This window comes from Cupressus sempervirens, chromosome 11, assembly GCF_028749045.1.
Source record: "Cupressus sempervirens isolate cs-2001-9-10 chromosome 11, ASM2874904v1, whole genome shotgun sequence".
NCBI lineage: Eukaryota > Viridiplantae > Streptophyta > Pinopsida > Cupressales > Cupressaceae > Cupressus > Cupressus sempervirens.
Window position 1 is genome coordinate 610,268,297 of NC_143128.1, and position 72,089 is coordinate 610,340,385.

General features: G+C 31.7%; 2 pseudogenes; both read left to right on the forward strand.

The window, feature by feature from the left end:
• The first annotated feature begins 9,251 nt into the window (after positions 1-9,251).
• Positions 9,252-10,036, forward strand: LOC149531159 (pathogen-related protein-like; annotated as a pseudogene).
• Positions 10,037-15,220: 5,184 nt separating this feature from the next.
• Positions 15,221-38,293, forward strand: LOC149531160 (cysteine-rich receptor-like protein kinase 21; annotated as a pseudogene).
• Positions 38,294-72,089: the final 33,796 nt, after the last annotated feature.

Genomic DNA, 72,089 nt, shown 5'->3' on the forward strand with positions numbered 1-72,089 from the left:
TTCCAAAAATATGGAGAAACTGTATAACTTTCAAGAGAATCTTTCGTAATTACATGAAGCTTTTAATTTTTTCATGATTGTTATCATGTCACAAAATTTGTAATCTTTTCTAAGGAATTTTTTTTCTTCTTTCTGAACGTTAATGAGAAATAAAAAATTCATATTTTTAAATAAGAAAAAAATAATATTAATAATTAAATATTGTGTTTTAGTCTACTAAAATTTAATTATTTACTTTAATTGGCTTATTGACTTAGTGAAACCAGATAATATGCATGAAATGAATGCATAAGTTATCTAGTCATAGGTAAGAACTAGTAATATTGGCTAGAGGGACCTGTCACCTCTGGTTTTACCGCAAAGGATTTAGATTCAAACGCATGGGTTATTCAATGGTTAGTCTCAGAGTAAGTGTTTTAATGTTACAACTTGCAAGTTTTTGGCCGTCAGATCTAAGCAGACCAACGGTTGGCACCATCGCGCTATAAGGGAAATGCATGATATTTATTATAGTGCGATGACGCCCTGACGACATGTTGCAGGGGTGGGTTCGGCATTTCACGGGTCGAAAAAGGTTCTTAATGCCCTTGGTGCTATGTCATTATCACAAATCGGTCGAAAAATCTCCATAGCGACATAGTGCCCGGCGGAAATAGTCACGGCGGCGAATTTTGACGACCAGCAGAATCAGGTGTTGCAGCGACGAATCAGGACAAACCACATGTGCCAAGTCAGAGTTCCTGTCGGCACGGCTAACACAGTCGGGGCTTACGTTCACTAGCATCGAATCATCTCAGATCAACGGTAAGCGCCATCGTGCTATGGAGGAGTTGCGCGAGGGTTATGATAGCGACATCCCGCCCTGGTGACATGTGTCAGGTGGGGCCGTGTCTCAAAGCGATGCCAAGTGTATCGACATGGAGGGCAAAAGCATGAGGTACGACAAGTCCTCATGATCATTGGATTTGGTCGCATCAATGGATGGCACCATCTCGCTATGGCGAAGATGTGCAAATTTTATCATAGCAACATGGCGACCATCCGCCACGTGGATCGACAGGACCAAGTCTCACCAAGGATCGCCAGGTGTCGTCCAAGGTGTGGTGCAGTTACGAATATGGCAATGAGTGGGATGGGTCTGGTCGCAGGTCGCAGAGTACGGCAGGTCAGAGGTTTCGTGGCGACAGGCAGATAGGATCACCACTCGAAGGTTTCAAAAACACGGCGAGGCGCTATGGCGCCAACGAAAAACCCATGTGTTTTTCGATGGCGACATAGCACCCAAGCAGAAAGTTCACCATGGCAAGAAATGATCAGACGGATGGGTCCCAGTGAGTACTGTGCAAGCGTAGTCGGCATGGCGAATCAGATGGGAACACACGTAAATCTTAGGGCACGCTGTCAGTGGGCACTATGGCGCTATGGGAATTCAGCCTCGATTTCTACGTAGCAACACGACGCCTAGCTGACACATGGTCGCTCTGTGGATCAGGTGTTGGGTTGCCAGCTAGTCTTCATCGAACCAAATAAGGAGGTGCCATGTGTATGAGTCGGTGCACGGCGTACAGTGGGCCCAGTAGTCTCAGCACAAATGGCGAGTCTTCACAATCGTCGGATCCGCAGGGGTCTATGACTGGCACTGTCTTGCTATCAAAAACTGCTCAGGAGCTATCATCGGAGACATATCGCCCGTGCACCACGTGTCTTGGCGGGGCCACATTCCATGCTGCCAGTGCAGTTAGATTTAAGTGACCAACAGACCAACGAGGAGACACCACGTATCAACGGGCCCAGTGAATCACAAGAAAAGGAGGGTCGCAAGAGGGAGAGTTTTGTGACTGTCGGATTGGAAAGGATCGACGGCAGGTGCCATCTCGCCATGGCCAAGCTGCGAGTTTTTTAGCATAGCGACTTGGCACCCTTTTGCCACATGTCAGTGGGGTCAAGTCTCACCAGGATGCATCGCTGAGCTGGTGCCAAACAAGATGGGCCCAGTCGCGGATTGGAGGGTCCACGACAAATCAGGAATTGCCACATGTGCCAGGTCAGGGCACGGACATGTCGTGGGACTAGTTTCTTGACACAACCAGCACATTGCAGAGGTGGGTTCTACACCGTCAGATCTATAGGGATTAGCAGCAAGTGCTATCTCGCCATGGAGAAATTGCGTGAATTTTATGATAGCGAGTTAGCACCTGTGCGCCATGTGTCCTGGTGGAACCATGTTTCATACAGCTGGCGTAGTAAGGACTAAGCGATCGTCGGACCAATGAAGGACCGCCACATATGCCAGGTCAGAACACAGACATGAGGTGGCACTAGATCTTCAACGTGGCTAGCGCAGTCAGGGGTTGAGTTTTGAGCCGTCATATCTGCAGAGATCAAGGGCAGGCGCCATCGCGCTATGGGGAAGTTGCGCGAGGTTTGCCATAGCGAGTTGGAGCCTTTCTGCCATGTGTCCTTGGGGCCCAAGCGGGATGCGCAGTTAACATCATAGTTATGATTGACAGTTAAGTTGCCAAGTCAATGATACAGTCAGGTTGGGGCATCGCAGTCACAATTTGGTACCACCACAGATAGAGATAATTGTTGGGTGCTATGTCGCTATTAGGAACTTCAGGGCATGGCGCCCATAGTGACATAGCTCCCAGTCAAACATAAAGGTGCGGTCAGCGTGTGAAGAGGACTGCCAGGGTGGCAAAGGGGAGGAAAGTGATTGCCCCACGTGGCCCAGTCAGCATGTGGACTTGGTTGACTTTTTTGACCCTGCTGTTTCGTGAGCCAGAAAGGATAGAAATCATTTATTTATTTATTTTCCATGGATCTGATTTCATAATCAATTGCCACCAACTCAGAATGAATATCAGGTGTAGAGGGACACTCCATCTATCCAGCCTATCCATCTACCATGTCAGGGAATGTTGTGGTGCCATTCCTGCCCCTTTAATGCCCCTATTTTCAACGAGATATTGGATTTTTTGTACCCAAAGCCATGCCTAGATCAGATCCTTGATTGGATTTTCCAGATGAGGAATTAATGCTAGTAGGTGAGAAGTGAATGTAATGAAAAAAATCCTCAGTCATGCCCGAATTATAAAGGCAATTTTATGATTTTTTTTAAGGTCGACTCTCCCTGATTTTCTCTGCTACTGCTTGAAGACTTGCAGGGTAAAAAATCTCTTTGTCTCTGAGCTAGATAAGCATCTTGTATCATCTCTTTTAGCCATCAACATGTATGTGTATCATTTTACCTCTCATTGATGTATTGTTGAGATCAGTGGTCTGCATACTGTATCTATCTTTGGCCTATTGAATAATATACAAGTGAAATCTTCTGTTCCTGGTGTTATTCAGTTGGTTTCCTAATCTGTATGTGGTTGTTGGTCGATACAAGTCTGAATGAATGTATGACCTTAGATGTTACCCTAGTTCTATAGTGCATATATGGGCAGAAATGAATCTGAACACTCTGTTTTGGTGCATCACTACCTTAGATTAGACTAGGTAGATTTGCTTTAGTGCTCTCTTTCTCCCTTTTCCTTCTGAGAATAGATAGGCGTGCCCTGACATTAAGAGGAAGCCGGCCTTCTCTGGAGAGTCAACCTCGCAGTTCAAGTCCCACAGCTTGGAGATTGTTTCCATGTTTTACTAGGTTGTCCTCGCGCATAAGCCTTGGACAAGGGTGCAAACCTAAGTGACAACAGGACCATTCATGTTTTGCAAGATAAATTTAAATCATAACCTAGTTATTAATGAATAATTAGCCAACCCCTATCATGAAATGGATTTTTTAATGCATTTAAAGAAAAATATCTATCATTTATAATGCAATTAAAAAATATTCCAAAATATATTACCAATTTTAGAAATTAGGCTTGATTAGCAAATTATCAATGAATCCCTTGTAACCATTTTTAGTAAATACAATTTTTTTTCTTTTAAAACAAAATTTGTGTGTAACAACCTTAATTTAATGTGTTTTTAAACATTTATAACAGATGATTTTGAAATAGTTTGAAAGGAAAAATTCAACAATGAAATTTTTAAGTTAAAAGTCAAGCTCATAATGGTGTGGTCACATGCAATCCTTTTCATAGCCTCTAATACAATTTTCAAACAAAAAATATTAATGACTTTTAAGTTATTTTCAACAATTAATATTAAGAAACTTAAAATTATTAAAATAAATAAATTCAAAGTTGACATCTACAAGTTAAAAACTCAAGCTTCATGAAGAAGGATGGATGCATCACTATCCTTCCTTTTTTAATAATGAATGAATACAATAGAAGTCTTTTTTTCATTTCAATATCTTTTTTTTAAATAGTAAAAACATTTATGTTGAGGTCTTTTACCCATTTATAACATAAGACTTTCAAATAGCTTAAAAAATAAATTCTAAGAGATGATTCTAAAATTAGGAAGTGGGGTTTCATTAGGGATGGTCAATTTCCTCACTTGTGATCAAATACATTTTGAGAAAATATTACAATGGTATTTCCAACAAAATTAGATTCATTTTTAGCCATTTACAACTTAAGACTTTCAAATAGTTGGAAAAGTTCATTTCAAAGATGTCATTTTCAAATTATAAAGTCAAGTTTAATTAGAGATTATCAATGCACCACTTTACTTCCATGTTTCTTTAGGAATAATCAATATGTCACTTGTAATCCTTTTCCATAAATGTCAATTTTTTTTCATACAATATTTGTAATGACAATTTAAGATGAACTATTTTCACCCATTTATTGCATAAATGTTTACAAAATTAAATTCAAAGATTTTATTATCAAACTAAGAAGTCGGACTTAATTAAAGATGATCAATAGTTCACTTGCAATCCTTTGTCATAAACACCAATATTTTTCAAACAAAATTTATAATGACTTTTAAGATAAACTACTTCTCATCAGTTATATCATACAACTTTCAAATAATTTGAAAAATAATAAAAAACACAACTACTGAAATGAATAACTTAAGCTTTACAAAAATAACTTAATCCTTATCACAAATTTCAACAAGTTCCATATAGTGGCTAATATTTGATATAAATATTAATAATTTAATTTTTTAAAATTATTAAATAAATGTAATAAATAGAAGTAGAATATAAGTACTCAAAGTTTGATGGCAAGAATTCATTTAAATGAAATGATTATGTAGTGTTAAAATAATCAATTAGTGTGTGGAATATTATTTATAGAAAAAATTAAAATTAGAATATGAAATAGTTAAACATAAAAATATAAATTAAGATGAATAGATGTTAGAACAAGAAGAGAGATAATAAATCTAAAAAAAATTAAAGTTTACATATATTTTTACATATAGAAGCATCCTAGAATATTGCCTCATAATACAATAATGTTTTCTCTAAATCTGCTCCTATAACACTCAAATATATTAGCTATTGTAATAGTATAGCCTATGAAAAATACAATATAGAATCATAAGATTTAAATCTAACATGACCGGCTCACATAGTAGCTTATATTTGATATCAATTGTAATAATTTAAACTTTTTAAATTATTAAATAAATGTAATAAATAGAAGTATAATATAAGTACTAAAAGTTTCATGGCAAGAATTCATTTAAATGAAATGATTATATAATGTTAAAATAATGAATTAGTGTGTGGAAAATTATTTCTAGAAAAAATAAAATTAGAATATGAAATAGTTGAACATAAAAATATAAATTAAGATGAATAGATATTAGAACTAGAAGAGAGATAACAAATCTAAAAAATAATTAAAGTTTACATATATTTTAACATATAGGAGCATCCTAGAATATTGCCTCATAATATGGTATTGTGTTTCCTGAAATTTGCTCCTATAACACTCAAATGTATTAGCCAATCAAATTGCATTAATTTTTTTTTAATGATTAAAGAAATAAAAAATTTGCATTTATACTATAGTAAAATGAAAAGTTAAATTAACAAGTATAAATGCTTACTTGTAACTTTTTGAAATCAAAAATTTTAATCATTATTTAATCACAAGCGATTGTAATAGTATAGCGTATGACAAATATAATATAGAATCATAATATTTACATCCAACATGCTTGGCTATAAGGACTTCCAAGTTACAATGATTAAAAATAAGAATACAACTCAATCCTCATATGTGAGGATCTACCTCCTAGCTACCATCCCTTGAGATGCTCCTAGTTTCTCCATGCTCCACTCCATGATTAATCCCCAACTGATGGAATAACTCTAGACATCACAAGACACTCTACTTATACTAAACCAAGATTTAGGCTATCCTAACAAGTTACATCAAATAAATACATACATTAAATAAATACTCAAGCCACAAGTTGGCTTGGTAGATTAAATAACTCTTAAGACAAGCCCAAAATTTACAATCATAGCTAACTCATAAGATAAAATAACAGTATGCAGCCTTCAGGTGTGTCTCCAAAAGAGATGACCTATACCCCAACAAATAACAACATAGAAGAAATATAACACAAGTATTCAAATCCAAAACAACATGTATTCTCATAATATAATCATAAGATTTGCATCCAACATGCTTGACTATAAGGCCTTCCCACTTACTACCAATACAAAGGAGAATACAACTCAATCCTCATATGGAGAAATCCACCCCCTAGCTACTCCATGCTCCACTCCAAAATTCATCTCCAATTGACTAAATGATTGTAGACACCACAAGACCCTACACTTATACTAAACCAATCCATAGGTTGGCCTATCAAGTTACATTAAATAAATAATCACATTAAATAAACACTTAAGCCACAAGTTTGCCTGGGAGACTAAATAACACTTCAAACTGGCCCCTAGTTTACAATCATAACTAGCTTATAAGATTAAAAGAAAACTATGAAACCTAATCCATAGGCCCACATGCCATCCAGTGATCCATATCTTAGAGCACATAAGATCACTCCTGCAGATTAATGCTCATAGAAAAAATCTCCAAATTTTTCCCAAGAAATATGAAATATGTTACTAGGAACCACCAAAAGGGATCTAACTCAAATATGATGAGTCCAACCCTTATGTGTACATAGGAAAAGTTCCACCAATATGAATTAAACATAAACCTAACTACACAAAAGGTAGGGTCCAAAAAATATGATGAGTTCATGATCATAGTCTATTTATGTTGATCATTTTTATATAGGTGGAGCATACTAGGGAAAATGATATGGACTACAATGACCTAGAGAATGTAGTTTTCAAGTGGAGGAATATGGAGTGACTATCAAAGATGTAAATAATGATCCTATGGAACAAGATGATTATGTAGTAGAAAACACAACTGAAGATGATGGTACAAATACATTGATCCATGACTCATTTATTATTGGAATAGTTGAGCCTGATGATCAATATGCCTTTGATATTTTTTATGATTTACCTCTACTCGAGAAACTCTACGATTACCTTTACAAAGGCTCCCAAACAACTCTCTTTTTTTGTTAGTTAACCTAATGGTTGTGAATGGTTTATCCAACATAAAAATCTCATGTGTATTAAGGTATGTCATATATGACATCTATTTTCATAGACTTTTTTTTTTACCATAGTTAATAAAGGGTGAAACCTGTACCATTAATATTACTAATATTAACAATTTTGCTTGTTTGTTGTAGATTGATAGACAAGTATTTTTTTACCAAAATCAAATATTGTACCTCACATGTATTAAGAACATATACCATCATGAAATATATCAAAATACATTATCAAAAGATAGATGTATATCCCAGTGCTCATATTATATATCATAAACAAGATGAATTTTCAAAAGAATGTCCTAAATTTCAGATCAAGAGATATTGAATAGAGCAACTATATAAAAAAAAGGTTCCTCACAAGGTTGTTCATTATATTCACACTAATCCATGTTTGCAACAATTATTTCTGTGTGAAATCTTGAGACAAGTTATGGATTGCCATGCATGCAATACAAGTCAAGGTGACATTCTTAAAATACCTTTGGGTGATTCTACATTTATGGATTACATGAAAAAAACCACACATAAAGAAGAATCTTGTAATCTTAGGCTCTCATTAGTTGTGGATGGTGTTAATTTATTTGCAGAGATGAGATCTATTTAATCAGTGTAGCCTATTAATTATATAAATAATAATATGCCTCCATGGATGTCAATAAAGAGGGAGTGCATATTGTTATAAATGATTGTTCTAGGTAGTTTTTCATTTAAAATTTATCTACATTCAAAAATAAATATTGTAGTAAAATGGTTAAAATAATTACAGCAATAATTTTGTTCATTCAACTAGGTAAGAACCAAGTCAAAGATATAAATGTATTTATTGAGTCTCTTATTCATGAGTTGTTTGAGTTAAGGAATAGTGTTACAATGAATGACACCTCTAGACCAATAAGAAAATGAAAATTTAAATTCCATAAAATGCTTGGATGGACAATTAATGATGCCCTAGGGATAACACATTTCTATGGTATGTTATAATTTTCAACTTGTACATACTTTTAATTATTATAATTAATAGATTTACTCAAATTATAGATGATTTTCTAGGTCTTCCGACAAAGTGAAAATTTGCATGTCTATTTTGTGGTCCAAAGGTGATATCTTGTCATTCAAAAAAATTAGAAACGAAGGTGTGTGATGTGCTCTTGTCCATTTCCTATTTTGCAAATATTCATTCTTTTGATGTAGTGTGACAAATATATGCAATTCAATGATGAATTGTGAAATGGAAAGAGGGTTATTAGAATTACAAAGAATGATAGAAGAAAATGAATCTCACATTTTAAAATTATTTATATTCTCTTTTACTTCTTCAAAACATGTTGGGCAAGCCTCAAATCATAATTATCATTTCTTTTTGACTTGACACCCAAAGGGTAAGCAATTTTTTTTCTCCACACAACCTCAATCGAATATTAATTTTTTGGTAGTTCTTTTGTTAAAACCCAAAGAATCTTATGATTTTACTTACATTTCTAATCCATTATTAATATGGCAATGAGGTGATGTGTACAAAATGAACCCAATGATTGTTGAATGTACACAAAATGGATTTCTTGAAGTAGTTCTCTATAGACTTTCAAGAAAATGCACTTCACATATATACAACCAAACCCCACAACCTTTTCTATCATCCTTCTTATGTCTATTAGAAATTCAAATGCATTTTTTTAAAACTCACCAAATAGTTCTAGTTTATAGATATTCATGTATATGTCTATCAATATTTTAAATATATGTGTGTGCATTGCCTGGATTTTTCATTCAAAGAAACTGTATAGAACTTGGTGAGAACGTGGGATATGGATCTTTTTACATAAAACCAAACTTTAGGACTTCAATATAATTGATCCCCACAAGTTCTCGTTGAGTGTAAATGGTGAGCAACAATTTATCTTGTCTTGCAATAGTAGTGTAATATATAGCTCAAAGTATTTATGTTGTTTAGTAATGATTATGGTGAGTTGATATTAGGTGGGTTTTTTTTTCCATATGTAGTCCTTCTCTAGTCAGAGAGGAGACACTAGATGTGAGAAGGTATAATGCCTTTTTGTATTCTTTTTTTCCACAAGAGTTTCAATACAACAAGACATCCAATGAAGAGTTTGAGTACTCTCATGTGGTATTTAAGACTGCATTTCCAGCAAGTTTAGCATGGGATATAGTTCAAATTCGGGCATTGAGGTGTCATGGAGGGAAGCTTCAAAGGTCATGCGCCCACTAGACAAACAATCCAATTCAATGGAATAGCTATTGCTAATGTTTTTCTCATCCAATTAATTTCCATACATATTTAGAAATTTTGGTTTTTGTTGGACCAGTTAAATTTCTCAAATGAGTTTTATGGTAGTACTAATGTATGAAATTGTGATTATTACAAGTGAATGAGATACTAAGGATGGAGAAGGTGGACATATATCATGACCCTACCAAACTGTGTAGAGGACTTCTTAGAGGTAAGTCTAACCACAACTATGGGTAGTATAAGACTAGGATAGACAATCTCCCTGTATTTTCTTAATGTGTTACTATTTTAAGAGTAAAATACATGGTTTTCTAAGATATCACCTTTGACATGCAAAATTTGCTTCACTTTTGTTACTATTGTGAGGTTATTCTTTACTATTATCTTTACCTTTGGTAGGATGGAAATAATATGATCAAATGTGTCAATGGTCAGTATTCATGCAACTTGTGTTTATTAATTGATTTAAAATCACAAGACCATTTTTGATATCCTCAATAGAAAATTCCTAGCCTAAACCCAATGTTAATGTGTGAAATTATAATTTGGAATAAAACTTTTGTTTTAAATTAATAAGGTGTATGTCTATCAATTTAAATCACATATATCAAGTGTTGATTTTGAAGCTAAAAGTGTTAAACATCTAGATTGACTATTTTTTTCCATTTATATGTTGGTTTGTGCACTTTAAGAATAGTCCCTACTGTGTAGAATTTGGTAAGATCTTTGATCTCTTAGCCTTATGAGATATTTGTCATGAGATTTTAGTGAGGGTTGAAGGTAGTTTGTTGAGGGATATCAGTAGTTTGTGATATTAGATTAAGTTTATTGTATGTTCATTGTGCATTCAATAATGTTCCATTTTTTACAAGTAATTCAATCCAAACCACAACTCTCATTTGTGAGCATAAATTATAATTTATTATTCTATTGTTTAGTAATATGTTTAACTATAAAAAATGAATAGCTAATAAAAAATATAATAGCTTTTATTTGTTAATCAAATCTCATTGTAGAAATTTATAGCATGCTAAGAATATTTATACTTTATTCTAGAGCATTAGTTAGAATATTAATACGAATTTCTTAGATAATTTGTAGGTGAATACTCGAGAACATCAAAATATTTTAATTATGTTTGGGTACGATTGTAATATGTACATGTCAAGTTTTAAAGTGATAATTTAGCAGTGGTATTGGTAATTTGAGTATGTGTATTACAATTTAGCTTTGTATAATTATTGAGCAAAGGAACAATAAATGAGTTAAACATCTTATTATATAAATGGGAATTAGTTTGGGATTTGATTTCATGTACAATCCTTGTTTTGAAGAGCTAGATGTAAGACTACAATGAAATGTGATGATCACTGCTAAGTCCCAAAAATTTTTGTTTATTGGGTTTCATATATTCTTTGCATTCTTCCATTAATCTTTTAAAAATGCGTAACAAAGATATAAGACCATGAATGTCACCTTCATTCAGTCAATGTATCCTTCAAGATTGCTTCTCATGATGCCTTCATATATCATATTCTTAACTAGCACCTGTCAACTTGGCATGTAAAATATCTTCATTTAATTAGATAATGGCTTTGACCTATAACTAAGTCATTATTTTATTTAGTATCATTCAGATTTACATTGTTACATTCATCATTTAAGATTACATTGCTACCTCTTCCTCTCCATGATAGTAGAAAACCTCTTCTTTTCATTTTATTCAATTAGAAAAATCACTCCTATTGACTACTCATTGCTTATACATAAACATACAACCACTAATCTTAATACATCCTAAGTATCATAAAATATTTGTCAAAAAAGTTAAAACCTTAGTAATATGTTGTAAGATTAACACATTATATAACAATGTAAGCCTAACTATTATAAAAATGTTCTATTGTAAAATTAAAATTATTGAATAGATAAGATCAAAGTACAACATTGACAAATCGTTCCATTGCCACCTTGACTAGAACCAAAGAAAAAGACAGAACTAAAATATTTCCTTAGATTATTAGAAACTGCATGATTGTTAGTTTTGTTAATCACAAACTAAAGTCGTCATATTTTTGAATTTTAGGAAATGTTATGCTACTTGTTCAATCACTTTCTGCCACCGGGGGACACGGCAAAAAAACTAACCGGATGATTGACATGGTAAGTTAGGTTAGGTTGTATTTTCATATGAGCTGATTTTCTATTCAACAATGCTGGCTTGAATTACATCGCCGCGTGGTCCAACAGCTTACATCTCCATCTATGATTGGACTTAAACCGTCCCTATGATAAGAAAGTCATGTCCATTAAGGCCTAAATTTTCTTGCTCTGTTTAATTATTTTAATCCACAATTAGGTTTTGAAGATCTCATTTGAAACTGAATATTTGAGGCTGACAGTCAACATTTGTATATAATTATTCTAAGGTACGTGGAAATCTCAGTGCTCACAAAACGTGCATTACTAATCTGTCACCTAATATGCTGAGAAACTTCCCAGCTGTTTGTGAGAAGTTCACTAAATATCTAACCTTGGAAAGCCTTGTTTCTTGTGAAAATTGTGAAGGGGAAAATTTATGAATGTTGTTTCTATATTTCATTTAACTGTTCATCCATATAATTTAATTATCCCAACACGGTTTATTTTCCTTTGTGAAGAAGTCAACAGACATACCCAACACCATTTGAAAAATCACCAAACAAAATTCGCATAGTTTTGGGCTTGTTGTGAAGCCAAAAAACTATAGGATCCATGGTACGTCCACATTATGAAGCTAACTAAGAAGAAATAGAAAACTTGAACAACTATAATCGTTCCTCAAACAATGTACATGAACAATAAAAGGAAATCTGTATCATTGATGCAAGATTGTCAAAGTGCTCAAGATGCTCCTACATCAAACACCTAGACTAAATGAGAATTGCTGTCCACATCAAGAAACCTATATGCTCTAAGAAGTATCGTAAAGATCCAACTCGACTTCATATTTCCATGAACTATCTTCAATAGGTTTATTCTACCACTCAACTAAGTACTCTCTGTAATCCTTTCCTCTGGTGCTTTTATTTATTCTGGTATCCAAAATCTTATCAATTCCCTTTGTCTTCTTCTTAGGATAAGCATGTTTATCAACTATCCCTTCATTAGATTCATGATACTCAGAGATGTTTGAAATATTGAACATAGGTGAAATACCCATATCCGTGGGTAAGTCAAGTTCAAAAGCATTACCGTTGTCATGTTTCTTCTAGATTTTACAAGGTCCAAACTTCTTCCATTTAATCTTAAAATTTCTCTAAAACATAAGTCTTCTATGTGTACTACATCTAATGTCTTCTTGTAAGGTAGGAAATGTGCCACTTTAGAAAATCTATCAACCACTACAAAGAAATAATAATTACTTCTCTGAGTTCTAGGTAATCCCAAAATAATGTCCATACAGATGTCATCTCAAGGTCTACAAGGAATAGGAAAAAGTTTATAAAATTCAACATTCTGACTACTTCCTTTGGCAGCTTGACATATTTTACAGCCTCTTTACCATCTTTTGAACATACTTATATATATGGCCAAAAGAATCTCTTTGAAATCAACTTCACTGTCTTATCAATCCTAGAATGTCTTACAAGTCCACCAATATGTTTTTCTTTAATGGCATTCTCCTTCACAGACCCTTTAGATATACACACCTAAACTCTTTTAAAACAACATGTCTTCTGAAATGAAATTATCAACCCATTTATCTTGTTCATCAATTACAAGGTACTTACAAGCTTTCCAAGGTCCTGTAAAACTACGCCTAGTTTCATACAAGTTCTTCAAATTTTTGAATCCAAGCACTTCAATTCTCATCTCTATAAACAAGAATCTTCTTTCTCTCCATGTATTTTCTACTTTATTTGACTATCCACTCTTATGTTTCGATACAAAATAAAATTTATGCATGTATTCAACCCACTTCACATGTCTATAATTTAACTATTTTTGACTTCCCAAATACTTCAAAGCTTGATAATCAATATAGAAAACATATTCTCTAGGAATCAAATAATGTCTCCATCTTCAAACATGAAACAATTTTATAATTTTTTTTTTTTTTGTCACAGATTGCATATTTTCTCTTAGCATCATTCACCTTTTCACTCTAGAAAGCTATAGGCTTACCTTCTTGACTCAAAACAATGCCAATCTATGAAATGATCTAAGTTCTCCAACATTCTTAGGTGTAGGCCAATCAAGAATAAATTTTATTTTTTTCAAAGTCCATCAATAAAAATCACAAAACCAAGAAACACAATCTCCTCTCTCATAAAAGATCATTTCTTCAAATTTATTTACAACTTCTCCTCTTTTAGCCTCTACAAAACTTGTCTAATATGTTCAAGATGTTCTTCCCTTATCTTAATGTATATTACTATGTTATCAAGATAAAAAAATTCTTTAGGACCTCATTTATCAATCTCATAAAAGTGCTAGGTGTATTAGTTAGACCAAAAGGCATAACCTACCGCACATAAAAGCCTTCATTATTCTTGAAAGAAGTCTCTCATTCATCCCCTTCTTTGATCCTAATTTGATGATAGCCAATTTTCAAATAAACCTTAGTAAAATACTTTTCTCTACTTAATCTATCCATAATGTCACCCATTCTAAGCAAAGGAAATATGTACTTAACTATAATTTTATTTTTAGCTCTAGAATCAGCGAACATTCTCCATTCTGTATTCTTATTAGGTTTTAATAAAATATATACCACAAAAGGACTCTAACTTTATTTGATCGAACCTCTTTCAAGTAATTCTTGCACTTGTCTATTCAATTCTTCATTTTTTGCAGATGTTAATCTTGTGGTTCTTTATTAGGAAAACTAGTTTCGGGTATCAAATCCATGCAATGACTTGTACTTCTCATAGGTAGTGATCTATTAGGTACATTACTAGAAATAATATCTTGAAATTCAGTCAACAAAGATCTAACGTCGTGTGCATGCTCAAATTTATTTTGTTTCTTAGTCTTTCTAGGAATCAAAGCAAAATAAATATTCCATCTTTTCACATCTTTCACAATTTGATTTCCTTCAACCAAACAAACTCCCATGGTAGTACAATGATTATCTTCAAGTTTCTTAATCAAAGGTAACAAGATTTGTTTCTTCCTATTAGCCCAAATAGTATGCTGATTCAATTTAACATCATGTAAACCCCTTCCTATCATACTGCCAAGGTCTTCCCAAAAGTATATGACAATAATCTATAGGCATAATATCGCACAAATCTTCATCAAAATAAGACATTATTTACTTACCTCTAATTTATATTCATCCTTGATCGAAGTAATGTGATAAGGGTTACCGTGCTTGAATCTCTGTAATTTCAACTTAGGTACCAACTCTTTAGATACCAAATTATCAAAACTACCACTATCAATAATCACTTTGCAAAATTTATCTTCAATCTTATGTCTGGTTTTAAAGAGACTTTTCCTCAAAATAGGTTCATTATCCAACTGTTCATTCCACAAAGTTCTGTCATCCCTGTTTGCAATGCGAAAACGATTCAAGCATGCAGCTTTATGGATGCTGGGCCTGTTAAGAAAAGTTATTTTCGCTGCAAGATTTTGTTGAATTTGTAAGTTTTTCCACTGGGTGCATTTATTATCCAGAGAATCGGCCAGGGGCGAGAGATAATCTAGATAGAGAGGTAAATTCAGCGATCGGCAAGGAGAAGGGGATACCTTTCAATTTGGAAAATATCAATGCTGCAACTAGAAATTTCCATGAAGAAAACAAGCTTGGACAGGGAGGATTCGGTGATGTATACAAGGTAAACTAACCCTCACCGACTCTGTTTCTTAATTTAAGACAGCACATTGAAAAATACAAGTAAGTTTCAGAAGTATGTTTATCCATTCACTATGCCCATTTTATTATATTTTATTGTGTTGCGATTTTTAGAAGAGATCTGTTCACATATCAGGACTTTTACAGATTTACAAACTATTTAGTTACATTATAATTGTTTTACATGATATTCAAGTGCGTATAGTTATTGGATATATGTCATCTAGTAGAACCAATTAAAGAATCAAAGATTAGCTAGTCGCCATACTTTCAATTTTGATTTTACGTTTACTCAATTTTAGAGAGCCACAAACTGCTCTACTGATCTACTAGAAAATTAAATAGATCTCCTAAATAATCTTACAGCAAATTACACAGCCACCAGTTCTATGGTAATCCTCTTCTAGGGCAACGGTTTATTGATCTTTAAACTGATTACTGGGTTTGACGCTATAAATAATATCAGTCATTTTCTATGTAACAAGTGGGGTTTGTCTTTTGTTGTTGCTGCTGCTAACCGTCACTGTTTTCTCTCTGGTTTGGAGTTTCCGGGCAACATGGAAATAAGTGCTTTGGTGGCCTACAGCCTCTTTATGTCTCAGATCGGATTTCCTACTTTTCTTTCTCTAAATGACTATTTTATTATTCTTCTGAGATCAATTGCTTTGCAGCTTCTATCTGTAATAATTGATCCTATTCCTTGCTCTGTTCCAGAGTTCATTGCTTCAGGATTATGCCTGAAAGAAATATCAAATTGAAATGCACACAAATCAATCATGGAGGATAACCTTAAATGATGGATGAATTATAATTGTTTAATTATATCTGAAACTTTTATAAAACATAGCATGAAAAACTATATTATTAAAATTTATTAAAAAACTAAAATTTAAAAACATTGTGAGGAATTGTTAGATATTCTAACAATGATATTATGGTTTCTTTTACTATTCAGTCTACTTCATTTATGTTGGTTGTTTGGAGATTCTTAGGTATTGTGCCTTTGACTTCAGGGTTTTGGACTTCCTTTACATATTTATGTGTTTTCTTTGGTGTCAGGTTCCAATGTCAAATGGGACACAAATAGCTGTAAAGAGACTTTCTTTCCAATCATCACAAGGAACGAAGTAATTTCTACAGGAGGTTAAGCTGGTGGCAGCAATTCAACACCGTAACCTTGTGAAATTACTTGGCTGTTGTGCAGAGGGCTCAGAACAATTACTTGTTTAGGAGTTCCTCCCTAACAAGAGCCTTGACAATATACTTTTTTCTAAGTTTTTCAGTCTTAATTTAACATTGGTATCATAAAATGTTTGTACTAAATTCTTTTTGGAAAATTTAATGTCATAAATCATTGATATTGATTGAGAGTTATGGATACAGATCCAAAGAGGAGAAAAGAGCTCTATTGGTCAAAGCGATTAAACATCATACTTGGAATAACCCGTGGGCTTTAATATTTGCACCATGATTCTCAACTACTGATCATTATTCATCGGGATATCAAAGCAAGTAATATCTTGCTTGATGAGAGAATGCAGCCAAATATATCAGATTTTAGTTTAGCAAGGTTGTTTCATCTAGATCTGACTCATGTCAACACAGGCATTTTGGGAACCCTGTAAGAATCCTCCTTATTTGTATTTTCGGTTATTTTCAAATCTATCTTGTACACCAAACAAGTTTTCTGGTAGCTCTTCTTTAAAATTAGTTTTCTTATTTTCTTAAGAGGAGTAAACACTTTGACCTGGACCTATGAACCAGTGAGGTCACAAACGGGAGACCTCATCCCCATTAGATAGTGGTTATATGGCGTCAAAGTATGCTTTGAGAGGTCAACTATCTGCTAAAGTAGATATCTATAATAGTTTTGGCATTGTTATTTTAGAAATTATATGTGGAAGAAAGAACAATGATAATAGATTGTCTTTTGAATTTCAAAATCTTTTAGAATGGGTAAGATTTAATATGATAAGTAATACAATTAACTTTTAGAAATTATGGATCTTATTAAGGTGAGTATGATTTATTTTTTATATAGTCATTAAAATTAAGTTTTAAAAATTATATATCTTAACAAAATGAGTATGATTTATTCCTATGTAGGTATGGAGATTCTATAAGAAAGGAGATATTATGATGTGATTGACAAAGTAATAATAAAAACTTCTCATGAACAACCTTCAAAATGCATTCAAGTGGGTCTTTTATGTACACAAGAAAATATGTCACTTCGTCCACCAATGTCTAATGTACATACAATTCTTTCAAACCATTCTATTACAAACTTACTAGATCCCACAGTACTTGGTTATGTAATTAATATCCAAAAAATGGTCAGTTGTTTTCATAAGTATGATCATCTAAAAGAACTTCTTCATACCCATCTACCAATGGTGTAACTCTAATAGATTTAGGTGCTAGGTAATATCACTCTTGTAGTTGATACCCAAACAAATATTCCATTATGTACATTTGTACATCAACAGTAGCTACATCAACCAATCATGAAAGTATATTAACTAGTTATTAGTACTTGTCATAGGATAAGTACTATTGTGATACTTTTTGAATTTCATGCGTTAAATTTATGATTAATTATTAAATAAGCTCTACTCTACCAATTTTTTAACTCTAATTTTTAGCATACTCCTTTAATTAAAATAGTTAATGTAATATTTATTATATTATATTCTTGTATTTAGTGATATGGATATTTATCTCTAAGTATGTAAACTCACAACAATATACAAAATAAATATTTAGTCCATTAAATGATATTGGAAAGAACTCTATAATAAACTATTATCATATCTATTCACTTATGTATATGACTATTTGTATTATATAAAGTTTTATAGCAACATGTACCCTACATAGTGGATGATTGGGATAAGTTTATCATAAACTTTTTGTATTACCTCTTTCTTGTGATTAAAACATTGTTTTATTTTTATTAATTGTATTAAAAAATGTGTATGTATGTATGTATAAAATGCATGACATTTTTTATTTTTTCTTGAGTTTACTTTTAATGAAATGATTAAACATAATCATTTATTAAAAAGTTCAATTTTTCATAATTAAAATTTTATGTGTTATTTTTTTATTATTATATTTAAACGCATATTATCTTTATGGAAACATATAAACATACTTTGTTGGTGCGCTTGTGCATACATACACATTCGTACATCTATTATACACATTAAAATTTATAGCTATTTGTTTAAAAGTAATGGTGCAATACATGAAATTAATCCCACACCATGTGAAATTGATCCTAATCCTCGTGCAATATGTTGTTCATTATTTATGAATATGGAGTGCTATTAGACATGCCTAAATTACCGTTAATATTAATTTTTTTCTTAAATTTTATTCAAACTACTATAAGAACCATTCAAATTAGTACAACAAGAGAGAAGATAGATTTTAATTCTTACTATAACTTTAAAAAATTCCTTATTAATTATTTTAGTGACTAAATAATCTAATGTAGGCATGTGTCCAAATATATTTTTCAAAAAGCTACCAATCCTTACTAGTCAATGGATAATAAATATTTCATTGAAGTAGAATCCATGAGTGTGAAATCTCTCAAATTAGACCTATCATTTACAATAAAAATTTAAATTATGTTAACACAAGTTAGTTATAAAACTTAACCCACTACAAGGTGGGAAAGTTATTCTAAATCTTAGATAAAGTATCGACTGAGGAAATAATGTTTTTAAAGGAAAATTAGATTCATTTCATACTTATAGTTTTACCTTTTACAATCTATCCACCCTATTTAATTTTGTAATATTTTCTTTTAATTATAATCATTTTTCATTGGTTTTAATCTAAATTAATTATCGCAATTAGAAAATGGTCAAATCATCCACAAAGTATTGAGATTAAGTCCCTCCTTTCATATAGAGGTGGCTCCCTTCTGTACTAAACATTACTAGCACTTAACTAAGCTTATGCACACCATACTATCAACGAGGTCTTACATTCATGTTATATTATCTCTTTTTTTCAACAATATTTTTTTTATAACAATCTTCAAATACAAAATTATGTGATTATAATGTGATCTATCATGAAGTACCAATAAGAGCAATAATTTCGATATACAATATAGGTAGACAAAAGAATAATAGTAAAAGTGTTGATAAAAGCAATATCTATTTGTACATGGTTCTAAGGACCCTTTAAAACTTCTTTGGATGTTAATCAAAAATAAATTTTAGTAACCCCATTGAGTACAAAAGGACAAGGACTTTTGTTAATTCTTATATTGATGAAGTAAAAATAGTAAAAACAATAATTTTAATAGGTAATAATAATAATAATAATAATAGCTCAAAGTCTCCAATTGAATTCTTGTTTGCACATTCATAACACAATTTTCAAAGTTAATATTGCAACTCAAAGACACAAAATGCAATTTTGAGTATTGGATTACTGATTTATATTTTTAGTTGACACAAAAACAATATAGGTGGCTCTACTTGCAAAAATAACCCATGTGGATCAGTGAAAAGGGAAAGGCTCTCATCCAAGTTTCATACAAGCTTATAGGGATATTAATAATGCTGCATGCATTTTGAGTACTTTGAGATTTTATGGGAATGGAAATCAATTTGATATTATTAGAGATCTTCAAATTTAAGAAAAAAACATCCCACTAGGGGCTAACGTAGATCAGAAAGTTCAAGGTTTTGATGGAATCCAAGTACTAGAATACAATTAAATGGATAAAAATGATAGGAGATGGAAGAAAGTTATTAGCAGAAGTGAGAAGTAGGAAAATAAGAGAAGAGTTGAAGGAAGAATTTGTGTAATTCCTTTATCAACTATAACACCTCCCTTAACAAAAGGAGGAAAATCATTAGTGTTATATTGTAGAGTAAACCAACATATGTGCCATTATATCCACCCATTATCAGTAAGAGCCATCCTCCTCTCCACAATCCCATCCAAAGGTTAACCCCAAAACCCTAGGGACCTATATATGTTTATTAACTAACCATATTAAAACCCTAAGAAAAGGGTCTAGAAACCAAGAGGAAATACTAAATCTAGATTCGAAAACAGTAGGGACCTATATAAATTTATTAACTAACCATATCAAAACCCTAAGAAAAGGGTTTAGAAACCAAGAGGAAATACTAAATCTAGATTCACCCTCTAAAATGCTAGCAAAAACCTAACCTTTGGCCCTCAAGAAGATCTAAGTTACATCCTCTAGACTCAATCAACATTACTATGTAGAATAGGAACATAAGTGGTATACACAATTATCACTAAAATCATAGGATTTTCATTAAATGGTTGTTGTTAGATTTTCCAATAGGGGACTAAGAAAAATGGTTTCAAAATCAATTTGATCACCAAGTATAGTGATTTTTAAGGATAATTTCATGTCCATAGTCTATTTTGGTATTTTACATAAGAAATCTTTTTAATGAGGTAATTTCCTTCCATTTAAGACATGTTTCCATATTTTAAACAAATAAAATTTTGTGTCAAATTCCTCAAATGATTAGTTCCTCAATATCTCCAAATTGATAGACTCATTCACATTTTATCCAATTTTCCCAAGCTTTTCAAAAAGGGTGATACTCCTCAATATGATAGGAATTGGTTAGTAGCTATCACTGACTTCAATTTTTTCTGAGATGCTTCAATTGACTAGTTTTCTAACAAAACGTGTGAAACTATTGGATCCTTAACTTTAAGAAATGATTCATCAAGGTTTTCTATAGGTATTTCATATTCTCTCTCTGATTGTTCTTGTTATTCTTATCTCTTCTAAAATTGTTCAGATTCCTTCTAAATTTTGGGGTTGTTGTGTAGTTCCTCATGTTGTTGGACATACTCATATTGTTCATCCTACAAGATTTTGTTGTATGACCCAAGTTGTTTCAAATCTAACATGATATCACATTATTTTCATATCTAGGTTCTGACTAATTGATCTATAATTTACAATCTCTACCAATATGTTCAAATTTGTTGCACTTATAACACATGATACTATTCCTTACAATATTGGTTCCTCTAATAGGTCTATTATTCATTATTAAATTTAGGTTTCTTACATTCAATAAGGGTTTTTGCGTAGTTCCTCATGTTGTTTGACATACTCATATTGTTCATGCTACAAAATTTTGTTGTATGACCCAAGTTGTTGCAAATCTAACATGATATCACATTATTTTCATATCTAGGTTTTGACTAACTGATCTATAATTTACAATCTCTATGAATTTGTTCAAATTTTTTGCACTTATAACACATGATACTATTCCTTACAATATTGGTTCCTCTAATAGGTCTATTATTCATTATTAAATTTAGGTTTCTTACATTTAATAACTTTATGACCAAAACCATGACAATTATAACAATAACTAGAGATAGGTTGAAAATAATAACATATATAGTCATTCTTCATGTAGCCAAGTTCATTGCATGAATAACATCATCCTCTAAATTGGTTCCTTACTTCTTTAGGTGGTTCATCTTGTTTACGTTCTTAGGTACATCTTCAGATTGATTTGACTCAACCTTAATTAGATTTTTTTTCTTGCTCAGGCTATTGGATCTTAATATTTGTTTCCTTTGTAACTTTGTGTTTCTTAAACAATTCTCCTTAAAAGTATCCAAGACCATTCTTATCATAATAACATCTTTGCATATAGATCTACTCATCAAGGTTTTGACTACTTGAATACAAGTTCTCAATATGTATCTTTGACTATGTTAGCTCTCCTTCCACAATCACATTGTACTTCTCAAGTTCTGTATATTTAATTTTGATAATTCAAGTTTAGATGTCATCTTACCAAGTTTTGATTTGAAATTTGCATTCTCTAATCTCAAATTTGATTCAATTTCCATGTCATCATCCTTCAAACTGAACTTCAAATTTGTAATCTTTAGCTCTTGTTTCAAAATCTCATTTTCTCTCTTAAACCTTGAAACTTCATTGCAATACTTGATATGATCTTTAGACTCTTTCTTAGATCTAATATGTTTGATCTTGTCCTTCATCTTCTCATTGTATCCTTTAGAATCTTCATACTTGTCCTTGGGAGTATCTTTTTCATTTTTAAGTACATCAAGCTATTTAAGATCTTCTTCTAAGTTCTTTTGTAACTGATCCATATCCATAGAGATCTTACTTAAGTTGGTAGGTTTTTCCATAGTAAATGTGCTCTGATACTGATTGTTAGAAATAGGAAATACTGAGCAAGGGGTGATTCAATATTTCACAAATATTTTCCCAAATACAGATATCATTAACAATCTTGTATCTTACATAAATGAATACAATGATTAAGTTGAATAATAAAAATAACCATAAACCAATGCAACACATAACACTGTATTTAGTTAACTAAGGAAACCTTGGCCAAGGGGAAAACCTAGTAGGGATGGTACCCAAAAAATGATCCACTAATCAAAACTATCTTATCAAAGATAGTGACCCTGATATGAGTCTAGTACATTAGTATAGTATTGTGGTTCTTGTTAAAGGACTATGATTTGTTAGAAGCCTCAACCCTACTAGAGTTGTTATTACAATTACAGAATGTATGTAAGTTTAGCCCACTACCCAAACATGCAATATAAAATGATATATAGTAGGGCAGAAGTACAAAGTTGTGTTACCTTTTAGGTTGACTTATTAGAACAACTAAATTTGAGTATTTCTATCTAAAAATCATTTTTTTATAAACATATGATCTAGGTAAATTCATTCTAGCTAATTTATATATTGTCTCACACTATTCCAATTGGAGATGTCTATTAAATGCATGTCTTATACTAGTTTGTATCCAATTACTAAAGAAATAAAATTATTTCAAAAAAGTGGCATTTCAATAACTCTTGCTATTTTTTACAATAGTTTTTTAATAACATATAGACATCATTTTATAAAGCTCAAAGTCAAGAATATTCTCATATATATTTTATAGTGTCTTAATTAGCTATAGTATATTGTAATTAAAAAATTCTACAATAATGTATTTTAACACTTGAAAAGATGCCAATTTTGAGAAAGAAAAATATATTAAATCATATCAGAAAAATATTAAAAACATATGACATTCTAGAGGAGAGAGTCAACTTCTAGAATGTATAAATTGTCTTCTGATTTGAATAGATTTGGTTTGAAAAATGTGGTAGGACATGAAAGCTATCAATTTTAGGTGAGATGAATTTTCAATCATTATAGAACATAAAATATAGGCCTAAAGCTGATTTTTATTTTTGATTGTTATATATATATATATATATATATATATATATATATATATATATATATATATATATATATATGTTATCTATAACATAGTCTGAAATCAAAGAGAAATAAGTTTATTTCCATACAATTTTGTGGTGGAACCACAACCCTAATATTCACCATTTTTCAACAGCTAAAAAATTATCTATAAAAATGTGGAAAATATGTCAAATCTTATTCTAAATAATTATTAAAAATTATAATCCTAAACTTCATTCATTTCTATACATTTCATTAGTTTACTTCATTTTCAAATTCAAAATAATAATACCAATTTTATGTCATTGAAGGTGAATAGTTGTACTTTTGTTAGTCTTTTCCTTTACAAAAGGGTGACACAAGTTTGTGCTTTTATCTAGTATGAAAAATACTAGATACAAAAACCTCTTTACAATTGTTGATATCTTTAATATTTGATATGACCTTTTTAGCTTGTTGTATCAACTTTGCATACTCTGTCTTTTACTTGTTTACCATCAAAGTTTTCCTTATAAAATAATTGCACACTTATCACAACAATCACCAAAATAATAGCACACAATTTCGCATTACAAAATATTTCCTTTATACTAGACTCCTTATCTAATTGGCCTTCTTTCCTTTACACAAAATGAAAAACTATACCTTGCCCACTTAGGGTTAACATCTAGGAGGTTGTCCCTAATTAGTCAAGTAATTTTTTTGGTAAGAAAAATAATTTCTTAGCATAAAATATTTGATTCCTTAATTCTATTATGTTTAATTAGCTCATTACTACAATTGGAAAAAATACAATAACTATGCATATACCATCTATACTACCTCGTTCTCTTACCTATAGTATCATCACAGTTTGTACATCTTATACCTAAGTGTGCATGTTCCAATAGTGCCTATCTGAACCCTGCCAATCAAAACTCTAATTGTACTATCAGAATAATTGTATGATACTTTGACAATTTTCTAAATCAAAGTATCAAAAGTTCATCTCCATACTTTTCTCACTTGACACTAATTATATGTTTTTATAAATAATAACTCCACTCTATATGCCTAGCCAAATTGCCAACATGGATTTCTATACATTATCCATACTAGTTTAGCTCCTTAATATTTACCTTGTATTGAGATGTCCCTGGGCCTAATACATCCCTCATCTTTTTGTTTGCAAACCTTTCCCCATGCTAATAGGGATTTTTATTTACTTTTCCCCTATTACCTACCAAAATAAATTTCTAAGCATTGTATCAAATTTATTTTTTTCCATTTTTCCTAGGAGATCAATACAAGATAATCGATAAATGGGTTGTGTTGAAAGGATATATTATATCATCATTTCTCTACTGGTAGAAGAGAGTCATTTTCCTTTCCAGGATTAATCCATTTTTTATTGATCTTTTATGTTATTTGATCTCATAATAATTTTTCAATTTCCTGTTTTGTCTAAAGGGAGACCTAGAGGTATTTACAGGGTAAACTTCCACTTTTGAAATTTAAAATTTAGGAAATTTATTGCTCCAAATTAGAATGGGTATTAAAGAAGAATATTTTTGAACTCCCAGGGTTAATCTCTTGACCTAATGCATTGGTGTATTGACCTAATATTATTTTATTTCATTTTTCCTTCTCCATGATACATTGTCCATAGAGCATAGTGTCATCAACAAATTAGTGGCGGGTTGTCAAATCTAGATCAATGGTGATCATTATTCCTTTAATAGTTTTCTCATACTTAGAATTATTTATTCATCTTCTGAATGCTAATGCATTTAAGATGAAAATAAAATGTGATATCAAACCCCCCATCTAATTCCCCTACTTATTTCAAAAAATATTTTGGGTGATCTATTTACCAATATTTATAACTTATGGGAGAATATGCATTCAAAGATAAAATTTACCCATTACCTTGCAAACACAAAGGGTTCAACGAAATCCCTCAAAAATACCCAATCCATTCTATCATATACCTTTTTAATATGTAGATCTTAATTAACATACTAGGCACTTTATTGTTTTGAATGGTGTGTATGGCCTCTTGGGAAATATTTACTCCATCGAAGATAGATCTTCCCTATGCAAACATTGCTTGTGCTATGCTAATTAGGTTTGGTAAAAGTTTCTAGATTCTCATTGCCATATTCTTAGTAAATACTCTATAAAGAGTATTGCAAAGACCTATGAGGCAACAATCATTAAATGTCTCTAGTTTTTGCTTTTTGGGATAAGCAAGATAAAGTTATAATTCACCTCCCTAAGGAGCTTATCTAAATTTTGTACTCCTTCCAAGGCCTAAGTTACCTTCATCCCTATGAAGTCCTAACCTTTTAAATGAAACATGTGGGAAACCAATCTATCCCAAGAGATTTATCTAGATTCATTTTGTTAAGGGATACACTTACTTCCTCAAAGATTAATATTTCCAATGGTATTCAACTTTTTTTATTTCAATATAAGCTTGTGATGTTCTTAATGATACTTTCTTGTACCCCTAGATTTAGGTTACCATTATTATTAAATATTGCATCATAGTACGTTATTGTCTCTTTTGCAATATCATCTAGGTCCTCTAGTGTTTCCCCATTCTTATTTTGAATGGAAGTGAGTCTATGAGATATTCTATGTTGTTTTGTACTACATTATGAAATAAGTTTTTATTTTTATCACCTGCATCTAGCCACATTTTTTTTATGTTTTCTTAGGCAAAAAATTGGTTTGTAATATTTTTTTGTATGTTTTACAGTTTTAAACAACCAATGTAATTTTTATTATTATACATATATATTTTTAAATAGTGTATAAATAACTAAATAGTGTAATATTGGATAAGTTAGAAAAAATATTGAATTTTAGTAAACTTTAAACACTATTAGAAAAATTAGAAAAATTGTAAAATATTATTTAAAGAAAATATAGAAAAGTAATTAGAAAATATTAGAAAATTTAGAAAATACTAGAAAATTTAGAAAATATTAGAAAGTTTAGAAAATATTTGTTAAATATAGAAAATTGTTTAGAGAAAATATTAGAATATATATATTTTTTTTTACTTTTTTTTTGTTAGAAAACATTAGAAAATGTTAAGTAAAAGTTTAGAAACTAATGTTTGTAATATTTGATAAAAACCAAAAAAATTACAAAATAGTACAAAACTTTATCTAGCATAAGTAAAACTCTATCATTGAAGCAAATGAAACTAGTAAATGAAACACTTAGATTGAACTAAATCAAACTCTCTCTTATAGTGAGCCTAATTAAAGTCTAATTGAAACTTTGACATTAAACCTAATAAATTATAGCTAAGTGGAACGTAACATTGAATATAATGAAACCACAACATTAAACCTTGTCAAACTCTAACTAAAACTCTCACATTGAACCAAATTAGGCTCTAACTTCAATATTGAAACTTGAATCCAAATATGTTCACCTAATGAAACTCTAATTCAAACATTGAAACCTTCACCTCTCTCTAACTCCTAACCTTGTATCTATATCTTCCTCTAATTTCCAAGTCACTTTATCTCTCTAACTTTCCTAACCTCTCTCTCTCTCTCTCTCTCTCTCTCTCTCTCTCTCTCTCTCCCACACACACACACACACACACACACACACACACACACATTTTATTTCACAAGATATATCTATTTTGTCTCTCCTTTATGACCTTATTTTGTCCTTTTTGCATCCCTATATATCTGTATCTCTCTCTTTATATCCCCATCACTCCCTCTTTATATATTTATCCACTTCTCGTCTATCTTCAATACACATGCACATTGTATGTTTCTTCCACACCCTCTCTCCATATTATCATCTTGACCTACTCCCATCCTTTTCAACTCCATCTATCTTTTACCATGTATGTATCTCTCAATTTTACCCTATCTTTTGTGCTCCTCTCCATTTATTTGTATACATCTACATATCTATCTTTGTCCATATCTTCCTCTACCTACCTAAAATTCTATTTGTCTATATCACTCTCCCATGACCCCTCTATCTATTTCTTTATATCCACATCATTCCCTCCCTTTATATGTGTCCCTTTAGAAATTATTATCTCTCCCTCTCTCTATATATCAGAAAAATGCATATCTCTACCATGGTATCTTCCCTCTCCTTCATTGACCACTCCATTAATTCCTCCACATCCTTCTCCATCTCTCTCACATTCTTCATATTTTTCTTCCATCTCTATGTACTCCTCTATCCTCCCTATCTCTATCTCTTCATCTCCTCTATCTTTATCTCCATCTCTATCTATCTCTTGCTCAACCCTCTTGTCCCCCAACATCTACCCAATTCAAAGAGTTTAGTTTGGTTATGATTGAATCCTTATATAAGTAGATGCATAATTGATTTGAATCAATCACTTTTCCATTGACGTATTTATTGTATAAATAAAATCATGGCCTACTAAGTGATCTCATGTACTACACAAATTTATGAAAAAATGAGGACAACCATCACTTTAAATATGACTATTGATTTTTGTTATTTTGATTAACTAAATTCAATCCTATGTTTCATAAGTTATTCCCAAGTACAAGTTTCAATGAGATGTAGGTTTAACCCAACACAAAAAATAGATAAATCCAATCCAATCTTCATGACAAAAATGTGGACCTATTATCTTTAATCATGGTAATTATCTTCCATCATGTTAATAATCTTTGTGTAAGTGCTTCAAATTATAACTAATTATTAGGGTAAAAAGGGTTTCCACAAATTTAAGGGCCTATTTGTTTGCCGACATAGGAATAGAAAATTAGAATAGGAACAAAATTTTTGAATGGGAATGGGAAAGAGAAATCCCATTCTTGTTTGGTTAACTTGGTATTTGATTAGGAATATGGTACTCTCTTGTTTGGTTGTACAAAAATGTAATAGAAATGAGGTGGAGTTTTGTATTTTTTAAAAATAGATATAGTAAAAAAAATGTTTTAAAACACAAAAAATAAAAAACAATTAATAATTTTAAATAATAATAATAATAATAATTTAAAAATTTAAAAGATTTTTTTTTTAAATCAGAAAAATTAAAATTAAATTATTTTTATTAAAAAAACCAAATTTTCTTTAAAAATAAAAATTAAAAAAATAAGATTGAGAATAAGAATGGCTCATTCCAATAATAACTAGTTTTTGAAATGAACATATGCTCATTTTAGGGACAAAATTGAAATATGTTTGCCTATTCCCTATTCTAATATGGGGTACCAAACAAAGAATACATTTCCTATTCCTATTCCACCAAACAAATGGGCCTAAAAGAAAAATTGTTGATAAAATTTAGTGATTTTGACTTGAAAGTGGCAATTAGGATTCATATTTAATAAAATTCAAAATTAACACAACTGTTTATATTTAAAGCTAGAAACTCAATGCCAATTCATGGCCTGAAATTGACAAATTAAAAACATGGGCAACTCCCTTTGAATAGATGAATATTGTTGGGACAAAGATGAACTCTTTTTGCTCCAAATACTTCACATGAAGGAGAGCGCACAAATATGCAATCAAATGCACACGTACATCATGAACTTGCAAAATCTCATATTTTAACCTCATATTTTCCAAAGAGTAACATGTGTTCTTTAATTTATCCAAATTTGGAAACTCTAAATTTTACTCTTACAACAGGATCAACTTGGAATGAAATTTAATACATTTTAGCTGGAAAGCTTCCATGGGATTTTTTTTATTACAGAATTGTCATCCAAAATAGAAAGAAAAAATATGGAAAGAATAAATCAATCGAATCCTCTACAATCAGATAGAAAACGAAAATGACTTTCATTGAAGCTCCTTGAGACGCAACAAGGGATCGGTCGGCTTTCCTGGCGGTTTCGAAGCTCAAACACGTTTTCTTCCTTCACCTTCCTGAGAAAAATTTGTAGACTGCGTAGATTAAAAAACAGTTGCTTTTTGGCTAAAACTTTGAATGATATGATATCATCACCTTCCGATCAGACAAATGAAGATAGATTTATGGGCTTCCGAATTATAACAAAACTATGCACGTCAAACTTGCCCCAAATCATCCATCCATACATTTGTCATTAAGTCTCATAGAGGAGATTTAGACAATGGTGCCCCAAATGAGCTGTTATATAACAAGCCTTTGATTGTCGTATTTAATCTCAAATTGAATTGCCCCAAATCATCCATCCATACATTTGTCATTAAGTCTCATAGAGGAGATTTAGACAATGGTGCCCCAAATGAGCTGTTATATAACAAGCCTTTGATTGTCGTATTTAATCTCAAATTAAATTCAATAGTATCATTGACCATGAAACTTTCCAACATTGCTTGATGATGGACTTAAGGCCTTCATTATAAATAGATAGTTGGATTTCACTTGTAGTTGTGGTAGAGAAGAGCACTACATTTTGATAAACTACTAATAGAAACAAAGCACACATAACAACACAAACACAGGGCATAATAGAGTAACAACTGAACAGAAAGACAAAGTTAATATAATAGAGAAATAGTAAAACCACAGTATTATTCAATAATCACTACTAAGTTTGTTACATACATAAGACAAGAGATTGGGTATTTATAAACATACTGTAGACTTCTAGAAAGTTCTTGTAAACTACAGTGGAGATATGGAGCAATTTGGATGGTTCAGAATATTTCTGGACTATATATTAAATGTCAACTACCACATTCTGAAATATTCAACTATAAAGAAATAAATAAACATTATTTATTCTAACACTCCCCATAATGTTTATTTTTAGGGGATAGGAACATCCTTTAGTTATAATAGATCTCTAAATTTAGTAAATTTTATAATAAACAATGCTTTTGTAAATATATTAGCAACTTGATCTTCTATTCCACAAAAAGTGAAGCTCCATCTCTTGACTTTCAATTAGATATCGAAAAAAATGATGATGTACTTCTATATGCTTGGACCTTGCATGATACACAAAATTTTTCACTAGCTTGATAGTACTTTGGTTGTCACAAAATATTGTAGTTGGAGAGTCTTGTAGATGGCATACTTCTTCAAATAATCACCTAAGGCACAATGCTTCTTAAGATGCCTTTAATGAGGCAATATATTCATCTTTTGTTGATGAGAGTGACACCATTGATTGCTTCTTGCTACTCCATGAAATTGGTCTTGATCCAAGATGGAAGATATATCCCGAAGTTGATTTTTTATCATCAATGTCCCCTGCATAATCAAAATCTATATATCCAACTAAAGTAGGTTCTCCTCCATATCTATATTCAATGCCAAGCTGGTAAGTACCCTTAATGTATCTTAATATTATTTTAGCCGCTTTCCAATGTTCAATGTGCAGATCTCCCATGTACTTGGATACAATACCAACTACATATGCAAGATCTAGTCTAATTATAGTAAGGTACAAAAGATTTCCAACGAGTTGCCTATACAATTTTTCATCCATCTTCTTTTGAGTAGAGTTAGTACTCAACTTCAATCCAACTTCACATGGTGTATTAGTTGGTTTAAAATCACACATATTAAATTTCTTTAGTACATCAAGAGCATATTTAGTTTGAGAAAGGATGACCCTTCCTTCTTCTTGTCATACTTGTATGCCCCAAAAATAGTGCATTAGCCCTAAATCAATTATTTCAAAAACTTGTTTGAGTTGATCTAAGTTAGTTATCTCAATATCATGTGCGTGATCTCGTACAATAATCAAGTCATCCACATACAATACAACGATATCAACTTTTTCATCACTATATTTTACATACACATCTGGATCAACTTTACTTCTTCTAAATCCAAAATCTAGAAAGTACTTATTGATTTTTGAGTACCATGCCCTTGGTGGTTTCTTAAGACCATAGAGTGATTTTCTTAATCTACAAACACAATTTTCTTCACCATATTTAATAAATCCTAGTGGTTGTTGCATATAGATTTCTTCTTTTAGGTTGCCATGCAAAAATGCACTTTTTACATCCATTTGGAAAATTTTCCAACCAAACATTGTAGCTAAAGAAATTATTGTATCAATGGAAGTCATTTTGGCAACTAGAGCAAAGGTTTCAATATAATCTATACCTTCTATTTGCAAGAAACCTCTAGCCACTAACCTTGCTTTATACTTTTCAATAGCTCCATCTGATGTAAACTTTGTTCTATAGGTCCACTTTCAACCAACCTTATTTTTTCCTTTTGGAAGTGTTGTTAGTTCTCATGTTCCATTCTTTATCAGAGAGTTGTATTCTTCTTGCATAGCCACTTCCCATTCATCTTTTCCTTTTGCTTCTTCATATGTGCTTGGAGTGTCAACTTGCATCACCTTAGTCATAAGAGCATAGTTAGAAAATATATTTCTAGGACCTTCTTCATAAATTTCTTGGATGCTTCTAAATTTCCTTGGATTTTCATTATCACTTTCACTTGATTCTTCAACTTGAGTCTCTTCCCCAGTAGTAGTTTTCACACCTTGACTTTGACCATTAGTAGAAGTAGACTTTTCTTTATCAATCAAAATTGGAAAGAAAGATAATGTTGGATAGTTATCATTCTTAATATCTTCATCAAACTATACATTTCTTTTAATATAAATTTCATTTGTTTTGGGATTGTATAACCTATATCGTTTTGATTCCTCACTATATCTAACCATTATGCACTTCCTAATTACTCTTCCTTTCAAGTTTGCTCCTTCTTTAATTAGGAATATGAGAATATGCATTGCAACCAAAAATTATAAAATGAGATAATGTAGGCTTTCTTCCACTCCATGCCTCTTTTGGTGTTATGTTCAAAACTACCTTAGTAGGTGTTCTATTCAAAATATATACGGCAGTATGAACTACTTCAGCCCAAAATTTAGCTTCTAGATTTCTAGAATGAAGCATACACCTAGCTATTTCTATTATAGTTCTATTTTTCCTTTCAGCAATCCCATTTTGTTGGGGTGAATAAGAGATAGTTGATTCTTTCTTTATGCCATGTTCTTTACAAAAATCTAAAATGACCTTATTCATATATTTAGTTCCTCTATCAATTCTTATTATCTTTAAACATTTTCCAATTTGTTTTTCAATCAAAGCTTTAAACTCCTTAAACTTTTGAAACACTTCATCTTTATTTTGTAGAAAATACACCCAAATTCTCCTGCTATAGTCATCTATAAAGGTGAGAGCATACCTTGATCCTCCAATTGAGGTTGATTTAAAAGGACCCATTACATCACTATGGACTAGATGTAGAGGAGTTTTTTCTCTCCATGATTTACCTTGTGGGAAACTTTTCACATGTTGTTTTCCCATTGCAAACCCTTCACATACCTTGAGACTCAATGATATCTTTGGAAGCCCATCCACCATTTGCAATCTCTCCATAAGTTTGAGACTTTTAAAATTCACATGCCCCAAATGCTCGTGCCACAACTTGCTCATATCATCATATTGGGAAATAGCACACATATGTTTATCTCCACATTTAGAAGTAAATTCTTGAAACTTATATAATCCATTCTCCATTTTAACAATTGCAATAACTCTATAATTATCATTAACATCCTTGATTAATCACTTACCATTGTAGAATTCTATTTTATATCCTTGACTTGCAATTTGAAACACTAAAAGTAGATTTTTTTTTAACTCAGGGACTAACTTCACATTTTTGAAAAAACCATTATCAACTTTGACATTACTAGTCCCTTTAACTTCTAAAGCACTATTATCTCCCAAATATATTCTCTATGGTATTTTCACTTATTGATTCAAATTGTTCCTTATTGTGAGTCATGTGTTGTGTAGCACCAGAATCAATAACCCAATCATCTTTGAAAGTATTATTTTCTTTAAGTGCAATAAAAAATGCATTTATTTTAGAATCACCAAATTTGGGAGAATTACTTATCTTCTTCTTTGTATCTCTTTTCTTCTTGAAACATTCATTTTCTTTATGACCCATTTTGCCACAATAATTACATTTCCATATACTACTATTATGATCTATAGATGAAGCACCTTTATTTTCATACTTCAAGTTTCTTTCTTTAAATTGATTATCTTGTGACTTCTTATAATATTGCTTTCATTTTATTAGAAATGCTTGAGATTCACCATCAAATGATTTTTTTTCTTTAACTTGTCTTTTCTCTTCTAGAACCAACTTAGCACACAATTATTTAGATTTAATACTTTTTAATTTATCTACAGTATCTAAACCCCTTATAAATGATTGATAAGATCCAAGAAGACTTTGTAGTATAATTTGGACAAAACCTCTATCATCTATATCTTTTCCAAGAGAAGAAAGCTCATTCTTCTTTTCCTTTCAGTTACTTAAATGTGGGACTATCTCTTGTGAGCTTCACAATTTCATATTATATAACTCAGTAGTGAGAGATAAGATCCATACATCACCTGAATTTTGATATAGATTCTTCAAAATTTTCTATACTTTTACTCCACTTCTCTCATTATGAACTTCTAGAAAAACCTCTTCTAAGAGTGTAAGCTTGATTAGTGTTGCTATCTTCTTGTCCCTTTTATCCCAATTATCTTGATCCTTTTCTAGATTTGTAGGCTTCTACTCACTACCAGTCACAATATCATAACAATTTTGAAGAGTTAGAGTGATTTCAACATGAGATACCCAATCATAGTAATTTTTCCCATTTAATTTAACTATGAAAAGAGTAACACCAAGTGATTCCATTATCAAATTCTCTCCTTTTTGGATGCAAATGAAAGAGATTTCAAAAAAACTTTAATGCCCAAATTGAAATTGAAAACCGATCACCAATTTGTTGAATAATGTCTCTTTCTTTTGTTGTTGTATTGATCTTTTCACCAAAACAATTGCTAATGCTGCTCACTCCCAGATTATAGCCTACAAGTAAAATATTAAGCCAAAAAAAATTCATAGCCCAAAGAGCAACTAGGCTCTGATACGATGATAAACTACTTAATAGAAATAAAGCATAGATAACAATAGAAAAATAGGACATAACAGAGTAACAATAGAATAAAGGAACAACTAAATAGAAAGACAAATTTATGTAATAAAGAAATAGTAAAACAACAGTATTATTCAATAATCACTACTAAGTTTTTTACATACATGAGACAAGAGGCTGGGTATTTATAAGCATACTACATACCTCTAGAAAGTTCTTGTAAGCTAGGAATGAGATATGGAGCAATCTGGATAGTTCAGGATGTTCCTGGACTATATATTAAATGCTCAACTACCACATTTTGGAATACTCAACTACAAAGAAATAAATAAATATTATTTATTCTAAAAAGTTTCCTATGGCTTGTTATCTATTATAACTTTTTTTGTACTTGTACATGTTCCACATAGTTCCAAACATTTAGAGCACAGAAATTAAACATTGAATTGACATGCAAGACATTGTCTGACTCACATGAGCTTCAATTGAAATTTTAAATTTTTGAATTTTACTTACCTAGTGAGAAATTCAAAGAGTGGATGAGATGAAAGAATGGAAGACCTATTCCTGCTAGTAATTTGAACAATATCTACCAATATTCCTCGAATGTAATTAAAGGGAACAAAATTTTGAAAGATCCTACCAGTGTGACCATTAAGGCCATATCATTTTAGGTATTTTGTATGACATTAGATGATGACAAAAGGCTGAACTAAACATCATTGGAAAAAAGTTAAAACTAGTGATCGATAGACAAGATTAATTTGATTGTCGTCCATGCCTTTTAAAGATTCTCAACCATTGACTGTATAAATCAAGTCACACTATTCAAATCTAACTTTTTAATTATATATAAATAACACATGGCCACAAGGAATCAATTTTATAAAATACACCTCTCATTTAAAAAAAATGAAAATAACATATAAGTTAACTTATATTATATTGTCAAAAACTTATACTATATTATTTAATAATATACTTTATAATACTAAAATATTATATAATACATAATTTAAAAATAATAATTTTATTATATAAATCTAGTTTTTAATATTTTATTTACTATATTTATTAATTATTATAATATTCAATATAACTATTGCTATAGATTGCATGTTACGACAAGTACATGTCACTATGTGACACTTGTTTTAATTATATTTAAGTCCTTCTAAGTGGATTCACATCAATTTGAATGCTATTACTTTTTCATTTACAATGAAATCACAAGTTACATCATCTTTTACTAAATAGTTTATTTATTGACTTCAATACAACACAAATTTATATAAAATAAATATCAATTGTTTTCTTAATCAGTCATTCATATGGCTTCCACATACCTATTATATAACAAGATACAATTACTAATATATGAATATATAATAAAACTAAATATTGTAGAGCCACCTATTTTTTACTACATCCATGATCTAAATTCCCATTCTATAGGTAATGTTGATGAACATACCATCTCTATTCCAACTTGCAATTGCAACTTTTTTGCATGTTGCATTAAATATGAGCCTTTACTTTCTCCCACAAATTTAGTCAAGTTGTCGCTTCATTATTATGATTGACAATTTGACAACCTTCTTTAAAAGGATTGAAACACCTACTTTTTAAAAAACAAGTCCTCTAGAGAGTCTCATCCTTCTATCATGATGATAGATATTATAGTTTTTAATATTATATAACACTAGCACTTGTACCCCAGAGGTTCAAGAGTTATGTCGATTCATCATGTCACAATCTTGATTCTAATCTTTTAATTAAATGCATTATTGGTTTATAGCTTACAAGCTTAAGTAAATAATTTATTCCCATATATTCACATTCTTTATAGGCAATAACCTTAACAAAGACGTGAATATTTCATGAACATTTCTATTTATTCATAGCGAAGATAGAATAATAGAAACACAGTGTGCTCTATTTAACACAAAAATATATATAGAAGCATGAAAGCATTTATTTTAGTAAAAGATATATTCAAAGCTGGTTATTTAATACAACGTCTGAACAAGGTTTTTCTACAAGAGCAGAGGCCCAAAAAGATGTTCTAGTTTTTAGATTTATACAATTGTTTTCTTAATCTATGCAAAAAATTTGCGCCATGCAAATTCCAAAAAGTTATGGAATGCACGTCAGAGTGCACCAAAATCTCCCATGGTGAAGTGTTCATCATATCTTATTTCCCATTTGAGAAGGTAGTATTTTTTTAGTGCTCGATATGCCATGTCAAGTCATTGCACAGCGGTTTCAATTTTCTCTATTTCATCGTCCAGTAGGCTATGTGTATAGGCATTTGCCTGGTTGAGTCCCTTTAATATTTCCTGGCTATCAGTAGTGATATTTGTAGCGAGTTGTTTGATATATTTTTCATTTGATCGCATCCAGTTTGTGGAAGTGGAGCTTGCTGTAGAAGCCTCTTGTTGAAATGCAATTGAGAGGGGCGGAGCTAACTCTGAGATGCTACTCAAAATGGCAGTGGTATTTCTAGGTACATTTCCATTAACAATATTAGTAGCTAATTTAAAGAGACAAATGATATTATTATAGTTATTTTAAGAAAGTCATGAAATTTTAGAAATTAATGTGCACAGTTAAGTCAAAATATATAGTTACATTCATCCAGTATAAGTTGCTAAAGGATATTATGTCCTCCTCATACTCCTATGTATTGAACTCTAGCTTGTAAGGAAGGATATCTAATGCTTCATCTCTATAAATGACATGTCTACATACAATGAATGGTGACACACTCTCTCACACACACATACACACTTTTGAATATTTTCGATCTTCATTCTCTCTCCGACTGAGCCCTTATATCTCCTTCCTTTGTTCTCTATCTCCCCCTTCTTTCCTTTTAAAATAATTTAAAAAATATTTCTAATCTTCTCTCCCTCCCCCCTCTCCCACCCCCCTCTCCCACCCCCTACTTTGGCATCTACTTCATTTGTTTCTCTTACATTTTCCTTCTCTTACATTTTCTTCTCCTCCTTTCGATCATACATCTTCTTTGTTGTCTATCCCTTCTTCTTCTCCTTCTTCCCTTTTTCTTCTTAGTCATCATTTTCTCCTCTGCCTTTTCTTCTCACTCAATTATCTCTATCATTATTTATTTCTTTTTCTTTTGCTCCTTACTCAATTATATCTATCATTATTTATTTCTTTTTCTTTTGCTCCTTAATTAGTTTTTGTAGATTTCCTTCTTAATCATATAAAATATGCTTCTCAGTTGACCTTCCTATCCTGAAATATCACCTAACATATTGGCAGCAACAACGTTTACCTAGTCGTGAATCTAGAATCACAAAGAATTGTTAGTACCACGACACCTCTTTAAGAAAAAGTTTGGGCTACAGACTTCTGTAACAAGTCCAAGTCTATTCAAACAGGGCAATAACAGGGGAGGCTCAGCATCTGTCTACTATATTTTTGCAAATACAAATTCTCTGAGCTGATTTCTACACCTCTAAAATGCTTCAATGGGAAATGAGATAAAGAAACAGAGTAACATATACATTCAACAGACTGAACTGATTACCAAGAGAATAAGGTCCCCTGTTACTGCATTCCATTATTCCCCCATTTTATCTTGCAAATGTTGTTTCCAGCTTATGCAGGAGTTCCTTTTGCACACATATGTTTCCATCATAAACAATTTCTATCATTAATGGAAAGAAAATGTCTCAAACGTAAACCACCCAATTTTGCGTATCAGTCAAAGGTCCATCAGGCACAAGAGGCAGGGTGGGTAATTTTGCCTGAATATACTTTTAAAATGACATCCAATGACACAAAAAGAATATCCATCGCACACTTTAGTATGGGAAACTTCATATCTGGACCTATGGTAGCAAGCATCTCCAATTTATTGCTTTTGACCTCATCCTCACAATTCACGCTGAAGGTCCGGACATGGATTTTCTTGTATTGCAGAGCAATCCTAATACGAGATGTCAAAGGGTATATTTCAGATCCATACAAACTAACAATAGGTCGGCCTTGTACTACATCAGATGGTACAACTGCAGGAGACTCTTCTTGCCAGATCTGCGATCTCCATGACCAGCGGCAACCCATCCTGGGAAAATCTAAATATTCTATAAAAAGTATGGGATTAATAGGTGTTTCAAGATGCACAACCACATAATTTTAAAAATCGATCAGGCAGAAATGATCTAAATCAAACATAACAGTCGATGAAGAGCAAGTTCTAAGATTGGATCAAATACAAAATATCATCGGGTACAACCAAAATTCATCAAAAGTGAAGAATCTGAAACACATGAGAATACCTCTTACACAATAATTGTTAAGGGTTTCTTTCAAAAACTTATGTAGCTGTGAATCTCTTGCTACCACTTAACTTTAGCTCAAGAGCATGCATTCAACAAAATCAAAACTCTTGAAGAAAGTCAGAGGAATTTGGCGAATTGAATTCGTTGGAGCACCTCGACTGAGCATTCTGTGGAATGCTATCAAGAACCTTTGGCAACCTAAGAAATTTACATTATCTCAATCTGAACCGCTGTAAGATGTCGAAGGAGTTACCAATTTTGTTTCAGAACTTGGTTCGTCTGCAACATCTCATCTTAGTGGTATGTTCAACACTTACCCTTAGGTCAGATGGTTTCCGAAATATAACAAGGCTGGAGATTTTGAACATTTCTGGGTGCGTGCAAGTGGAGGAGTTGCCTACTGATATCATAAATCAGGCATCCCTGAGAGGTTTATTTAGATGGTGTGAAGAGGTTGAGGGACTACCAATTGAAAGGGCTAAACTTAGCAGGCTATGCAAGATGGCTATAGGGAGTGACTTGATAAGTTTGCCTGCCACTCTTGGAAGCCTTTCCTCCTTAACTTTCATGTCAAGAATGTCCCAGCCGGGAATCTTTACCGACGTCCCTTGAAAACTTATCATCCTGAGAGAACTTACAATTGCTGATTGTCCAAGCCTGAAATCTTTGTCAACCTCTCTCGGAAAACTGTTCTCCTTGGAAGAAGTTACAATTCGTAGATGTCCAGAGTTGAAAATTTTATTCATTTCCTGCTCCAGAAGCGTCAAATTACTAGAAAGGGTGTTTTTGTAAACATACGATGGTGACATGCGCTACTCCAAGCTCTGATACGCCAAAGCCATAGTTGTCGCATATAAAGCCTGCAATAGACCATTAATCTAAACTAAATAAATTTCTCCTAACCTTAACGACACAATCAAACACTCGTCACTTTTTTCACACACATCTCCCTCACAGTTCCTCATCCTCCTGCTGGCGCCGCCGCGACCTTAATATCCATTTCTCCCCTCACCAATCCAAAAGGCATTACTTATTAATTATTGCTGTTCGAATATTTGATGAAACATTTTAATGGCACTCCTTCATGAAAATTGAATCCACTTTCGTTATGATTCTCGTCCTCATCGTTTTCCTTCATTTCCAATCACCTTTTTCCATTCGATTCCTTCCCCAAGTTCTCCCCAAGCCCCCAAAGTATCACACGTCCATAGCCCCCAAAGACAACAGTTGTTCACCCCCAAAAGACCACAGCCGTTCACCCATGTTTACTGCCCGACATCAATCTTGGAGTTCGATGGCTTCAAACAAAAATATGGTAAGCGAGGACGTCCTCGTTCCAAGCAAGACGAAGTCCAATGGAATTAAAGGTATTAATCCATGGAACAAAGGACCACACTCTCAGGAAATGCTACCAAATGTTAGAGGAGGAAACCCCTTCCTGTCCGGCAGCCAAAACATGACTTACGAAATGAGCAACCTACATCAGCACTAACATGTGATAGTATAGGAAATAATAAGTATGAACCTGCAAGAAATGATGATAGATTAAACATCCATAACCAACAAATGCTTCAAATCTTGAGGGCTAACATAGATTGCCAACTGATTAGTTCAAGAAAATTAGTCCTTAAATACATAACCAAGTATGCTGCAAAAGCGGAGAGGATGTCAGAGACATGCACACATATGCTATCAAGGATGTGCACAGGCCAAGATTCAGATACTTTGACACTAACAACATGTACAAAATTCATGGTAGAGGTAATTGCAGAGCGCGATGTGGGGGCACAAGTAACATGCCAATGTGGGGGCACAAGTAACATGCCACATGCTACAAAAGTTGTTGCTTGTAGAGTGCAGTCCTCCTTTTGCCTCCCTAAATGTGGGTAGAAAGCTACTCCAGTGAATAACAAGGATGACAACTACCACAATAGTGGAGAATAACGACATATAGAGCTACATGAAATGGCCACCCGAGTTAGAGACATTGACACTATTTGATTCTGCAAGGTTATTTACCTACTTTGCAAAACACAAACAAAGCCAATGGAGAAAAAGACCAATTGAAGCCATCATCTATGTACACTCCAAATTTTACAGCATTCCAAAGGAAGACTCCGACCAATTTGAAATATTTTGCTGGACGGAATTTCTCCTATACAAACATTTCTGCTGCATTGAGCACGATGTGGACCTCACAAAGGATGGGATTGAAAGAAACTGGTGAGAAGTGAATGCAATGAACTACATTGTTTGTCGTATCCAACATCTTGCTTCAGAAGCAATGACAAATGTGGATGGAGAAGGTGAGGAAGAGAACAATACTACCAACAATAGCACTCTTGAGATCAATGAATGGGAAATGCTATTATGGTTGGGGCCAACATCAAATAATCACTACAATGACATTAACATGCTTGGCAAGTGTGATTTTGATAACAATAATCGATGGGACCAAAACCTAGTTGCTACCACCTTCACCAAATAGCAACAAAGTTTATAGAGATTGCAAAAAAGGACTCATCGACCATGGACACACTATTCTTTAGTGACAACTATGGAAATGCATTATCTATTTAGTAGAAACAAGCTTTGGACATAATTGTTAACCACAGTAAATGTACCCCTATCATACCATTATACATGATCACAAGAGGCACAACGAGTACAGGGAAATCATACTTAATTAATTCCATAAGATTTGCACTGAATGGGAGCACACAACAAGAAACAATCCAGCTGTTAACACTTGCTCCAACAGGAGTTTCCACATTCAACATACACACATCAACAATACACGTTGCACTGTGTATTCATATCAAGGAGATCCAACCATTGCAAGACCAAGCATTGACAACCTTTCAAGAAGAGTTGAAGAGCATAAGATACATCCTCATTGACGAGATGAGTTTTATAGGGCCAAAATTGTTACTAAAGATTGATAGCATGTTACATTAGGCATTTTTCGTACAAGAGTCACCTGTGTTTTGGTGGTGTCTCCATGGTCTTAGTTGGAGACCTTGCACAATTCCAACTTGTAATGGACATGCCTATTTATATTGCACATGCAAGAGCATGATTATTATGGGAAAAGTTCATGATAGTTGTCACGTTAGAAATGTTGTACCGCCAACAAGGAGATTCACATCAGCAAATGCAATTTCGTAAGACACTAGAAAACATATGGAATTCAAGTCCAACACAAACAATTTGGGAACTCCTAATGGCACATGGCCACATGAAAATTCCACTAACTGAAAGGATGGAATTTGAAAGTGTGATGCACCTATTTGCTACTAATGAGTTCGTCAGATACCACAACATAAAAATGTTGCAATAGTTAAACGTCCTAGTGGCATTGAGCTTGGCAACAAAAAAAAGGCCTACAACTAATAGTACTACAAAGGATGAACAATTAGAGACAGAGGTGTTACTTTGTAAAGGGTAGCAGATCATGTTAACAACGAATATATGGACCCAGGAAGGGCTTGTAAATTGAGCATTGGGTGAGGTAATAGACATTGTTTATAGTATTGAACCGAGGCCACCTAAACTCCCATTGTATGTAGTCGCAAGAATGGAGAAATATGTTGGACCACCATGGAATGCTGCAGACCCCACATTGGTACCAATAACACCCATCTCTCTGGGTAGCTGAAGGTAACTACCAATTAGAATGGCATGAGAAATGACAATACACAAGTCTCAAGGGCTAACCCTATAGAAAGCTATGATCGACATCGGTAGGATAGAAAGGCAAGGGTTAACATTCACAACACTATCTAGAGTTTAAGAATTTAGATAGTCTTTGTCTCCAACTAGTATTTAGCTTTCAAAGACTATGAAAAACCATCCGTACACAATGCTATGAATAAATTAGGAAGCTTGATTTCAAAGCATGTCTCTTTCCTAAAATTTAGTTGCACAATGGTATGAAAGGTGCGTTAATGCACAATAGTCTCAACAACCCTTAATCTTTAATAAATATGCTAGATCCATTGAGTAGAGTTCATTACTATGTATCAATATGCTTCTCAAAAATTTATTTTCAGGTCAATTTAATGATTTTGTTTCTTTCAAACTGCTGTCATAACACTAATATGTTACAAATTCTTTTCTTTCTAGCAAGCATCATTGGACAATGAAGCAATTACAAGGATGCCTGCAATGTTTACATGTGTCATCGATTATTTTCTTGAGTGTCTTGCTTTGTAACCCTTTAGTCACTAAAATACTCCACATTAAATACTCTTGTGATGTTAATAATTGAGACCCAAATTTCCCTAATGAAATTCTAGATTGCGTAGCAAAAGAACTAAAGATGATTGTATGTATTGTCTTAGCAACCCTATTGTGTTACATGTATAGTTGTATGCCCCTGAATGAGAAGAATAAAAGGACACATTTTGTAGACATTATTGTAGTTCCCTTTAATTACACATATTCTTTTATTTAAAATTTATCTATGTATTATAGTATTATTATTCATCTAAATCTGGACAAATTCTAAAAACTAGCCTTTTGTTTTCAACTTACATTTATGCATATGGATTGTATAAGTGGGGTGTGAGGTCTTTGTCTGCATTCAATTACATTTTCATGCAGCACAAAGTACTCTTGCAATTTATGCTTCTCATGTTGTTGTTGAGTATGTGTTATTCACAACATCACCTCTTCTACCAATGACACCGCTGATACCATCTTGACTGTTATTGGATTTCCAAGAGATTTGACAATGAATGTGTTATCCATTTTTAGAAAATCATTATTAGCATTGTGCAATCTTATCTGTTATGATGTTACGATGACAATCACTACAGATGTTCCTTATTTTTTGGGCTTTGGGTATGAATATATGGTTAAATTATCATTATTTGAGAACTGTTTTTAACTACATATAATAGTTAGCGAGTTTGTTTAAGGTTATAGTATTATCATGCATCTAATTTTGCACAAATTGTACATACTATAGTTTTTTTTTCAAGCTAGGTTTATGCATAAGGATTGTATAAGTGGGCTGAAAGGTCTTTGTTTGCAGTCAATTACATTATTATACAGCACAAAATATTTTTGCAGCTTATGTTCCTAATTAGTTCTTGATTGATATTCTCAGTTGATTCTCCAAACAACAATTAAGTTAACAACATGGATGACATAAACATTTTAGTAGTTCAACTCCAAAGAAGACAACACAAAAATTACTATTCTCATATGCCCCGTTTACTAGTGCACTTGTTGGAACACATATTTAGAAAGCTTTCGTATTTAAATTTGATCTATTCATCTCATTTAGTTTTTACAAAATGGAATGCAATTATGTCATCCCATACCTTCCTCTCTTCACTTTCTCACTCCAGCCCATGGTTGTTTCTCTTTAATGCTGAAGGATTATGTACCACCTATTGTTTTTCTATGCAAAAATGGATTACAATACCTTTCTCCTTTTTGCACAATCAGGAATCCCCATTGTGTATATTGTCTACTTCCCCAGGAAGATTACTTGTAAGATGCCCTTCATAGTTATACATCTGCAACCCACTTAGGAGGATTTAAAGTGAGGTACAACTAGACCTACAATCCATGGTCATAGGAATTGTACAAGGAGCACATGGAGATCCTTACTTAGTACTAAAGGCATCAGACAATTGGAGTTGGGCCTCCAATGTTTCTACATTAATTTATCATTATTTCAAAGGCCAGTGGCAAATAAAGTTCAAATCTTCAATACATTTGGAGATTTTTATGTATTATGATGAGATGGTCCAATGCAATGAAGTTCTTTTTTGGAGTAGGTGCCCAATTGTCATTGTGGGTTTTAAAATCCATGATGAATGATTTACTCGAGTGAAAATAGATGAGCTCCAATTTGAAATGATAGTCACAGATAGGAATTACCAATCATTTACTGTTGCATATGGGTGCTCTATTTCGGTGGTATTCTTAGTAATTGAGGATGAGAATATAGTTATCCTATAGTTTCTTCATAATGAGAAAGATCTATTTTTTTTGTAAATGGAGAATGTTTGCAATGATTCTTGTTGGTCATATCCCACATTATTTTGAAATAAGCTACAAGGAAAGTTGGCTTTGTCAGTGTGTTTGTGTCGATGATCAACTGTGTTTCAGCACTGCAGGTGATGTAGGAACCTCAATAATAGCTGCATATGATTTGAAAATATGCATCTGGGAATGCTTTCCATAGCTTCCACACAAATTAGTCTTCTTCAATATGTTGTCGTTTACATCCAACCTTCTAGAATTTCTATAGTTAGTTTTACATTGACTTTATTTTAATTCACAATTTTTTTTTGTAGTTGCTCTATTTCTAGATTAAAAAATCTTATTAAATGCTTACAACTTAGACACTGAATAAATGTCCCAACTATTCAATTGTAACTAGCATATTAACAAATGTGGTTTCTTTATTTTGCACTAAATCTAGATAACCAATTTGAATCATGAGGGTTTCATAAACAACTCCAAAAGTGAAAGAAAGAGAGCCTTTTTGTAACTCTGAAGACTTCTTCTTGGGTACCAATTAGATCTACTTTTATCAAAAAAAGAAGATCCACACAACATATTCATAAGCATTGTTAACAACTTAGAAAAGTATTTGCAATCCTATAAATAGACTACCACAAATTTCACTAAAGCTAGCTATTTCAAATTATATTTCTTTTTAATAAATTCACTGCGATTTTTGACTTGCACCGATATTTGTAATTATGCAAACTCCACTTTAAACAGCTAATGGAAGCAACACTGACATCCATCCTGTGGCTGGCCCAAAAATAACAAAAAATTGTAGGTAAGAATATGTCATATAACCAGTAAAGAAGATTTTCGAATTCAATAAATAATAGGCACATGATTAGAACATGCAATAAAATGACTTGGATTTAAATCTCAGAAGATTGGGTATTGTTTATCTCAAAGATATATGAATAATGTCAAGGTACATCTCAAGAGGTTCAAGATGCCATAGCGAAAAGGAATTAGTTTACAAGTCCTTTGAATCACAAAGTAGAGAATGCCATTATGTCTGTTGGTTCAAAATTTGATAGGTGGTTGTAATAGTCACTTGGTTGAAATTTAGAACATATATAAATTTTTTGGACTTCAGCTATCAATACATGGTTCAATTCTCATTATTCAATCAAACAACAGGAAAATGATGGAAGCATGGAAAGTGCTCATTTTCATAATTAAATCGAACCTCAAATATGTTTCATTGAGGTAGTAGAATGTTGTTTTGCATACCCTTCATCTTCTATTTAGTAGTTCACAGATCTGTTGTTTGTCAGTCTAATAGCTTGGATGCTTACAATCATCTCCTAGACCCAACCTAGTCTTTACTGTTTACATTTTTGTAAATTTGTATTATCTATTTCATTATTTTAGGATGCTTATGTAATTTCTTTTCTTGGATTCTCGCTAGAGCAGTCAAATTAGTTCTAATTTTAATGAATATTGTATTGACTATGCACTATAACTATAACAATTGGTGCATACAAGCTACCCAACATGGAAAACAAAAATGTACCGAGCAATACCGCTACCATTTCAAGCATCATTTTAGAGAATCTTCGCCCTCCCAATTCCACTTCAGCATGAGGCCTCTGCAACAAGCTCCACTTCCACAAATTGGATGCAATCAGATGAAAAACATATCAAAAAACTCACTGCAAATATTGCTACTGATAGCTAGGAAATATTAAAGTGACTCAACCAAGAAAATGCCTATACATAGAGCCTACTAGATGATGAAATATATCAAATTGAAAGAGTTTCGTGATGACTTGACATAACATATGTGACACTAGAAAAATACTCCATTCTCGAATGGGAAATAAGATATGACAAACACTTCACCATGGGAGATTCTGAACACTCTGGTGTGCATTCCAAAATTTTCTGGAATTGCACAAAACCTCTACATGCATATTTGTGTGTGTGTGTGTGCAACAATATTTACGGTGATTTATTCCAAAACAAATGCTTCATATCATATAATTCCATAACAATTCAATAAGTTTCTATATTACCTAAAGATAGGTGAATTTTATCCTAAATGTCATGTCAGCTTGACTCTTTCAAAGAGCCAACCATGAATATAAACCTTTTGTAGTCAATAATGAAAAGGGAAGAAAATTTGTAAAAATCTGCAAGAAAAACAACAAAATTTGAAAAACCTAGGTCTAGATGTACTAAGTATTGTTGATTTTCCACTTTACATTTTGTGAGTCTGGTCAAAGCAAACTCAATTTATGTGTGTTGTTGCAGTTTGGTGGATACATGTAAAGGATTTTCTCATGAACTATTTGATAAAATGCCTCTAACAAATTAAGTCTTAGGAAATTCCATGATCGAAGTATGTGTGCATAATGGATTTGTTGAAAGTGCTTTAGAAACTAAAACTGCAATTGGCGGGTGTCCATCCTCTTTCCGTGTGCAGAAATGTAAAGCATTGGAACAAGGTTTGAACATCCATCAAATCCAAAGTTTAGAGGAATAATTGAGGTGTGGAATTTAATTTTTTTCCTCTCTTCATTTTAATATTTGATGATCTCTATTTTATTCATGGACCCTCTGCTTCAATTCCTCAACAAAGTTGAATTGCATCGGAGATTGTACAACTTTTTTTTGTCTGTAAACAATGAAGAAAAACCACCCATATGAGAAAATATAAAACAAAATGTTATAAACAAAAAAAAATTGATACCATCCCATTGTGTTTCAAGAATAGACATAGATTTAAAAAAATTAACATAATGAAAGTAAACAACCAGAACAAACCTCTCAAGCCAAGCACCCAATCTTACTCCAATCTCATCTATGAATAAGAATCTGAATACCATATCCTTGCAAATGGCCAATGACAAATGGTAGCAATGAAATTTATCTATTTATTGAAATTGTATAACTAGGCTAAAGAAATCAGCCACCAAAGTTGCATAGTGTCCCATAGGTCCTCTGTGTCCAATTTTCCAAACAATTCTGTATCCATGCTCACGGATTGCAGCTGTAGAGCCCAAGCAACTCAATGTATAGGTTAAGTAGCATGGCAAGAGGTTTGAAAGAGTCCTAAGAAATAGATGGGTCTCTTTAGTCTAATGGTCTAAGGTTAGAGTCCTCTATAGCCTACCTAAAAACATTGAACAAAAATGAAAATATGTTAGATAAAGTAAATAGACACACCGATCTATTCTAGCTAGAAGCGAGGTTGTATTTGGTCAATCAATTAATTATATGTTGTAGTTTTTATTCAAATAGTGATGTCCATGTATGGAATTCAATAGCCCAACCGATTATTTTCTATCTTTCCCTCTACAACCTTTTTTAGGCAATTGGTCAAAGAGATTTTTAGACACAACTAGAATTTTTTGACCATCAAATAAAGAACATTTCTATAAAACATTACCAATAAAGACATTGCCGAATACCAAAAACATCATAAAAGATCTTCAAAATGAATTTCCACACAAATCAAAGACATGGAGAGAATCTCTAAAGGTAAAACATAGCACAGGAGCCTCAAACAATCTTCACTAAGCTTGAAAAAAAATGCAATAGAGTACTGATGGGATTTCTGTAGAGTAATTTCAATTTTTTTGAGATACTTTCTTGTAGGTCCTTCTCATTTCAAATAGACTGTAGCAGCCCAACTTAAATGGTGAGTGATTGAAAAAGCCCTCAATGCATATTGGGTGAACAAAAATCATTGTAGCTGAAATATACCTAGAAGAAATGAAAGAACTGAGCCAAGTAAAATGCTATTTTGAAACAAAACAACAAGAACTGCAAAATGATAATGGTCATATAGGGCAAAGAGCTATCATTGTAGATGTAAATTAGCTTTATTAATATGTTAGAAGATTCAATATGGATGTAAATGATTGTAAAATCTCATCTTTTGCTATCCTGCAATACTAACTCATGTAAGGAAGCAAAGGTGCTTGAAATCGCTTCCTATGCTAATCTTTGAGAGGACGATTATGCAAATCAAAGTAACTATTGCAAAGATCTCAAGAAATGCATAATAACATAATCAAAATAACAAAGAACACAAAACGCAGTGATTACCATGGGGAAACCCTTCCAAGAGAAAAACCCCACCCTCCAAAACTCGCACAATGTATTATCAAACCAAGATGATTACAATACACTTGCAATGCAAGTTCTTATAGGAGCGCATCACCACAACTCGAACTTGGAGAGACTCCTTCTAGCACCAGTCTTGCAAACTAAATTCAATTTTACAAACATCTCCCCAAGCCCTCCTTTTATAGTGATTTTACAACCTGGAAACCACTTATGGTTTTACAAAACCATGGGCAAAACTACCATGCCACATGTTACCCATTTTTGACATTTACATTTTCAATATGGAAAAACAACCAGATTAAAATAGTAATCCCGTCCACAATTTTGTCTCTTAGTCTAGATCCCCATAAAAGTCACAAAATGAGTCATCAAGGCTCTAAAAATGACCTACCTATATTCTACTATGGACAAGACTCATTTTAACAACTCACTAACTATTTTTCAATGCATAAACAAGTGGAAAACTTCCACAAACAAATTCTAGAATTTTCCAAGAAAGGATTGCAAGGTTGAGACACATGTTTCTCAACAACTCATACACCAAATAATATGTTCCTACTAAGAATAGGGAAAACCAGAACAAACCTTGTTCAAAAGCATATTCAACAAAAGGAAAATGACAAATGAGAAAGAATGCAAAATAAAAATGACCCCAAAATACCTTGTTACAAAGAAATCCTCAAATACATAATGTGGTAGAAGCAAGAAAAAGCCCTACAAATATGCAAAATATGCACATGCCAAATGCCAGTCCACCATGAATTGAAAGACCCATTGCAAGTCGCAGATCAACTCTATCAACAGTCAACCATGAGAGCGGGAGGCCATAGCAAGTCCATGACAAACACTGCAGGGAGGAAGTAGCAAGCGGTGACAAATATGTCACACCATCCATATCCACAAGTGAGCACTGTTCTGAAGCCAAGCATGCCTGATCGACACCTAAGAAAGGGATTCTGACTTGGACTGGACAATTTCCGATCGAGAATCCCATAGTAAATAGCCTAATTGGCTAATTATTTCCACAACAAGTCAAATTGTGATATTGCTATTAGGATTTAACTGTGTGATTTTGAGTCAAACTCATTGACCCATGTTTCATGAGTAGTGATTCAACATGAATCCATTTCTCATGAGAATAAATGGAACACTTAACACTCATTGGATCTAGGTGATGCTCACAACACTTGGTGAAGGTTTTGCAAATGGGGTTGCAAGTTAGGGGTTTAACCATGGAGGAAACTCCATAGTTAAGCACGCTTAGGCTAGAGTAGTACTAGGATGGATGACCTCCCAAGAACTCTCGATGCTTCACCCCTGTGAGCATCACCTAAATCCAATGAGTGTTAAGTGTTCCATTTATTCTCATGAGAGATGGATTCATGTTGAATCACTACTCATGAAACATGGGTTAATGAGTTTGACTCAAAATCACATAGTCAAATCCTAATAGCAATATCACAATTTGACTTGTTGTGGAAATTATCTCCTACTTAACAATTGATGAGCTTAAGAGGCTTTCTAATGAATTATTCATAAGGCACAACACTTGGTAAAGGTTTTGCAAATGGGGTTGCAAGCTTTGGGTTTAACCATGGAGGAATCTCCGTAGTTAAGCGTGCTTAGGTTGGAGTAGTTCTGGGATGGGTGACCTCTCAGGTAGTCTTGGTGCTTTACCCCTGTGAGCATCACCTAGATCCAATGAGTGTTAAGTGTTCCATTTATTCTCATGAGAGATGGATTCATGTTGAATTGCTACTCGTGAAACATGGGTCAATGAGTTTGAATCAAAATAACATAGTTAAATCCTGATAGAAATATCACAAAATAATTTGAATCAAGTAATTCAAGAATTCTATTAATTAATTTGATTTTAATAATCTAATGATAAAAAGTTTATTAATAATAAATTTAAAAATGATAATTAATTTTTTTTGGAACTGCGAGATTAGGTAATTATATTATATACTCTAATCATGAGCAATTGATGGAGCAGCTTTTCACAAAAGAAAATTGCCTCGCACTTCTTTGATTTTTGGGTTCAATTCAGAAAACTTGTTGCCTGTGATGGTCTTTTAAACAAATTGTTGCAATTTGGGTTTGCCAAAATTGATATCAAATGATCCTTGCAATTTGGGTTTCCCAAAATTGATCTCAAAGCTTAGAAAAGTACCTTTGGCGAAATATGGCTTTGTGTTACTATCATGAATTGTATTGTTGTTTCTAAATTTAAGATATCTTTGATCCGAATCAAATAGTTTTGGTCAAATACTTGAACCAGGGTTTCTAGGAATTCTGTGAAAAATAATTAAATCAATCATGTTTCGAATGTTAAAATGAGAAGAGGAAATTAAGCTTCGCTTAAAGGATGATTGAGGGTTCACTTAACAAAAACAAATAATCCGGCCGCTCACTATTACCCACTATTTTAACTCTTACTGAATCGTGGAAAAAATCGCGTACAGTCATGCAACAACTCAAAAGTTTTAATAATTGTTCACACAACCAAAATCCGGCTATTTAAGTTTGTTCGGTTCTTAAATTTAAATTTAAGCTCATTTTATCGGAATAACTATTATTTAGTAATTGAAAATAATCCAGAGGAAAAGAGGAGAGGCTGAAAATAAGTGGTTCAAAAATATCACATGACCTCACAAACTATTTTCCCTACTTTTTCGAAAGATTTTATTTCTATTAAGCAGCTAAACATATATTCATGATAGTGGCTAAATAATCGGAAAAATGTAATTTTAAATGAACAAGGTTTAATGTAACAAATTTGAAATAATTTCAAATATAAAATGTTTGTTTCTTTAAAATAATTTTATTCAATAGATGTATTTAGAAGAAATATTTATTTTTATAACAAATAAATTATTGAAATTTGAAATGAATATCAATATAATTTTAAATAAAGAATTATTACAATTTATTTTTCATGTTAAAACTTAATTTTTTAATTTTATATAATTTCAAATATAAAATGTTTGTTCCTTTAAAATAATTTTATTCAACAGATGTATTTAAAAGAAATATTTATTTTTATAATAAATAAATTATTGAAATTTGAAATGAATATCAATATAATTTTAAATAAAGAATTATTACAATCTATTTTTCACGTTAAAACTTAATTTTTTACTTTTATATATAGTTTGTTTCATTATGTCACTTTCTATGTTTTTATATGTGTTGGATAAATATTATATAAAAGCTATATTTGAATTTTTATAGAATTTATTTATTTATTTAAATTTTTGTCAGTTATTTTTATATTTATGAAATGTAAATTTTGTTGAATGGAACATCTTTTTATTTATTTAAAATGATGATTCTTATATTTGAATATATTATTTTTTAATCAAATTTAAATATAATATTATTATCATGCACATATTTTTTATATACAACATGTTTATTGTTATTTATTATAACAAAAAAATTATTGAAATTTAAAGAGAATATCAATATTGTTTTAAATAAAGAAGTATTACAATCTATTTTTGACATTAAAATCTATTTTTTTATTTTTATATTACTTTGTTTCATTATGTTAGTTTCTCTATTTTTATGTGTTGGATAAACTCTCTCTCTCTCTCTCTCTCTCTCTCTCTCTCTCTCTCTCTCTCTCTCTCTCTATCTATCTATCTATATATAATATTACAAAATATATAGAGAGAAAGCTGAGAGATATCAAGGCTTTAATTTTTTAATATGAAACATATTTTAATAGTACATTAAAGCCTCGATATCTACAGACTTTATGTGTGTGTGTGTGTGTGTGTGTGTGTGTGTGTGTGTGTTTGTGTGTGTAGTCTGTAGCATTCGGATGGATGAGTTCTAAGAATTAAATTTATAATTCATTCATTAAATAATATTATTTTATTTTATTATATAGTATCAGCCTCTATAAATTAAAATTTATTTTCATGTTTTTAGGTTATTATTTGGCTTATTATTCAATTATGAAAATGAATATAATTTATTTTCATATACAACTATATGATTTTAAGTTAAAATTTAGATACGACTATGTTTTTGAATTAAAAGCAGTAAAAACTAGGGGGTTGGCCCTTAACAGACAAACTAATCAACTACCAGTGGAAAAACATCAAACAAAACTAACCCCTATTGCTACTTAAAACATAAATAGTTATCAAAACCATAATAATGAAAGTATCATCAGGCTTAAACAACTTGCCTATTAACAAACTTAATAAACTTAAGTAAAATATAAACAAAGGCATTACAATATTGCAACCTAAAAATTCTGGTAACCAACAGATTAATAGCATAAAAGAAAAGGAAGGGAACCCTTAAGATTTCTTATCTCCTTTCCTCCCTAGGAGGATGTTTGCCTAGGCCTCCATCAAGAAGTTGAACAACATCTTAGAATCTTCTTTAGATAGGTCTCCTTCGGTGTCTTTTAGCAGGCATAGTTTTGTGGCCACTACATGTGTCACCTTAACCATGAACTTGGTCAGAAGGCGCATTCTCTCCTCCCATGGGTGGATTCTCTTTTATAGCTCATCTAGAATGCCATCAGTGCTAGCCTTTGTCATATCCTGCACGATTGGGGGGTTAGCAACATTTATAGAAACAACCTTAACTGCGGAGGAGATCATTATGGGGGAGGGCACCCTATCCATTGTATCAGGGAATTGATCACCAGTAAGGTCCACACACCCAGATCAAGAATCATTGTAATATATGTCACTTCCTTACTCTCCTTTCCATCTCCCAAATCTAAACTCTAGTAGAGTCCAAAACCTCCTCTTCCATCCCCTCAATACCTCCCTCCCCAAAGTTAACCACTTTTTCTTTTATCCTCCATTTGGGGCAGCCAAAATCCTCTGAATCTGACTCCTCCTCCTATGAGGCTCCCTCCCTCAGCTTCCTCTTAGCATTAGATTTTCTAACCTCCTCAACCTTCTCCTAACCCCTCCCCACTCTTCTTCTAACTCAACCAACTCCTTCTCCTTTCCTTTATCCTTTCTCCATCTTTTCCTTATGGGGGAGGGGTTCATTGGGGACCCACTAGGTGAAGATTGTGGGGTAGGGGCTTTTGGACCCATAATCTTAAGAGGAACCATTTGGGGTTGTGGGTTCAGGTGGGCAGGAATGTCAATTTCTACAATCCTAGGGGGGACCAAGGCGATGTGGAATTGATATAGCCTAAAGATTAAACCTTGATGTAAACTAGTAAAATTAAACCACTTTTTCATTTTTTCTTTCACATCAACAACAATATCCTCTAAATCATGCATCAAGAAGAAAGGAAGCAAGATAAAATCTTGGTGATGAAAATGATTAAGGAGAGGAAAGTGATAGTAATAGTAGACTCCATACCTTCCTTCCAAGGTTAGATATTTCATCAAAACCAAACAAACCTCATTCCACAGGTCAAGAAGTTTTTCCCACATGAAACCACCTCTATGACATATTAGTTCCTCACCATCTTTGAAAAAAAATTGTAGACACACATCATTTGTCACCCTTGTCACTTTCTACCATTTCCTACCCTTCATGGCCAAACCTATCGCCAGAGCAATCACCTCCTCCAAAACGTGAAAAGAGATACCATTAATCATGACTCTACTATTCTCCCAAGAGTTAACAAACTACATAGAGTAATTCTCATCATGCTCATTAAGAGCCTCCATAAATAGGACAAAATCGCTCTCCTTCAGTAAGTACCAGACCAAAGGCTTCCTCTTATTTTCATCGATCATAGCTAGTTCAATGCACAACAAATCCCCACCCATCTCTAAAAATTTTTCTCCCTCGTTCTCTTCTAAATCTAAACACAATTTTTAAAAAAAGACTTCATACTTAGGCAGAAAAACCCACAAGCAGAAATGATAATCACAATTAATAGCAATAATGAAAGTTACCAACTTATCAAGAAAGATCATGTGTCAGCTGCCACGATCTATCCCCCAATCATTTCCATCATTCCCAATGCACTTTATCTTTTTTAAAAATAATTCTTTTCTCTACACAATGTACAAAGATACATATAGGGAAATAAATAAAAAACCCCCATTTCAAACTTCCAATTTTTGAGCCATGTGTTCTTATTATTATTTGTACTCTGCCACTTGCTCTTGAAGTACGTGACCTCTTCGCCAACTTAGCAATACAATACAAAATATCTAGCTAGGACTCATCATTATTCACTTTTTGGTTCAATAAATCCCTTATGAAATTTGGCAATGCATTCAAATTCCTCCAACATCTAAGCCCCTTCACCTATAATCCAATTGTCACCATTCTGTCTACCATGCTGTTTCCCTCCCAAAATATGTGATTCAAATCAAACCTATTAAGAAAGCTTAATAAGTACTTGATATCATCAATCACACATTTGATGGCCCATCCTTCCCTCATGTTACCTTTAATAGTATCAATTATAATTTTAGAATCTCCTTCAATTTGCACTTCCCTCCATCCCACACTGATGACCAATTTTAAGTCTCGATACAGTGCCATCACCTCCACAATATTATTTGAAACTTTTCCTAAATAACCAACATATGCCAACAACATCCTTCCCTCACTATCTCTAACAATCCCTCCACCCGCTGAGCCCTCCTTTCTTCCAGCACTGTCAAAATCAAGTTTGACCCAATTGTTAGGTGGTAGTTTCCACTGGGTTCTTTTTCTTGCCATAAGATTAGAATTATCAATCTCTATGATCCCTTCCCACAATGACCAGCACTTGGCCACTCTAACCTCAAGGGTGGATGGGGGGAACACCAATTTCCTCGACTTACTACAACTAATGTTCTCCACTATCAATTTGTAGATCCCTCCCACCATAACATTCACTTCTCTCTCCTCATTCCTAAACACCCTATTATTCCTCTCTTTCCATATTCCCCAAAAAATATGATGGGAATTATTTTGGACATACTAATAAGAAGGGGATGGGTAAAGGGGTCTTGCCAATTCATCACAAATCGCCCCATGTCCACATTAAACACCCAGTTCACTTCTAGCTAAATATGACTATGTTGAATTAAGTTTAAAATTAGGGTATGATAGGGTTTAGGGATAGATTTGATATTTATTTAATATTAGGGAGTCTTATTGGATTTAGACTAGTTTATTTGTTTCCCTTTATTTACTTTCTAACTCGAGGTCATGTCTCTCACACTCTCCCCCTTTTCCCACTCCTTCATAGATGTCCCCTGCATACTCTCACCATCTCTTCCTCCAATTTGCCCTCTATTTGTACCTCATGCATATCCCACACACTGTCAAATTTCCTTTAGTCTTTTTTAATGATTGACTTGGCTAGCTTGCACTTAATTAAATTTTGATATATTTTTTTAATATGGTTTACTATTTTGAAAAATATTTTATTGGGTATATAATATAGGCTAAGTTATTTGATTTGATGGTTAGGTTTAGATTATAGTTTGTCTTAATATTCAATTGGGAAATGTGTGGACTACATTTAAATTTTTATGTTCATATTTTGATAAGATTCGGTTTACCATTGTGGGACAATGTGGTATTTGGGTTTATGGTTAGGTTTAGCTTATAATTTATCTTATTATTAAATTATGAAAAGGAATATAATTTATTTTCATTTAGAATTATCATTTTAAGTTCAAATTTATGTAGGACTATGTTGAATTAAGTTCAAAATTAGGGTGTGATAGGGTATAGGGATAGAGTTTATATTTATTTAATATTAGGGAGTCAAAATGGATTCACTTTAGTTCATTTGTTACCCTATATTTACCTTCTATTTCTAGGTCATGTGTCTCACTCTCTCTGTCTCTCTCCCTTTTCCCACTCTTTCATAGATGTCCCTTGTGCGCTCTCTCTCTCTCTCTCTCTCTCTCTCTCTCTCTCTCTCTCTCTCTCTCTCTCTCTCTCTCTCTCTCTCTCTCTCTCTCTCTCTCTCTTTCTCTCTCTCTCTCTCATCTATTTATTAATATTTAACATATTGGATTATTACTAATATTTATCATAGATCTCTCTCTCTCTCTCTCTCTCTCTCACACACACACACACACACACACACACACACATCTCCCTTCTAACAATATTTTATCTATTTATATTTAATAATAATCTAGTTTAATGATTGATTTTTAAAAAAATTATTTATATATACGATTCAATATATCAAATTGTTTTAATGTTACAAAGTAATTTTTTTATAGATAATAGTGTGATCAGAAATCTTGAAGCAAAAATTAGAGTACAATCTACCCAAAAAATACAACAAAGAATAATAAAGTTTTTAAACATAATGATGTTTAATAAATAAATGAAAATCTTTAATTGAAAACTTAATTCTAGATCTTATTACTTTAGCAAAAAAATATTTTTTTGTGAAAAATAATGAATTATAATTAATAAAGCACATATATTTAAGAAAAGGGTTGCAATTTGCAATTGAAAGAAATAAGGTAAAACATATTTATTGAAAAAACATATTGTGCTTGATAATATAAAAGTCTATAATAGTTTATATAATGTGAATAAATTTTTTATGTATGAATAAAATCATAACTTTTTATCAATAATAGCTAATTTGGTTGATGTAAAGACCTTATAAAATAATCATTGATGAGATAAGTATTACGACCTTCATTTTCATCATGATCAGCTTTGACTTCTTCCAAAATATCTAGAAAAATAGCTATTCTATTAAATATCTCCCTTACTTTTTCTATAACATATCTCATTCTCAAAATTTCATTATTCAAGATAAAATCAATTCCTATTGCCACATTTTTGAAATATGGAAGAAATTTAAAAGAACTCTCCAATGTAGATTTTTCACATTTATCAATAATAGTTTGAAGGGATCCATCAGAGTTCACTGAGCCAACTGGACTTGGCATAATGATTTCAAACTCATTGTCAGAGTGGTTCATTATATTAGTATTATATCCTTAGAAAGAACATAAAAGGTTATAAATTAAAATTTATTGCATGTAATTTATCATATATGGTGGCTCTAAAATATATAGAGCATGTACACAGAACAAAAAATGATTCACAATAAAGAAAAATCATTATATTCATTTTTAATTTAAACACAAATAAAACTAATTATAGAGTTAAATACATCAATATTCTCAATTGTGTCTTATACATTACAGAGTGCATGTGGTCATCTAGAAACTTTGATTTTAACTTGTAAATTATCAAAGTTTGTTAATTAATTATGATATATATTAAATAAGTAGAAATAAATAAAAATATTATATATATTATAATATGAGGTACAACAAAAGTAAATACAAACATGAATGAATTTTTTTTTCCATTTGAAATTGTTTGTTCAAATTATTTTAAGAAATAGGATATTGAAATTGATTACAATAGTATCAAGAATCAATCATTTGAATCTAAATCAGTAAATTCATTACAATGAATCATGTTTCTTCGAAATAGGTCATGTGTATCAGGATCCAACATATCAATATTAATATAGGTTCTCAAAGGTTCTTTGTCTCATATATGAAGTACCATTATTTGAATGTCTCAGTACAAAATTTCACAGATTGATTGCGCCTATGTAGGTGCCTATTCTATAACAATTTTTTTGATTCTTTCATGAAATGGAAGATTCAAAAAAAAAACCTTGATGCCCCCATCTGTCAACCACATGTCGATTCCAAGGTGTATCTTGTAATCTAGAAAATTGTATACAAAAAATTTGGCCATGATAGCGAAATTTCTCTAGACCTTGAGTACTAATTTACAAAGCTTGAAGCATCATTTTCAACCAATGAGAAACATTTTCATTTGAATCTATAGGCTAAGGAGCTTGTTCTAAATAGATTTGGTAGGAAAAAGTATAATTCAATGGGATTAGACACCACACAATAAACCAATTCATTAAAAATAGGAACTCTATAGAAATGGTTGAAATTTCAAAGAGATGGAGGATGAAATCTAAGAAAACCTACTTCTAGAGATTTCTTTTTGAAGATAAATATTTTCCCCTTTATTTACCATGAATTCTTCTAAGATCAACATACTTGTAGAATTCATCAGTTCTAATTGTTCTTTGCCTTAGCATTTATTTTTGAAATATCTAAAACAAAGAAAAGAAAAGAAAAATGATTGCATAAAAGAAAATGAAATATAAAAAAATATTTATTAAAAAACTTGAAAGAGTACTTATCAAGTGGAATAATTTGACAAAAATAATTCAAAATATGTTCTTTTAAAATAATTATAATTTACAGTTTAACTAGTACCAATATCAAAGAATGATAGAATATTTTTTTACTATCCTTCTGAAAAAAAGAGCACGTACAACATCTCAATAAATGATCCATATTATATTTTCATAGAACAACTATTTACAAATGCTTTTACAATTGCAATACGACAAGAAAAAAATGTACCTATTGCAGTCAAAGTTACTATAATATTAAAGAGAAATGTTTTATGACATTTTTTATGTTTCTCTAAGCCTTATTTCTTCTACTTTTCTTTTTTCAAGTTGTTTTCCCATTTTCATTTTCTCATACCGATCATAGGAAAATAGTGGCATTATCCTCAATCCCTGTAATAATTTTACATGAGAAATTGCAACAAATGTCATTCTTGTTCTCTCTATTGGACCTATATCAATAATTGTTTTTTCAAGTGTTAAACCTTGAGATTTGTGTATTGTCAATGCCCAAGCCAATCACAAAGGTATTTTAGTTGTACAACCTCTTTGTGCTAGATATATTGGAACTAATTTTGGATTTATTCATTGAAAGGGAATCCAGAGTAAGTGTCAAATATCACTAGTACATACAAGGGTAATTCTGGTGGCATGGTTTGTGGCTTGTACACAATCTCATGAACAAAACCTAGAGCATCATTTAAAAGTCATGCTTCTACCCATAAATTGGAAGTCAGCATTACTCTTGCATTCTTTGAGATCAACAATTCCATATCTAGCTCATCTATATAATTGTCATCTACTCCATTAATATTTGATACTTTAGTTGCAATAATACATGCAAGAGGTTCTCTAAGATAATGTAACATACTTCTATTATGAATGTGAACACTATCATTTATCAAAAATAAATGAAGATTTTTATCAAAATCATCATTTATTTCTAGAATAATATTACTCCTTATTCTCAACATCAATAAATTACAATACATAATTGTGACATTTGCATCTCTAAGACTGGTGAGTAACTGACAATTTTTTTTTTGTTCTGGGTCTTCTCCATCTTGCCTAAAAAGATTTTCTAATGTGACCACCTTTTTGAATTCTTCCCATAGTAGCTTTGCTCTTCTGAAACTTGCATATGGTACTTTGTCATTTACTGGAGGTAGTTGTCCAAGGTCTCCAACCAAAATGATTGAAACTCCTATGAAAAATAACAAACATTTATCAATTCATTAGATTTTAAATATAATATTTTTATATACCATGAATAATAATAATAATTTAACAAATGAAAATAGATGAACACCTCCAAAGTTGAGATTGGATTTATGAGGAAATTCCTCTGAAGCCTTGAGTCAATATTCTCAAGAAACTTCTCCCAAATAAAGCTCATTTCATCTATCAATATGTATTTAATATGACTCATTTCCTCTTGAAAACTTGTCAAATGTGTTCCTTCTAGTTGCATGAAATCCTTAGCCAGAATTTTCAACTTTGAATGTATTGTTGATCCACCAATGTTAAATGTTGCTACTCCAGTTAGTGCGAGGAGCAGTAGAGGGGAGTGATTTGGCATTGTAGCTTGGTTTAGACATTTACTAATTCCACCAATCAAATATGACTTTCATGTACCTACAGTTCCTTGAACAATCATATACAATGGATCCACACTCTCACCTACTTGATAGTGTGCCATAATGATGTTGAATGCCTTTTTTTGTCTCTCACTAAATTATTTTGTGTTGATATTTTGTTGTATGGAAAAATTTGAAACCAATCCATTTTCTCTCATTCTAGTGATAAAATTTATCATCACATTACTTTCTTCATCTGACCTATATGTATTTGACCAATTATACTATCTACCTATATCCCTTCATCCCAACATATCAATTTCAAAAACTTACGTTGCTTATCCATGATGCAACCATGAAATTATTTTCATTCATGCTTTGTAGTATTAACCTAACCAATAATATTGTCTTCACTTTTTTATTCAATTATTCGTTTAATATGACATGGAACATAGTTAAATGACTCCCAAATTGAAATGATGGTGTTATTATATTCACCAATATCAATTGAAATTTCTCTGAATGACTTGTACAAAAGCAATTTTGAGAAAAAAAAAGTCAACAAACTTTTCAGACTAGAACATTGGAATAGTTATAAATCTTGGATATACCCCAACAATTGCATTCTTCTATCTTCTTTTCCACTTGTTTTCATTTTTTCTATCCTTTTTGAATATCCACGATCTAAAGGCATCAATCAATGACAATTTTCCATAGAGCAGGGTCTCCTTCTATATGCATCAATAAAGGATTCTTTTGGCTCCTCACTCTCACCTTCATGTTTTTTCGTTACCAATTTGAAAATTTTGCATGAAACATTTAGATAAACAAATTTTCTACTACATTCAACCAATAGAAGTTATAGTAGCATATGACATGTCTCTTGAGCTCCAACATCTCTTTCAACTATAGTTTTAGTTAAAAGTTTCCTATACACCTTTGAGGCAAAGTCATCAAGATTCTCCATATTTTCCAAATGCATTAGCATTTGATGGTAGCTTTCTGAGTTTCTCTCTGCCTTTGCTGCATATTTTGGAATGTACCTAATAACTGGATGCTCTGACAGAATTGGCTGCCAATCAATATAAGCTCTCCAAAACTAGAGTATCTAATGATTGTGTGAGTTAACTCTATCATCATTTCTAGCAGGCTCAAACTTCTTTTCACAAGTTTCAATGTCCTCATATAACCTTGAACCATTTAGATTTAAAGGCCAGGGGGCATTATACCTATATAATTGGAATATTTTTTCTTATATTATACTAAATAGTCACTAAATCTATTTTCTATATAAAATACACCATTGAAATGATTTCTACCTACAAGCCATTTTCCCTTTCTTTTTCCTAAGACATGCACCCTCCTTACACATTGTATGCCTTTCAATAGTATTTATAATTTCTTCATAATCTTGATCAAAATGTACATCCATAAGTTTTCTCGTGTCTCTTAAGCATGTATATTGTGATTTTTTTTTAAATGCCTAAATCAAATCACATTCAATTTAAAAATTGTTCAACATAACGATCAACAGCTCTATATTAAGCCAAAAACAATTTATAAACTTATTGTAGATATACCTGCATGAGATGTTGTTGAGAATTAACACTTGGGTTCCATGCATGAACAATATTTTCAAAATAATTTCTACCTTCATTTACCTATTCCTCATTATGCCAATCTATTAAATCCATATTTGGAGCACCATGAAGCCATAAAAAACCATGTACTTGTGTAGACCCACTATATTTCCATTCATATCTAGACCAAAAGTCTTTAACCTTCAATCCCTTTTCTAATATCTCCTTTCAAAACATAGTATGTCTAAGGTTCATGTAGTAAGTGACAATGTGAGGGTAGTTAATAACATTTTCTCTTCTCCAATTATGGGCTTCTCTTGGGTTAGTTGGTCGAGCTCCTGGCTTTAGTACATGTAAATCAGGCGAATAGATATCAATTGCACTTAATGTAATGAAAATTGTAGGTATCCCTAATTCCCTAAGAATGTCAAATAATTCTCCTTGACTCTTAGTTGAATATGACCTTGTCCCTCACAATTTTTTTCCAAATTGCATTAATTTATTAACAACATGAGCATTCGGCACATGTTCCATATGTTCTCTGAATTCATGTATGATAATTGGCAATTCTTGAATATGTCTATTTTCAAATATAGAGTGGAATTTTGTGCTCGATATCTCATTATCATGTTCAACATGTAATACCAAAATCTTAGATGTTTCCCAAATCTATTATCTCTGAATCAAATAATATGTTTCACATATTCATTTAGAAGTACTCATCTTAATCGTGGCTCTAGTCACTCACAATCTCCTTTAGGGAGCAATGTAGGAAAACCCATATCCAATAGTCTCGGTGTTTCATATTCATTCACTAGAGATGCACCAACTGATGGCCAATCTATCAACCTTAAAGGATCAATATTTGGGTTTTTAGCCCATGTTTGGATCAATTCCATTTCTCTTTGAACGTTTGGTGGTCATGTTGACATTGATGTCATGTAATTTATGTTGTCATCATCTTCCTCTATTTTAAGTTCTACTAATAAGATATCATTTAATTATGAGTCAAACTCAACATGAACTATCTTTATCTTATTGAAAATACTACAGTCTCTCTCTTGATCAACATTATCCAAAGAATGATCATCTACTTTGATATTAGAATAAAATTTATCATTATTAATCTTATACTTCAGTGTCGCATATACTCGATCTCTGTTGATTGTAAAGTCATAATTTGTACCTCATTGATCCTTTTTTTGGACAATTATCATTGGCAACTCTTTAATTGGATCTGGAAGAGTTTTATATATTCTTTCTATATCTTGGGGAAAGCTTATTATGTGTCCTTTGTATTTATATCACCCCCTGTTTAATGTGTGACTTGCAATATTGGATTGACATGTGAAATAAACATCTCTTCTACTTAAGTTAAATTTGAAAGTTACTTTGGTTGCGAGCCTAGATCCATATTGTTCAATGTAGAGAATCTGTTATTTCATTTTTCCTATTGACATCTTGAACACATCGAACCTTCTCTTGAACATCTTACTTTTATGCCAGGATAGCATTCTTGATGCATATAGCACATTTCTAGGTATACCAAACTATCAAGTTGATGTTCAAAAATTAATTGAAGGTTATGAAAACTATTCCCAAAGAATTCATGATAACTCTCATGCATTTGTACATTACAACTATGAATTGTTTCATTATTGTTTTGAAGTTATATTGCTTGTACTATATTGTCTGCCCTTCTTCTATCACTTCTTTGTCTTTCTTTTTGGTTTCAGTTCAACCTTTGATGTTCCCTTTCTATATCATTCATTTTTTCATGACATCTCTTTCTATATTCCCTTTGATAATTGCTTCTATATTCTCTTTCCTCTATGGCAGATTGTGTATTTATATTTCTAGTACAATTGTGTGTCTCAATATCTATTTTAGGCACTATGTGTTGTTGTGTAATCATTGCGTGATCAATTTCACTCACATTTCCATCTACTACATTTCCATTACTCATTCCTACAATAGTTGTTACTTCACTTTCTTTGACAATTCCTTTGCTAGGGTACAAACTTTGAATTTCTCCTTTAGTTTCATTCCTTTGATCTTGTTCTCTTCTTTTATACTCTCCTACACTTCTTTGTCTTTCTTTTTTGTTTTGGTTCAACCTTTGATGTTCCATTTCCATATAATTAATTTGTTCATGGTGTCTCTTTCTATATTCCCTTTGATAATTGCCTCTATATTTCTTCCCTCTATGGCAGATTGAATATTTATATTTATAGTAGAATTGTGTTGGTCAATTTCATTTTCAAGCACTATGTGTTGTAGTAGAGTTATTGTACAATCCATTTCACTCACATTTCCATCTATCAAATTGTCATTATTCATTCCTACAACATTTTTTCTTCACTTTTTTTTTCAAGTCATCGGCCAAGGTACAAAATTTGAATTTCTCCTTCAATTTCTTTTCTTTGATCTTGTTCTCTTCTTTTATAATATCCTTCATATTTCCTCATACATTTAGTTTCATGTCTACCAGAGTGAAAGTCATAACTTATTGTTTGGAGATGATTCCCATTTTCTTCTTAGATGGAAACCCTTTTTTGTGGACCTATAAAATTAGGCATAATATTTATATTTCATTGAATAATGTTTGTATAATGTAATTCTTCATACAGTCTTGTTATTTATCTTCTAACATATCTTTCCCTGTCTTTTTCATTACGAATGAAACGTCAATTTTCCCTTTCTATAGCACTCATTTGTTCTTGTTTTCTTCATCTATACTCTCTTTGATACTCCCTTCTATGTTGTCTTTGTTCTTCATTTGTTTGAGCTCCATGTGTCATTACTATGAACATGAAATAATTAAATAAGTATATTTCTAATATAAGATTAAATTATGTGATATTTAATATAGATAATTTGAAAAAATAAGTTTAAAAAAAATACTATTAGATAATTGTAGATAAATTTAGAACTTAGATATTATCAACCGCAATTAATCTAAAATAAGAACATTAACTTAAAGTTGATATAGAATATGTATTTATCAAAATATACTTTACAAGATACTAATAATTTATCTAACTCTTTTTTCTTAAAAATCATTTTAAAAATTAGTATTCTATTAGCCATGAAATTAATAAATAATGATAATTTATTAACACCCATTTTATTTAATATATATAATGTACAAAAAGAAATATTTTTTTCTTCAAATAAAAGAAATCATTACATTGTAAAAGACACGTTTTGAATGAAATTTATGGCATAAAAATATCTTTTTAAGATAGTGTATATGAACAATGTGCCTCCATCAAAGCATTACAAAATTCCCCATAAAGAAATAAAAATGATATAACACCACTACGTCTATTTAATTTTAGGAAAAGGTCTAGGAAAGAATTACATTCTATGACTTTTGTGGAGTTTTAGCCTCATATGCCCTGATGACTTTCATTATTTCATCTTCTTCTAGTCCTAGCTGATACTTCATCTTCACTTGTATAAATGCAATAACTCTTTTCATCTTTTTGGTTGTTTCATCTATTTGTATGCAATCTTTTTGAAATTGACATATTGTAAACTTCTTTTCAATCAAATTGTCAATGTACTATTTACATGACAAATTTTGAATTGAGTTTTGAAATTGTTGAAAAATGTGTTCTTTAGATCAAACATTCAATGGAAATTCCCAATAAGGACACCCAAGATCTTCTCCAAATATCTGAATTAGGGACAAACTATTTTTTGACATATCCTTAAATGCATCCATTTTCTTATTACAGGTTAAAAGTATCCTTTTCCTCATGTTAAGTGCTATAAGCTGCTCTGAAAGAATTTCTTTGCTATGTAAAATACCCAAATATTTTATCTAGACATGGGAGGATTTTGTTAGTGCTCTCAAAATTAGATTTTTTTGTGTACAAACCAATAACTCTTTTCTAGTTTTTTTTCATCTACATCCACCCCATCATTTGCAATCTCCATAATATTATCATAACATTTAAGCCCCCTATTTATGAATGGTCTACCCAACATTGAAGTTAATATTTCCATTCTATAAATGCGCAACATATTGTTTCTTTGTCTAGATTATGAGGCAATGGCAAGAAATGTGAAGGAGAAGAGATAGTGCAATGGACAACTTCAACTGAGTTATAACTTGTAGACTATTTAGTTGAATTTTGGGGATGAAAATTAGAAGTTGAATGTATAAAATGTGAGCCATGGGAAGTTGATTCTTGTAATATTGTCATAGTAACACATTCTTCCTCTAATCTTTTCCTTTTCAAAAGATTTGCACCATCACTAACATTTATATGCATTGCATGCAGACATGTGTGGTTTGAAGAAACTGGATCAACCTCTTTTAGTATCCTTGGAGTCATACATGTATCATCATTGATCATAATTACATCATCTAGATTAGAGCCCTCTATAATATGTGGTGCAATCTAATAACTCGGCATAGGTATTGAAGTTAAAGGATATGGCCTTTGCAACCACTCCAGGGACATAAGAATGACTCCCATAGTCCTATTTTCAATTGATGTATCCTGAAGAATGTACCAATGAACTCTTGGGATATCTTTTGCTGAAATCTTTTCTATAGGAAATAGTGGACTTAATTGATTCCCATCCTCTTTCATGTCTTTGTCTATATTCTTAAATTTACATGCTCTCATCACATCAATGCTTAACCTACAATTTTCTCAAATCAAAAATTTCTAAATAATTTTGACAGTATGCCCAGTGGTCTTCCAAACATGGTAAATGTTTGTAGTTGCTCCCTCAAGATAGACTGTATATACCTACTGGGTCAAAATTACATCTTCCATTTCCAAACTTATGGACATGAGAAGGGGATAAATATCTTTCTGATATTTAAGCATCATCTTTATCTATACATGAATAACAACCAATTGTAATTGAAAATTCAAGAAAATTGGTTACCATTTCACCATAAATTTTTATGACATCCACAATCTGTCTATACAATTCAACTAAAAAGATTCTATTTGAAGGATACCTCAGTAATTTTAATGGTATACCATGATAACTAGAAATTCTTATGTATGAAAAAGTTTGTAATTGAACATACCAATTTCCAAAATTTATTATTTCATTGTATGCTTCTATTGATATCCTTTTCCTTGAATCATTTTAAAGTTTTATTATTATGCAATATAAGAATGCATCATTCACTTTGCAAAAATGTCTTTCACTTTCTATAAGTTCTAACTGTTGAAAACATTTATACACCCTTGGCTTTCTACCGCTAATATGTCCAACCCTTGTGAGACCTAGGTATTTCCCATACAAAGCCAACATGTACACCACATAGGATGTCATGTAGAATTTCTTAGTCAATAAAACATTCACTAACTACTTGTCTAGGTTATCACTAATTACTGTAGCCCAATCTATTTGTTTTATTTCTATAATTTTCATGATAAATAGATGCATCCATGATTCAAAATTATTTGCCTTTTTATGTCCATGCACCCTATGCAAGAGTGTGATGTAAACTTTTGCCTCCTCCCTAAACTCAAATTTATGCTACCCTCTTGCCGTCTTCTTAACATTGATATTTTGTTGAAGCAACAATCATTCATTAACAAAACAAATAGCTTTTTTATTTTTTTTCATATAATACTCATTACCTCTTTGTAAATCCATGGTCTCATATTTAGAATGTTCTTTTATGAAGAACATTTTTCATATAATGATAGGGCTAATATCCAAAATGGTTTCTACATTTGGAGTGAAGATCTTTCTTTTCTCTTTATCATAACATCATGCACATTGTAAAACTAAGTCCACTAACTACACAGAATTATGGAATGCTACTGCTTCAACTAAACTAGAAGCTACCAAGCCTCACAATGAAATTGAAGTCTACTCCACATTTCTTATTCTTTCAATGAATCTAATATGTCAACATGACCTAAGTTAGTATCATGTATCTCCTCAAACGTAGAAGAAAATAAAGACTGACAAAATCTTTTGTTATATTTGAACTTCACTACAAATGATATTACAATTTCTTAGAGAAAAGAGAAAATATTAAATTTACAAAACAAAAAATATAATAATGAGAAACCAAACTAAAATTTAAAAATAAAAAATATTTTTTTGACTAGACTAAAACATCAATATTTCTCATGAATTACATACTAATATAAGTTATAATTTAATTTAAATAATAAACTCTAAGACTTCAAATTATATATATATATATATATATATATATATATATATATATATATATATATATATATATATATATATATATATATATATATATATATATATATATATATATATATATATATATATATATAGTATTTTTTGAATAGCATGAAATACCAGAAGATACAAGTAGTGATGATAATATATGGAGCAATCAAAAAATGGTTGAGATACCTATTTCAAAAAAAATCTAAGGAAGAACTTTCAATTTAAAAAGATTTTATAGTATATATCTAAATATCTTTTGAAATAGGCATTAAAAAATTTACACCTACCAATACCAAGATTTTCTCCTCTAATATCTACATTCAATTTTAAAGAGTTTTAAAATTTCAAATTGGAACATCAACTATTTTGAAACCTTAAATTATTAATTAAGATTTTTTCTTAAAATATTTGATTGCATGCCTTAGAAACTAAGCTGATACTCATAAATCTTCCATCTAAAAGATCTAAAATATTTGACTGAAACTATTTTCAATTTTTTTGAACTCTAAATATTCTTGTGGAATATGATTTACTTTATCTTTTAACATATGATTGACACAAGAACTTTATGTATGTATGTATGTATGTATGTATGTATGTATCTATATATATATATATATATATATATATATATATATATATATATATATATATATATATATATATATATATATATATATATATATATATATATATATATATATATATATATATATATATATATATATATATATAGATACATACATACATACATACATACATATATATATATATATATATGTATATATATATGCATGTATATACATACATATATATACATATATCTATATATATATATATGTATATATACATATATATATGTAAATATATATAAATATATATACATATATATACATCTATACATATATACATACACACACACACACACATACATTTTAATCAAATCTGGGCCCACCACTAAAATATATATAATGATAAATATCCTGATTCAAATGCTCAATTAGGAAAGAAACAGGAAGAAAATTAGATATCCTTGCCAAAATAGAACATGAAGGGAAAGAGAAGAAAGATGATGAAGCTAAACACCCATCAGCAAGTTGGGGAAGAGCTGCAAGAAGAGGTCAGCACTAACAATCTGAATAAACAAATTTGGCTGATAATAAATTTTCCAATTTGAGAAACAAGTTTGAGATTTGGTCTACTGAAAATGATTCGATAAAGTTGCCATCACAACCAATATTAGATAAATAGTCAGCCACCTTGTTACCTTCTCTAAGCATGTGAGTAATGCATATATCCTAAAAAGAATGAAGTAATTGCCAAATCTAATTAATAACATATCAAAGCTGCACCAAAAATGAATTTTCTTGGTCGTGCATGCATTAATTACCACAAGATAATCCCCTTCAATCTAGATTTTAGAAAAACCAACCTTCTTTGCTAAAACTAGACTATGAAGAAGTGCATGTGCCTCTACCATGTTGTTTATGCTAAGATTTATGGGAGCAACCTTAACTACTATAACACCCAGCCAAGGGATCCAAAATAATTAACCCAAAGTTTCACTAAGTTTGGTAGCATTTTATTTTTAAAACATGAAAGATAAACCATTCACATCAAACACATAGTAGCAGAAGCAATAACACCCATTCAACTGAAAGCATACACAAACATACATAATAGGTTACATTCCTTAAGGATCCTTGAATCACATTTAAAGTAACTATTACTAAGTCCATCAAATACCACATCCATAAGGAAGAATAATGGAAAGTCCAATGTCCTTAAAACAATATACATTTGTTCTGAATGCCTCTTGACAAATTAATTTCGGAATGCTCAATCATCCACTATACATGTCATAGGGTATGAAAGGCTTAAAAGAATATACATATGTGAAAATAAAGTACATCATCCTATTCTAATCCATGATGCAAGTGTAATAAAATAAATGAAACCATTCACCATACATGAAATATCCACCATCATAAAAGATATAACATCCATTGTAAAAGATAACCATACATGATAAAACAAAACTAAGTGCATGGTTCCTCCCAACCATCAATGGAATCATCAGACCATCATGGGACCTAGCCATCCCTTCATGCATAACATCCCAAGCCACTGAAAAGATCATCAGTACTATCATAACAAGGATGTCACTCCTAAATCATGCTACAAAAAATGCATAAAGAAATCTAACATACTAGAATAAGATATAAGATGATCCTACAAAGTAGATAACATCCTCTATCACATGCTAATCATCAATATAAGGATATTTTTTAGTAAATAACATCCATCACAATGATCCAAGAACAACATGAAGATATATGCCAACAAAGAATGCTCCAACCATAGTGTTTCAGACGGATCTCAAATGGTAAGAATGAAAAAGCACTACCACCTGACCACATGGGACCTAAATGACCCACTCCCACCGTGCCAAGGAGATAGTCTCAAGTTCAAAACAAGATGTCAAAGCACATAGCACAAGTACTATCTAAGTCCAGGAATCCTAAAAGTATACTAACTCAAAGGTTCCTACATAGATCGACATCTATACCCAGAGGCACACAAGACACATAGGAAACCTACTATGTAAGCTAGAAAGTGTCATCACACAAATCATGCTAGAGTTACCCTGGTAGTCTCTCAATAGACCCTGGCCCCCTAGTGATCCCTATGCAGCCACTAGTATCCTTTTGTACTGACAAGGCATACTATGGAAGACAAGGTCGCAACCAAGCATTCTCTCTACTCCCATCCTAGTCTGTACTAGCCCTCAACACATGGGTGAGAACATAAAATTAACTCTTATTAGGCTCATTTAAGTCAGTATTAAGAGCAATTTTTTCACTTATTAAAAAACTTACAATGAGTTACCCTGGAAACCACTTAGGGCCCTAGCCCCCATTGCAAGCCACTTCTTGACACTACATATAGATAACCTACCCTAAGCCCATGAAATAAAAAATCACAGAATCACCTCAGTCCTATATAAGTGACTAGAAAGAACCATAAAGATAATAATAACAATCACATCAGTTCTCTATGAGCAACTAAAAAGCATCAATTGATAGATCATAATATCCATTGGTTCTCAACGAGCAATCAAAAAATATCTCAAAATAATACTGATCAAAGACTTCCAAAATGGTCAAGTCAATCATGTCACAACATGACATCACCAAGATCAGAACAAACACTTCAGACCCATCAACGTGACTGGAAGGTAATCCAAATATAACTGATCAATGACTCAAAAGCGGTTAAGTCAATTATCTCACATACATATATCTTAACTCCACATAGGAAGACTGGAAGCAATAAAAATTAGT